The sequence below is a fragment of the Sminthopsis crassicaudata genome, chromosome 1 (genome assembly GCF_048593235.1).
Source record: "Sminthopsis crassicaudata isolate SCR6 chromosome 1, ASM4859323v1, whole genome shotgun sequence".
Lineage (NCBI taxonomy): Eukaryota > Metazoa > Chordata > Mammalia > Dasyuromorphia > Dasyuridae > Sminthopsis > Sminthopsis crassicaudata.
The window spans coordinates 149,175,878-149,247,966 of record NC_133617.1 but is presented as its reverse complement, the minus strand read 5'-3'; the positions used below and the strand labels follow the sequence as shown (position 1 = coordinate 149,247,966).

General features: G+C 34.8%; 2 protein-coding genes across 7 annotated transcripts; one reads left to right on the top strand and one right to left on the bottom strand.

The window, feature by feature from the left end:
• The first annotated feature begins 24,795 nt into the window (after positions 1-24,795).
• CIBAR1 (CBY1 interacting BAR domain containing 1) lies at positions 24,796-52,277 on the top strand. 2 transcript variants are annotated; one of them, XM_074269585.1, is made up of 8 exons: positions 24,796-24,976; positions 25,354-25,588; positions 28,560-28,628; positions 29,649-29,750; positions 40,254-40,358; positions 47,113-47,226; positions 49,526-49,645; positions 51,689-52,277. In XM_074269585.1, exons 1-8 carry the CDS (start codon positions 24,951-24,953, stop codon positions 51,776-51,778), a joined length of 861 nt encoding a protein of 286 aa, XP_074125686.1. In that variant the 5' UTR covers positions 24,796-24,950; the 3' UTR covers positions 51,779-52,277. The 2 variants fall into 2 exon arrangements, with proteins under 2 accessions (XP_074125686.1, XP_074125681.1); XM_074269580.1 differs by having other exon boundaries at positions 24,797-24,976; positions 51,692-52,277.
• A 2,371-nt stretch (positions 52,278-54,648) lies between these two features.
• Positions 54,649-62,318, bottom strand: RBM12B (RNA binding motif protein 12B). 5 transcript variants are annotated; one of them, XM_074269550.1, is made up of 3 exons: positions 62,057-62,318; positions 58,286-58,343; positions 54,649-57,626 (listed from the first exon to the last, which is right to left on the bottom strand). In XM_074269550.1, the coding sequence occupies exon 3, from the start codon at positions 57,596-57,598 to the stop codon at positions 55,361-55,363; it is 2,238 nt and encodes a 745-aa protein (XP_074125651.1). In that variant the 5' UTR covers positions 57,599-57,626; positions 58,286-58,343; positions 62,057-62,318; the 3' UTR covers positions 54,649-55,360. The 5 variants fall into 5 exon arrangements, with proteins under 5 accessions (XP_074125651.1, XP_074125670.1, XP_074125655.1 ...); XM_074269569.1 differs by having other exon boundaries at positions 62,248-62,266; XM_074269554.1 differs by lacking the exon at positions 62,057-62,318 and adding an exon at positions 62,004-62,042.
• Positions 62,319-72,089: the final 9,771 nt, after the last annotated feature.

Genomic DNA, 72,089 nt, shown 5'->3' with positions numbered 1-72,089 from the left:
AATTCCTTGAATCTCTTTCTTGGCTCTTATTGCCAAGGCTAGTGTTTCTAGTACAATATTGAATAGTAATGGTGATAGTGGGCAACCTTGTTTCACTCCTGATCTTACTAGAAAAGGTTCCAGTTTATTGCCATTACATATGATGTTTACTGATATTAGAAATATTCTAAAATTCAACTAAGCCAAATAATTTATTTACTAACAAATTTTTGAAAATATCACAACCAATTGCTGATACTGTACATTGAAATTTAATGGAAAATAAAAGAAAAACCTCTATTCAGAACATAGAATCCTAAATACAATATATCAAGCTTTTGCAAAAATTTTCTACTTGGAAGTTCAATATGACTCCATCAGAGATAAGAAATAGGAGCTCTCCTGAGAAGGTTCCATGAGGTCTGTAAGGTGTAAGGAAGAGAGAACTAGAAGGCAAGAGAATGGGTTCTCATCCCATGTTTGAATGGCTTTGGATTGGGGTAGGGGGAAAAGTCAGTCAGGTTTAAGTGGTTTGCCCAGGGTCACACAGCTAGACAGTGTCTGAGTTCTTATTTGACTGCAGTTGCTCCTGATTCTAGGGCTGGCACTCTATCTACTATATCACTTAGTTGCCTCATATCTCATACAGAAGTGTTGGACTCACAATCGAGAAAATCTGTATTTGAATCTTGCCTGAGATGTTTATTTACTAGCTGTATGACTCTGGACATAAAGTCTACATCATTTCCTCTTTAGTAAAATGGATTTAACGATACTTCACAGGTTTGTTGTGAAGATCAAAAGAAAAAGAGAAGGAATAGCAAACACCTAGAACAGTGAGAACCAAGACACAGAAGTAGGCATATATGATTAAAAGATATGGGATGTTAGTATAAGATTAAATTAGAAATCAAGGTGAAAGATCAGATGTTAAAAACTAAGGAGTTTTAGTGAAGATGGTCTCTCCCACTAGGAGATAATAAATAGAGGTTGTTGTTTTTTATACTTGAATCCCCTGACTCAGAGTAGGTACTTTATAAATGCTTGTAAGTTGACTAATTATTCTGGTAAAGATAACAAAAGAAAAAATATCAGCTATTGAATGAGCAGTGAGAGGAAAGGCATACTAACAGCTTACTGCTAGGAAAGTTATGAATTGGTCCAACTATTATGAAAAATATTTTAAACTGTATTAATAAATAATATTTATGTAAAAGACTAGAAACAAAGTGGGGGTATCAATTAGGGACTGAATAAATACAAGGTAGTATGTAAATATAATGGAATATTATTGCTGAAAGAAATGATAGTTTCAGAGAAACTAGGAAGACATGTATCAACTGATACAGAGTGAGAGAGAAGAAACAGGGGAACAATTTATACAAGGGCACCGATGATACAAAGGAAAACAATTTTGGAAAATGTTTGGTACTCAGGTTATTATAATAACAATCATGATTTCACACAATAGGTGATACTTCTTAGCTGAAAGGTAATAGTGTCAGATGAGAAGTGCATTTTTCAGACATGGCAAACATGTTTATCTATTTTGCATGATATGTTTACTTAACACTTTTGTTGGTAGGAAAATTAGTAGATAGTGATACAAATGAAGGAGGGTGGGAAGGAAGAAGATAGAAAAGACCATATAGAAGTAGAAAAGGAGATGCAAATATGCAGGACGGTGTTGTTCCAATGAAGCTATGAAATTAAATTTAATATGTTTTTAGAAATTTGCAAGTAGCAGAAGATCATGATTTTACGTACAGCTCTCTTTTCTGTTTTTGGTATTCCTGTTGTTATTGATGGTTTGAAGTTCATAATAAAAAATAAAATATATTTTTCAGAGTCAGTTAAACAAAAAAATTGGAAGCTTCCCAAAGCCAAGGATGTGAACCAATAACATACTAGCTCCCATAAGACCAATCCTGAGTATGTTAAATTACATAAACTATTTCTATCATAAAAGTGAAATTTATTATCTCATACTACTCTTTAGTATTTACCAATTTTAGGTCAATATATTAAGTAAAAGAAGACCATTTGGGACTCTGATTTAATCTGATTTTTTTGGCAGTATTATTCTACTGATAAAAAAAAAAAGATTAAAATACACTTTCCATGACTATTGCTGTAGGGTAGCACTGAAGTATTTATTATAATTCACTCAGAATAGCTTAAAAGGGCTAAACAACATTTCAGTAGAGGATGAAGAAGAGCTAATAAAAATCTGAAGAGAAAATGCTTTCATCTATTTACTCAGCATGCTAGTGGCACCCATAAAAGCTAAAGAGAGTGCTTCATCTTTTTGATCATTTTTTTTTTACTGTCAGATAAAAAGTTGACAATTTATTATCACTTTCCTATTTCCTTTTTAATTTAATTGACCTATTAATGATCAGCACATGACTACTTTTCTGAGGCTTACAAGCAATTTTATTAACTTAATCATCATCCTCAGAAAGCTTAGGTTGTGTATAGACAACAGAATCATTGAAAGTTCCAACTCTTAACTTCTGGTCAAACTAATTCACACCTAATCAACCAGAATGTCAAGTCAAGGTCAAGAAGTATTTATTAGTTTCTTACCATGTGCCAGGCACTGTTCTAAGCAATGGGAATACAAATACAAGCAGAAATAAACAGTTAGCTGTCCTCAAGGAGCTAACATTCTAATGGGGGAAGACAACACATAAAAGGAAGCTGAAAAGAAGAAGGGAGAGGCAAAAGGACATGGTAGAGAAAGTCTGGAGAAGTTAGGAGTGAGACATAACAAGCTTGAACTTCCTCCTTAAAATGAAGATTCAAAGCAGTGTTGTACAATGAAGAATTGTGAATGATCTGTGAATTGTGAATTCACAAAGAATTGTGAATTTCAGAAATACACCATTCAAGAAAATCCCAAAGGACTAATGTTGAAACATATTATCTGCCTCCAGAGAAAGAACTAACATTGTTTGAATACAGACTAAAGCATGTTATTTTCATTTTCTTTCTTTTTCTTTTATGGGAAAATTCTTGTACAAATGACTAATATGCAAATGTTTTACATAATTGCATACATATAACCTACATATAATTGCTTATCATCTTAAAGAGAGAGGAAAAGAATTTGGGGTACTGTATGTGTGTATATATGTCTGTATATTATATGCAGAGACATGATGTACACATGTACATAGATATATATCTATATGTACATGTGTGTTATATGTATATGTATATAAAATAACCTGGAGAGGGGGAAATGGAGGTTCTAGGAGCAGCTAGATAATCCAGAGAGGCTATAGGGGCATTTTCAGTACAAATATTCAAATCTTATTGAAAATCATCTGTCAGCAAATATTTATTAAGTACTTTCCATTGTTTGGAATATATCCCTATATAGTGAAGTTAAGGGAAGAAATGGACAAAAGTAGCAAAGGATAGACAAGCATAGAGGGACTATAATCTGTATCATGGGATGAAATACTTTATCAATGAGATCACAGCTATATTTCAATATTTGAGAAGCATGAGAGGAATAATTATCTCTTAATGACCAAATCTAACATCTCTTTTTCAATTACTACTCTGCTTGACCTCTCTGTAGTATCTGATACTATCCATCATATTCTTTTTCTTGATATTATATTCTCTCTAGATTTTGATGAATTATTTGAGAGTCTATCTGCCAAGGCAAAATCAGAAACCATATGAACAAAATTACAAAACACTTTCCACACAAATAAAGTTAGATTTAAGGCCAGCTAATATAATTAAAATAATAATTCTATCTAAAATTAATCTACTTATTCAGTGCCATACCAATTAAACTGCCAAGAAATTACTTTATGGAGCTAGAAAAAATAATAACAAAATTCATCTAAGAAAAACAAAGTTGAATTTATGGCCAAAGAAGAACTGGAGTTCATTATTAAACACAAAATAGATAATTTTGATTATATTAAATTAAAAAGTTTTGTACAAGCAAAACTAATGCAGACATGATTAGAAAGGAAGCAATAAACTGGTAACCTATTTTTACATTCAAGGGTTCTGATAAAGGCTTCATTTCCAAAATATGTAAAAAATTGAATCAAATTTATAAGAATTCAAACCATTCTCCAAATGATAAATGGTCAAAGGATATGAACATTTTCAGACAAACAAATTGAAATCATTTCTAGTCATTTGAAAAGTTGCTCCAAATCACTATTGATCAGAGAAATGCAAGTTAAGACAACTCTGAGATACCACTACAGACTCTCAGATCAGCTAAAATGACAGGAAAAGATAATAACAAATGTTGGAGGGGATGTGGGAAAACTGGGACACTGATACATTGTTGATGGAATTGTAAATGGATCTAACCATTCTGGAGAGCAGTTTGGAATAATGCCCAAAAGATTATCAAAATGTGCCTACCCTTGACCCAGCAATGTTTCTACCCCACCTGTATCCCAAAGAGATCTTAAAAAAGGGAAAGGGACATGTGCAAAAATGTTTGCGGCAGCCTTCTCTGTAGTGGCCAGAAACTGGAAACTAAGTGGATGCCCATTAGTTGGAGAATGGTTGGGTAAATTGTGGTAAATGAATATTATGGGGCAGAACTGGAAACAAGGTGCTGTCAATGGAATTGATAGAGACAATGGTTGTTTAGCATGCTGCTTAACAGTTCTCTAGTTCAGTATATGTACTTAGTACTTACTATAGTTCTACAAGATTCACACCTTTGATAAGAAAGCATATAAACTCAGACAAATTTAGCCAGAATCAGAACTAGGGAAGACAGAGACAGGGGTAGTGGTCCTCCTGCCTCCCCCACAGAAACCAAGACACATTCAGGAGGAACTCAAGAAGGTGGTAGAGGCAGAGAACACAAGAGAGTGGCAGTAGGAGCTCAAGCTCTTGGAACCAAGGAGAGAGATAGGCCTCTAAGAAAGCTAACTGGGCCCAAGGAAGGAGACAAGACTTTGAAAGAGACAATAAAGAATTTGAACTTTAACACCTGGCTGCACTTGTGGTGATTACTGAACTGAAACGAAGGCTGCTCCCAAGACTCCCAGAGACCACCAGAAAACCGAAACAGAGAACATTTTGGTGCCCAATGTGGGGCCACCCAAGAAGGGTGGTGTCCAGTATAAGCAGCTCCAATGTAATTGCCAAACGATGAGGAGATCTACAGTGTGATAAATAGAAGGGACTAGATAGGCTTGGAAGAAAGGGTTTGCTTGTATCTCTACAGATGGAGAAGGAATCAGATGGGTGTCAATGAGCACCTGGAAAGAGACAGAAAAAGAGAAAAACCTCAAAACAAAGAAGACCTAAGAAACATCTGACACTGAAAGAGCATGGCTGAAAATAAGACTGTTACAGAACCTCAGAACCAGGAGGAATCACTGAACTCCCTAAGATGAAAAATCATTGGTGAGATTATTGCAGGAATCAAAACTTGCAGGAATCATTGGATTCTCTACATATGTGAAGTAATGGACAATAGATTGGTTTTGAACTATTTCTAGGACTTATGGACATGTATAAATCCTCATGTTAATTCATGTTATTTGTCACATCACTACTAGCCTATGTTACTATGTGCTTATGTTATTTATGTAATTATGTGTAATACCTCCCATATTGATAGGTTTATGCATACCTGTTTCAAATGAGACCCTTCAGAAACCTGCTAATATGATTTGATTCCCCATTTTCCTTTAGTTTTCATCTTCCTTCCTGAGATGTCAGGGAAGGCATGATCACCTCCTTTTATGATGTTTTCACCCCTTTTTTTAGCAGTCAGAGAAGATGTGATCACCTCCTTTTTGGGGTTCTCATCTCCTTGAAAAGTCAGAGAGGTCATGACTACCTGTGTTCTAAAAGCAAAATAAAGTGGGAGATGTTATGGGCCAGAACTTGAAACAAGGTACTAAGTGGAATTGAGGAGACAATGGTTAAATCTAATTTAGCATTGATTTAATCCTACAACAAATAATGGTTTCCTATTGACATATATATAGGATTATAGGATGATTAATACTGATGGATGTGGCTCTCTTCAACCATGAGATGATGAAAATCAGTACCAATAATCTTGTGATGAAGAGAGCCATCTATACTCAGAGAGAGGACTGTGGGAACTAAGTGTGGATCACAACATAGCATTTTCACTCTTTCTGTTGTTATTTGCTTGCATTTTATTTTCTTTTTCACTTTTTTTCCTTTCTGATTTGATTTTTCTTGTGCAGCAAGATAATTGTGAAAATATGTATGCATATATTGGATTTAACATATATTTTTTACCATATTTAACATATATTGGATTACTTGCCATTCAAAGGGAGGAGGGAGGGAGAAAGGGGAGAGGGGAATTGGAACACAAGGTTTTGCAAGGGTCAATGATGAAAAATTATCTATGCATATGTTTTGAAAATAAAAAACCTTTTTTAAAAGTCAAGATTTTTAAGAAAATTAATGAAAAAATACAAAGGAAAGTGGCCTAGTTGTATCTAAAACCATACTATAAAGTAGCAGTCATCAAAATGATTTGGTACTGGCTAAGAAATAGACCAGTAGATCAGTGGAATAGCTTAGGTTCATAAGACTAGTGTTTAATAAACCCAATAACTCACTATTTGACAAAAAAATTTCTGGGAAAGCTGGAAAAGAGTATGACAGAAACTAAAGGGTATACTATAAGCAAATTAGGAGAACAAGGAATAGTTTACCTCCCTGGAGAAGGGAGGAATTATTGGCCAAAGAAGAACTAGAGAACATTATGAAATACAAATTGGATAATTTTGTTTGCATTAAATTAAAAAAGAATTGTCCAAATAAAACAAATTCAGCCAAGATTAGAAGAGAAGAAGAAAACTGGGGGGAGGGGGATTTACAGAAGTGTTTCTGATAAGAGCCTCATTTCTAAAATATGTAGAGGATATAAATTTATAAAAATACAAACCATTCCCCAATTGATAAATGGCTAAAGGATATGAACAATTTTTAGATGATGAAATTAAAGCCATTTCTAGTCATATAAAAATGCTCTAAATAACTATTGATTACAAATTAAGACAATCCTGAAATACCACTTCTCACATTAACTAACATGACAGGAAAAGATAATGATAAACACTTGAGGGGATGTGGGAAAATTGGGACACTAATGCATTATTGGTAGAGTTGTGAACTGATCCATTCTGGAGAGCAATTCAAAACTATGCCAAGAAGGCTATAAAACTGTGCATACCCTTTGGCCTAGCAATGCCTCTACTGGGCTTATATCCCAAAGAGATAGTAAAGGAGGGAAAGGGACCCACACGTGCAAGAATGTTTGTGGCAGCCCTCTTTGTAGTGGCAAGAAACTGGAAACTGAGTGCATGCCCATCAATTGGGGAATGGATAAATAAGTTATTGTATATGTATTGTGGAATATTATTGTTCTATAAGAAATGACAAAGATTGATTTCATAAAAGTAAGCCTGGAAAGATTTATATGAACTGATATTAAGTGAAGTGAGTAGAACCAAGAGAACACTGTACACAGCAACAAGATGATATTATGATCAACTGTGATGGACTTGGTTCTTTTCAACAATGATGTGATTCAAGGTAATTCCAATAGGTTCGTGATGGAAAGAGCCATCCTCAGACTCACCCAGAGAGAGAACTATGGAGCCTAACTTTGGATAAAAGCACAGTATTTTCACCTTTTATTTTTGCTGTTGTTTATTTTTTTCTTTTTGTGGTTTTTTGATCTGATTTTTCTTGAATAGCATGATGAATATAGAAATATGCTAAGAATTACATATATTTATTCTCTGTTGGATCTGGGGGAGGAAGAGAGGATAGAAGAGATGGAGAAAATTTTCCACATAAGGTTTTGCAAAGATGTATGTAGAAAACTATCTTTGCACATATTTGGAAAAATTAAATATCGTTATTATTTAAATGTTAATTATGTAATGATCAATTAAATAATTATTAATTAAAATAATAAAAAACCTAATTTACATATTACTATAAAAGATACCATATCTTCTCTGTCATCTAGGTACCCTACCTAGATGTCATCCTGGACCTCTCAATTTCTCTTCTCCCCATATTTAATCTGTTGCCAAGTCCTTTCAACTATACCTTTGTAACAACTCATTTCTCATATATGCCCCTTCTCTCCTGTGATACTCTCAACTATTATAATACTCTGCTGACTGGTCTTTTTGTCTCTTTTTGCATCTCCAGGACAGTGCCCAATATATAGTATATGTTTAATAAATGCCTCTTTGCTAACTCCTCCTAAATATTCTCACCTCATTAATGTTTTTGTAGCATTATTCTTTCTTGTTCTCCTCCCACCTTTCTGATTATTCCAAATGAGAATCTGAATCAAAGGCAATTTTCATCCGTGTAACACCCACTACCAATGTGTGGTCCATATTTTTCTTCCTCCATATTTTCTCTCAGCAATTTCATATTTTCCCATGGGCTCAATTTTCATGTTTATACCTATTGTTCCAAGATCTGTACCTAGTCTTTCTCCAGAGCTCCTGTCTTGCAACACCAATTTTCTATTGAACTTCCATTAAGACGACCAATAGTCATATCAAACTCAACGTGTCTAACAAAACTCAGTATCTTTCCTCCAAACTAACCATTCTTTCTAATGTCCCTATTTCTGTTAAGAAGAGCCTTCTTAACTAGGCTGACTTCAGAATCATCCTTAATTCCTAACTCTTTTTGACTGTATATATCCAATTAATTGTCAAGTCTTGTTGATTCTGCTTTCACGATATCTCTCATATCCATCCCTTTCTCTCCACTTGAATTGTTACCACTTGAATTCATATCCTTATTATTCCATAACTGGACTATTGCAATATCCTCTTGATTGGTATCTCCAACTCAAGACTCTTCCCTATTCAAGATTTCACATAATGGCAAAATTTATATTCATATCTTGTGTCATGCTGCTGCTCAAAATAAGTTCAATGGTTCCCTACTGCCTGGAAGATCTACTACATTCTTCTGTTTGACATATAAAGCAATTCACAATCTGCTTCCACTCTACCTTCCCAGGCTTACTACACATTTATCCTCTTCAAGTGCTCTCAGTTCCAGCCAAAATGGCCATCATGCTGCTTCTCATATACAATATTGCTGCATCTCCTGTCTCCTTAGTGTAGGTTGTCCCACATTCACTCCCTTCTCATCCCTTCCTCTTATAATCCCCAGGAGCTTCAAAACTCACAATAAATATTGCTTCCTATGAAAGGTCTTTCTTAATTCATTCCCCACCCATAATACTAGAGGTGTTTCTGTCCCCCACCAAAAAATGTCTTTACCTGTATTTACTTTGTATACATTTTGAATGTATTTATATATACACATTATTTTCTTTGATGGAACCTAAGTTCCTCAACAGTAGAGACTCAAATTTTTGTCTTTGTATCCTTAGCACCTAGTACAGTGCTTAACACATACTAGATGCATATTTCCATTGGATGAGAAACAATTACCATATTTTGCAAAATTATCATTTCAAATAGTGAAAATTGAAATACATTTGGGGAATTCATTATTCCAACAAATCAGGACCTAGCTATAAATGCACATTGATTGATGAATTGGTTGATAATTTCACAAACAACATACTATCCAATATTCATGATTCTAAAAATTTGATTTAACATGAAAAATAGTCAAGTCACTATTAAGGGAATACTTGTTCATGATCCAGCAATCAAAGAAGTCTGTGGCCTTTCCTGATATTATGCATTTAGCTTTTAACTCCTAATTGAAGATTTCTTTCCATTAACTCCTCAGAAAGCTCATTTTCACAGTTTAAATATAAATGCCCAAACAGGGAACTTTACCAATTTCTTTATATGTAAGACAGAAAGAGAGTAACAAAAAAAAAAAAAAAAAGCTGACTGAAAAAGCATTTTACTCATTAGTTTAGTAGAGTGATCTGCTTACCTAACACAGGACCATTATTCAAAGCTGATATAAATTTAATAAGCCTTACAGCTTCTCCCCACTGACGTTATAATAGTGTAATCAAATTATTCTTCTTCCTCCCCAAGTTCAATGCTATCAACCCTTTCTTTTTTTCCCATTTTGAAGTCACTAAAGATTTGTGTTTGGACCACGATGACTCTAGAGAACATAGCAAACATTATGCAAAGGCAAAATAAGCAACAAATTTGAAGGAGACAGAGTAGAAAATTCCTCTGCTCTTTCCCAAAAATCTTTCCTCTACTGAAGGACTTGAGAAGTTATACCACCAGCTAGGTAACATAGTAGAACGGTCAGAAAGATCTGAGTTCAAATCCTGCTTCAGATACTCACTAGATGTGTGACCCTGGAAAAGACGCTTGACCTCTATAAATAAACTATATATATATAATATAATCTTGACTCACTTGTAGATAATTTTATTTCTCAGATGGTAAAGCAAACAATGAAGGAAATTACCACCTGGAACTTAATCTTAACCAACAAGAAAGAACTAGATAGTAAAGTAGGCACTATCTCATCAGAAAATTGTACCATTTTACAGATGAGGAAACTGAGGTAAATAGCAAATAGTTTATTTTATCTTGAGTTTCCCATCTGTAAAATGGGAATGATAATAGTACCTACCATTCAGAGTTATTAAGAGGATTAAATGACAAAATATATGTAAAGGGCTTTGCAAATATCAAAGTATATGTGTCATTATTTATTTATCATTTAGTCTTGCTTGAAATCTTCTAAAGAAAGGAATCAGACTTCGAAAGGTAGCTCCTTTCATTTTTTGGCAGTTCTGCTTGTTAGAAAGGTCTTACCTAGATTGAAACAAAATTCGTTTTTTTTTGTGAATAATTCCATTGATCTTAGCTTCTCTGGAATCCCAGAGAATAATTCAACTAATAGAATCATAGGTTTAAAGCTAGAAAGGATTTTCAAAGTCCAGTGAGAGGTCACAAATTTATACTTGAAAGAAACCTCAGAGATCATCCAATCCAACCTCCTCATTTTACAAATGAATAAACTGAGACTTGTAAAGATGAAGTGACTTACCCAAGTGTCAGAGAACCCAAGTGACAGGACTGGGATTTAAACTGAGATAGAAATATAAAACCATAGAGCTGGAATAGACCTGAGAAGTCACTTAGATCAAACCCCTTCTCTTACAGACAAAGAAACTGAGGTCCATAAATGTTAAGTGATTTGGCCAAAGATTAAGAGAGGCAGAGCTGGAATTTGAGCCAACATTTCTACATGATAATCCCACACACAGCTGAAGATAAGGTATCAAATTGGTCCTAAATTTTCTTGTCACAGTTTCTTCAGCAGTTCCTCATATGAGATGGTTTCCAGACTATACATCATCCTCAGGCTATTGTTGAATCCAAGAGGATTAGAAGCTCAAGTTTACTTTCTCTAGTCAATTTTCCAAAATTAGGGCAGCCCTGGCAATTTAAGTGTTCTCTGTGTAAACAAGCTCACAAGTACAGTATAGTTATTTCTTCCACATCAAGACTTTTTCTATTATGGTTTCCATATATGTTGGGTCAGTATAAGAAATTTAATGGGAATTTGGGGGAGTTTTGTGGAAGCCATACATGACACTCAAAGGCTATCAGACAACACAGAGCCAAGACTAAATTCTTAACCCCAAATTTTACAATAAGGGACTACAAACACCTCATAAAAAAAAAGGAAAAATTTGGACTTCTTGTACAAAGAGAGAGTCAAAAATTTTATGTGGATTTTCTAGTTGACAGAAGGTTCCACCTATTCCCTGTAATGTGGAAGGGACAAATTTATAACTTTTCCCTATGTTTGAGTATCAGACACCTTCTAGTCTTCTAGCACCTCTCTGATTTTCCCCAGTTTCTCAAAGATTTTCAACAAGGGCTCAATATCACATCAAATAGCTTTCAGTACTTTGGCATATCAGTTTTTCTCCTTAGGTCATGAAACACATTCATTTAGGCACCAAGATACTCATTATCACCTGGCCAAAGGTACAAATGGAAAACTTTGATCCAGAATGCCAAAATTTAGAAGCACTAATAGCATCTGTACTCCTTGACTACTTAGAAACAATGATATTTCAGGTGGTAGCCTAAATCCAGGGAGAACAACTCCCAAATGAGGCAGGCCTTAGGCCTAACATCCTTGGACCCTTAAAGGCACATTGGCTAGCACTCAGTAAATGTGTAATAAATGCTTGTTGCCCACTTGCCTGAACCCCACACCTGTCTCATGCCATGGTCTCCTGCATTCCAAGAAATTCTCTAGCTTATCAATCTTCTTCTTAAATTGTAATACCCAGAAACTACCTTAGAATTTCAGCTTTAATTGGACCAGTTCAGAGTTCAGAGTTCACTCACCTCTTTATTCCTGGAAGCTATGTTTCTCTTAATCCCACCTAAGGTCACATGTGTTTTATTAGATGCCACATCATACTAAATTTTTTTAAAAGCTTTTTATTTTCAAAACATGTACACAGATCATTTTTCAATATTGACCCTTGCATAGCCTTGTGTTTCAGATTTTCTCCTTCCCCCCACTACCTCCCCTAGATGTTATACATGTTAAAATATATGTTAAGTCCAATATGTGTAGATATATTTATATAATTCTCTTGCTGCACAAGAAAAGTTGATTTAAAAGGAAAAGAAATAAGAAAACAAAATGCAAGCAAACAACAACAAAAAGAGTGAGAATGTTATATTGTGATCTACATTCACTTCCCACAGTACTCTCTCTCTGGGTATAAATGGCTCTCTTCATAACAAGATCATTGGAACTGGCATCATTGTTGGAAAGAACCACGTCCATCAGAATTGATCATCATAGAGTCCTGTTGTTGCCATGTATAATGATCTCCTGGTTCTGTTCATTTCACTCAGCATCACTTCATGTAAGTCTCTTCAGGTCTCTCTGAAATCATCCTGCTGATCATTTCTTACAGAACAATAATATTCAATAACATTCATGTATCATAATTTACTCAGCCATTCTCCAACTGATGGGCATCCACAGTTTCCAGTTTCTAGACACTAAAAAGGGCTGCCACAAACATTTTGCATATATGAGTCCATTTCCCTCCTTTAAGATCTCTTCATAACTTCCACTGAGTTTGCAGTCCATTAAAGATCTTTTTCAAGATCTTTTTCAAACTGCTGCCAAACCTTATCATTTCAATCTTATATTTGTGAAATGGATTTTTCAAACACAGGTTTGAGACACATGTTACAGTTTATGCCAAACTTTCATAATCAATTTTAGTTTCCTGTCCTTCCTTTTATCTTTTGTACATGTCCTTTTAAAAATTCAAATTCATTAGAAAACTCTACATATAGCAATGTTAGTTTCTTTAGATATTGCTTCCCCTAAATGATATGTGCTTCAAAATGCTTTACATAGTCCCTGACACATAATAGATATTTAACAAATGCTTATTTCTTTCTATTCAATTCTTTCACATTTATATGTTTTCAAGTTCAAATCCAATTTAATTGACTCTAACTATCTGTGATCTTCATCAAGTCACTTAAATGCTATTTTCCCTAGTTTCCTTATCTGTAAAAATGGTAAATTTTTTTCTGTTTTTTCCTCAAGGAGAGGGAATTTATCTGAATATAATCATCTTTTTTTTTTATTTGACTATTATGAACTTTGAGGTGAGACAGTGCCTAAAGCTTTCTTCAATTCCACTCTACTACCTAATTCTTTCTTGTTGGTTAAGATTAAGTCCAAAGTGGTCATTTCCTTTACTGTTTCCTCTACCAGCTGAGCAATAAAGTTATCTATAAGTGAGTTAAGATTATATTGAAGTTTGTCAAAAAAAAATTCTAGCAAATCTTAGCAGTAGTAATTCATTCTTCTGGGTTAAACACAAACTTTTTCAAATGTGAGTATTTCTAAGGGAGATAAGGAATAGAATAAAGAGGTATGAAGGGTCATAAAGATCATTTGGTTCCACCCCCTTATTCTGAATATGAAATAACACAGGGTCAAAAAGAAAGACCTAGCCAAGGTCTTATGGTCAATATATGTTAGAGTTGCGATGCTTTTCCTATTTCTTCCCAACATTTTTCCATTGTGTAATTCTGTCCTTGATGACTTAATGTGAAATAAATAATTCATCTTCTACTGAGAGACCAAGCTAGCATGAAAATGTATCTAGCACTTTGTAGATAGAGTGCTGAAAAGGGAGAAAAGATTCCAAAGAGCACCAAACCAAATATGTCTCACTTAACAAATTGGCCTGAGAATCCCCAAAATATTTCTGGGATGTTCTTAAAATGAAGGTGGCTTGAAGATGATGGGCAATTTATCCAGAAAGAACTGTTCACTCAATAAGCTAGAAGAAAACTCAAAGAAAAACAAAATGCTCTTTTTCTATCATGTCATGAGGAATTCTTCCAGTTTTCCTTTGCACTTCCAAAGTAAGTGGGGAGAAGAGGAGGGAGAAGATGTTTTTCCCCAGAGACATGTATGGTAACTACACACATATAGAACATGATCAGGTAAACCTGAGACTGGATTAAAAGTCTGCAGCTGCTGCTTGTTTTCTTTCTTTCCTTGAGTACATTTTACTAAACCAAAACCATAAACCTTCCTTGTTGGCTAATATTACATTAAGAGTTTAAGTGTTCTGAGTTAGGTATTAACTCTTGCAAGATCAGTACTTTTCAGAGGAGCAGCATAACCACCTTGAAAGTTCATCAACTTTCAAAGTCAAACACTAGCTTGAGTAAGATCCAAATTCAATGCAGGTCAAAGGTAAACAGCAATATTTGGCCAGTAGCTCTACAAGTGATTTTTATGGAGTTTGCTGCCAAGTTTTATCTATGTTGCTCAGAAGTTACAAGATAATTTGATCAGTTTTTAATGTGATAAGCTACATAGTATACTGAAAAGATATGATATCAGAATTGTTTTATACTCATAAAGCAAATGTAATTTATTTTATTTATTATTTTATTCTATTATTTAATATTATTTCACAGTAGCATTCATATAATCTATAATGAGAGTTTTGTTAATACTGACTTAAGGTGGGCTCATTCACAGAGAAGCTATTTTGTAATGCAAGCATGTGAATCTTTTATGTTTTCAGCCTTTATTTTTCAGTAGAGGAAATAAATAGCTGTCCTATAAGCTGACATCTATTTTGTTAAGTGCTTTCCCTAAAATGAACTCTGTTAATTCCTTTTGGGGATATCACAGACAAAAACCACACTTAATATTTCTCCCAGAACACCAGAGTAAAGTAATAGAGTTTTTTTGGTTTTTTTGGGTTTTTGTTTGTTTTGTTTTTTATAAAGCCTCTTTTAAGCACAAGGCTTCCTTCCCAAGAAAGAAACTGAGCTCATAGGAGCCAAAGTCAGAGCTCTTTGTGATAACGCATGCCTACTAGTCCAGAGTAAGAGTAGACCTTAAAGGCTAGATAGCATGATCCTATGACAAAAGTCCTGATCTTGTCCTGTTTCTGGCAATATACTTGCCTGTGGGACCCTAAACAATTTATTTCACCTTTCAGTTTCCCTCAGTATTCTCTAAGAATGTAAAATAGAGAGGAGTTTGCATGGGTAAAGGGAATTCTTGCAACAAATAAAATCACAGGTCAAGTACAAAGAAGAAAAATCTAGGAAGCAAGTGAACGTGAGGAAATGTCCTTCCAATCACCCATGTAAGCTTATATAAAGTGTTCTTATTCACCATGCACCTGGAAATGATCTCCATCTAATTCAGTAATGAAAAAGATTAATCTGAAGAATAATTATAAAAATATTTCAGAGTAAAATGCATTTTATAGATCGAGATACTATTATTTATTGTATTATATAGAAATTATTTTTCTTTAAACCAAAATTCATTTTATAACCAGACAAATCATGTCACCTGTCTAGGTGAGAAATATTCAGTATCCAACTGTCAACTGTGCATTAGGAATATAGACAAACATCTACTTTTTGAGATATATAATCTTATTGTTACTAGTTGTTTAAGACTGGGGGAGAGGAAGGCAATTGGGGTTAAGTGACTTGTCCAGGGCCACACAGCTATTAAATGTCTGAGGCTACATGTGAATTCATGTCCTCCTGATTCCATGGTTGGTTATACTGCACCATCTAGCTGTTTAAGATTTGTAAAAATCCTAGTACAAAGAAATATTTTCATTCATTTAGAAATTTGAAATTTTAAATATTTGAACAGATTTCTAATTTGAAATTGAATAAATTTTGAATATTGAATATATATGTATGATATAAAAATCTTTTTACTTTCTGAACTAAAAAGCTATTGAAAGACATGATGTTCTTTATAAAGACAAATTGCTCATAATTTAATTACAAAGCTGTTTGGATAACATAGAAGAGTTCTCCAATATTTTCTATTTTTTAGGAGTCTGAAGATTTCACAATTTGATCATTTCTAACTTTGTCTAACTTTTCATTCCTACCTGAATAGAACAGAACAAAACAAAAATCAAAGTTAACTATTTCTACATTTTAATATATTTATAATAAGATACAGAAAAGTGTTTCCATAAAGTAGCTGGTCTTGTTTTTCATGCCAGAATAAATGATATCCTAGAGATTATTTTTAATTTCTTTACTTTCTACATGAAGACACTGATGTCTAGATAGATTCAATGACTTTCCTAGATTGTATGACATTTGAACATAGCTCCTATATCCCCTTCTCTCCATGTATATAGCTACCACCCTCTTTCAGTCCCATATTACCATTGACTCAGATTTGTAACAGACTTCTCAGCCTCCCATCTCCATAATGAATTTTTACAAATGGTTATAGTTCCTTCCCAAACCCCATGCCTTAGTTGTACTATGATTACATTGGTAAAAGAAACCTTTAAGTGAGGAATTTTGCTTAACCAATGTAAGCTGGCACCTTCTGTGCAACATATTGTCTTAGAGAATTACCTAAAGTCCTGAGAAATTAAGTAGCCCAACAATATGCATCACAGGTAGGACCCAAATGCATTTTTTTTAATTTTAAGGTTCTTTGCATATACTGCCTATAGCATTATTACTACTAATAATTTTAAATATAGTTATTGTTGAAAAGGATGAAAAATTGAATCTGGCACCTGTATCAGAGCCAAATCTTTTTACAGGTGTAAAAAATAGTGATCTATTTTGGCAAATATGGGCTCTATAAATATAACAATAAAAGGCAAAATTTTCAAAGGCTTAGTACTTATAAAATAATTGTAAAGTATTAATAGAAAGTGACTGATCCTGTCACCCAAAGCCAAAATTATAAATTAATTCTACCAATTTAAGTATATATGTGTGTATATATAGATATAAAGACATGCCAAAGATAAAGCAAATTATAGATCTTTCCATTTAAAAGTTTGTCTTTTTCCTAGGACTCCAACACAGCAGGACTAGATTCACCAATTCAATTATCTAGCTATGTGTTTGGAAGAATTTCAAGTATTGGATTTTACCACCAGAGGGAGCCCAAGGATTCAGTATTATTAAGACAACCAATCAAACTGATTAGTTATAGACATATAATCTGTGTAGTCAATTTGCACTGCTTTTAAATAAATGCAAAACAAGGCAACATAAGCAAGTCTTTTAAAATTCATTATTTGATGTTTATTTGATTTCACTTTCAACACAAATCATGTTCATGAATATTTTTTCCTTTTACTATAGATGATTGACAGAAACATTCAGTTTGAGACCTTAACAATATATAGAATATGACTATAAAATTTTTTCAAATATACTTCAATATTTCAAGGAACTGTATTTCTTCAATCTGGACATTCCCTCTACCAACAGAAATTACAAACCTTGCATGCTTTTTAGAGTCCTAAAATTGCTGTGAATGAAAAAACTAATAATCTACTGACCAATCTTCTACTTGTTAGTTACTATTAATTACCAGGCTGGTTCCATTGCAACAGTTAAAATAATAAACCATCCCTGGAACCATACTCAAAGTCTCTTTTCAATGTCTTTACAAACTCTAATAAATTTTAAATATGATTATTATTCAGTCTTGTACAACACTATTTGACCCCATTTAAGGTTTTCCTTGGTGAAGATACTGAGTGGTTTGCCATATCCTTCTCCAGCTCATTTTATAGATGAGGTCCTGAAATGAACAAGGTTAAATGATTTGCCCATAGTTACATAGTTACTTACTAAGTGTTTGAATCTTCCTGACTTCAAGCCTGGCATTCTAACTCACTGTACCACCTAGCTGCCCTGATAAGTGGAAATTCACTTATAAAACATTTAGAAGAAGCTGATGAAAGTTTGCCTCCTAAAATAGCAATGAAGCTAAGTAGAATAAAAGAATAAACAGGAATGGCAAGAAACTCAATTAAATCAGATCATCTCAAGAGCATTATTGGGATAACTAAAAGAATAATAAGAAAATGGAAATGGAACAGATTTGCAAACATTTCTATGGTGTTTTATTCTTATCATTCATGACACAGAACCACTGTATTTTCTCTCTAAAACCTTAGTTCCCAGTGTTCTATGTGAAAAAATAGAAATCAGAATTAGAAAGATAAAATCCGGATGAGATGCTCAATCAAAATATTTCAATACTTCTTAATATCTGTGATCCTACACACCTGTCAGATTAGCTAGGATGAAAGGAAAAGATAATGCTGAATGTTGGAGGGAATGTGGGAAAACTGGGACACTGATACATTGTTGGTGGAATTGTGAACTAATCCAATCATTCTGGAGAGCAATTTGGAACTATGCTTAAAAAGTTAAACTATGCATAACCTTTGATCCAGCAGTGTTACTACTGGGCTTATATCCCCAAAGAGATACTAAAGAGTGGAAAAAGACCTGTATGTGCAAAAATATTTGTGGCAGCCCTCTTTGTAGTGGCTAGAAACTGGAAATTGAATGGATGCCCATCAATTGGAGAATGGCTGAATAAGTTGTGGCATATGAATATTATGGAATATTATTGTTCATATTATATGGAATATTATGGAATATATATTGTTGAGTGAAATGACCAGAACTAGGAGAACATTATAAATTTCAACAACAATACAACATGAGGATCAATTCTGATAGACGTGGCTCTCTTCAATAATGAACCAAATCAGTTCCATTTGTTCAATAATAAAGAAAACCAGCTATACCCAGCGAAAGAACTCTGGGAAATGAGTATGAACCACAACATAGAATTTCCATTCCCTCTGTTTTTGTCTTCCTGCATTTTTTGTTTCCTTCTCAGGTTATTTTTACCTTATGTCTAAGTCTGATTTTTCTTGTGCAGCAAAATAACTGTATGGATATGTATACATATATTGTATTTCACATATACTTTAACATATTTAACATGTATGGGACTACCTGCCATCTAGGGGAAGGAGGGGAGGGAAGGAGGGGAAAAGTTGGAACAGACGGTTTTGCAAGGGTCAAGACCTGTTGAAAAATTACCCATGCATATCTTGTAAGTAAAAAGTTGTAATAAAAAAAAAGAATATCTGTGATCTCATGCTGTAAGTAATTTCCCCATTAATGAAGACTTCAACCCCTTCAGCCTTTTTTTTTTTTTTTTGAAGGGTCAGCATCCTAGCAATATTACCTGAACAGTGGCTGCTGTGAAGAGCCAAAGACAAACTAGACTCATTGACTCTACAAAGAGTCCAGCAGAAAACAGCAGAAAACAACAGACCTAAGAGAAATCTTCTGAGGATCCCATGAAAGGAAGAAGAGAAATTCTAGCCAAAGGACTTCCAATTCCTATGATCATCATTGCCACAGCATGAGTTCTAAGTTTAAGCCCATCCTCTCTAAACTGTATATGTACTTGTGGGAAAGCATATCCCAAACTTTGGAGGGAAAATTTTTGTATCAACTATTTTTATTATACCACCTTATTTGCAAGCAGAGTTAGTATAAAACATTTCTAAACATTAATTAAATTTGGCAGGCTAATTGATATAAGTTAATTTCCATTAGGATAGCATTCTGGTGGGGGCGTAAGAGGTAGAGTAATAGAAAAGAAAACTCACCCCTCAAGGATTACTCCTAGAATCCTGAGGGGTAAAGTAATTACTCTCTGAGACCTGACCTGCCAGCATGAACAGGAACTTAGACTTGCAGTCAGGCAGCCCTAAATGCATACTAATATATAATACTTGAGTAATTGTACTAGAGTATTCTTTGGGAGAATCTGTAGACCAAAAGGTGTCCAGAGTGGTGCCAAGAAAATTAAAGAATAATAAAAGCATCTTCTTCTTAGATCTGTAGTAAATCCAAGTCCATTGAGTGAAACAATCAAAAAGGACTTATTAAGTGATTACTATGTACAAACATAGTAAATGGAAGCTAAGTGACTTGCCCAGATTCACACAGTTAGTAGTAAGCTTCTAAGACTAAATTTGAATGCAGATCTTCTTAGCTCCAGATCTGTTGCTTTATTCATTGCACCCTACGCTGCCCAGAGCTGAGATTCTTCTTCAGGCAGGAAATGGGAGTGGATTAGATTCTTGTCTGATAAATCTTCCTTGTCCAAAGTAAAATTTACTTTTGATGACTAACTAATTATACTCCTCCGATTCCTATTTGGGTCTTACCCAAATGAGTATCTAGAAGCAAAGGTATTGAAGTAGTCTTTGCTCAGAACAAGTTCATTGTCCCACTGATTTGTTCATATTCATTTAAACTATTCAAGTACCAGCATATTTCTAATATTCCTTACATACAAAATGTGTGGATTTCTTCCCAGTGTGACTTCAGTTTTGCTAAGTCTTAACAGGGCATATTATTATATCATATCTTGTGTTTTAGCACAGTTCCTGGCACATAATAGGTGCTTGATTATTGATTTACTGATTGATTGTAAATTAATAGTATCTAGAAATTCACATGAGTGGCAGATTTATCAATAATGGTGCTCTACCTTGTAGTTGCCCCCTTCTCCCTACTAAACAAAAAGCCCAGAGATTTTGGTCCCTTGACATTCTGCTTGAAAATCCACCTCCACTTCCTTACCTCTTCATCTCCATTCCATTCAGGTTTGAGATTCCTCCTGGGCCAAAAGAATTCTGTTTGGTGAGTGAGTGAAAAGTAAAAGCAAGTTATTTAACCCACTGTTTTGAACTGGCTCCAAACCATGCTTCACACCCTTGCTTCACATGCTTACACTAATCTACAAGGACACCTTGTGACCTACTCAACAGAAACATTTGCCCTGTTGCCCTGCAGCTAAAAAGAAGCTCTTACTGACCCCCAACCCTCCACTTAAACTTTCCCTACTTCTTGTTCTTGATCTGGAAATAATATTCAAATCAAAATGACTATTATTACTGGAAAAGACACAACAATCAGATATTGTCTAATAGCTTCATTCATAATCCTAATGATTGCATTGTCTCTTTCCTTGCCACTACTCTGTTATGTGTTCCATTTCTCCTATTAGAATGTAAGCTTCTTAAACTTACTGTCTTGTTTTGGTCACATAGGAAGTAATATATATATATATATACTTGTTCAATATGATTTCAAATAACAGTCGAATAAGATTAGAATTCCAAGAGGCATGGTAGATATGTAGAAAGACTGGCTAAAATGAATGATGAGTACCTAAGCCAAACACTGAGTACCAAAATTTTTTTACCAATCCCAGTGTACTTCCTTGTCAAGTTTAATAATGAGCTGTGTATCCAAAGGTGGCTCGGGATAGTTTTGTTCATTCATAAGGAAGGAGTTCTAGTTCATTGTATTTTCCTAAGTATAAAACAATATAAACTCCGCCATTCAGAATCCACTAAAGCCATTTTGGACCTTAATTGTGCTATAGTATTGTTGGAGTTCAGAGGACCCCAAAGAAGAGATTGAGCTTGTTGCTCCTGCCTGCCCACCCATCTATCCTTAGCTGTGAATTGTACTCTTTGACACTTCCCACACACACACTCTGTGAAGGGGGAAAAAGGGTACTACATAATCTCATATCCCAAGGAGGTTACATAACATTATAAAATAGGGTTAGCAAGACTGGCAAAAAAAAAAAAAAAAGTAACAGGTTTTTAAACAGATTTTCCACTTTCTTTTAGTTATTCAGTTGTTGATTTCTCCTTTTTTTTCCATAATTTGTGTGGTATTTTACTGAGTCTCATCACTTAGTAGACTTAAGACACCACCTTTCTTTTCCCCAGCTATTGAAGTTCAGGGAGTTCTCAGGAGGACTTGGGCTTTCTACTTCTGTTCCCTTAAATAAATTCTTTTGTTTTAAGGAGAAAATAAAACAATTATTAAAATTCAAATAGGACATAATTTATCACAAAAATGGGTAGGATTCTCATATAATTTACAATTCAGTTTCCAATTCTAATATATGCACCAATTTAAAAGTTATAGTATATCAAACCATTCTGGTGAACAATTTTGAACTATGTCCAAAGGGCTATAAAACCGCATGCCCTTTAATCTGGCAGTCTCACTACTGGCTCTGTATCCCAAAGAGATTAAAAAAATGGGAAAGAATTTCTATGTTGGAATACACAGGAGCCACCTAACAGTGGCTGCTGGAGATTCAACCCAGATCTGCAGAATGGATCTCCTCTTGTGAGAAGATGATACAAAGAGACTGAGAGGCAGTTGCTGTTCTCTGACTTCTCGGACTGACCTCTCTCTTCCCTCTGCCTCCAATTTATCTGATTCCTAGTTCAAAACCCTATGTCAGCAAAGGCTGCCCTGCAACACCTTCAGATGCTATGATCCACAGCTGTGGTGGCTCTCGGAGAACTGACCTGTCCCTTAACAAATCCACATGTGCAAAAATATTTGAGGCAGCCCTTTTTGTAGTAGCAAGGAACTGGAAGTTAAGTGGATGACCATCAGTTGGGGAATGGCTGAATAAGTTATGAAGTATAAATGTAATAGGATATTATTGTTCTATAAGAAATGACAAGCAGACTGATTTCAGAAAAGCCTAGAAAGACTTACATGAACTGATGCTAAGTGAAGTGAGCCAAATCAAAAGAATATGGTACACAGCAACAAGAAGATTAATATGATCAACTGCGATGGACTTAGTTCTTTTCAGGAATGGGATAATTCAAGATAATTCCAACAGACTTGTAATGGAAAGAGCCATTCTCATCCAGAGAAAGAACTATGAATACTGAATATAGATAAAAGCATAGTATTTTCACTTCTTTATTTTTGCTGTCGTTTTTTTCTTTCTCATGTTTTTTATCCCTTTTGATCTGATTTTTTCTTTTGCAGCATAGTGGATATGGATATATGTTTAGAAGAATTGTACATGTTTAATATATATTGGATTTGGGGAAGTAGAATGGAGGGAGAAAAATATGGAACATAAACTTCTGCAAGGGTGAATGTTGAAAACTATCTTTGCATATATTTGAAAAATAAAAAAAACTATTATTAAAAAAAGAAAAGTACTGAGGTTTCTAATACTATTGGATTTTTTAATACATCATTATAACTTGAATAAAAGGGAATTATGGGCAACTACTTGTCCTTGTAACAAAAGCTTTTTCCAGTGTCCTTCTTTATGCTTGCTAACCCATCTCATAAGCATGAGACCCAAACCTCAGTACTGGAAACCTATTTCATGACTAAATAAGCACTATATAAATTTTATGTCATTTTAAGTTCATAATAATAAAGAAGTTGAGATCCAGATTCAAAGTCACAGGACTAGAGTGTAGTGATTAGGAATAATAAAGCCTGTCTCTGCTTTTTTATCATACTTAATAAGCCCTCAAAGGCAGAGAGTACTAATCAGGCAGTAACATAGTCATTTATAAACTCCAAACAAGATTTGAAAATTGTGTTCCCTGTGTTTTAGTGTCCAACTAGAGACACATGACATTTAGACGCTTTGCAAAATAATTACACTTCTTTGCTAGGCAGGTGGGGGAGAAGAGTTTTCTGACATTCAAAGAATGTTCAGATATAAAACCTGCTTTTAGTCACTGGTTGTAGTCAATGTAGTGCCGGGAAGTAACTGCATGGTGTAACTCACAGAGAGATTCTACAGGCCTCACATTGTCTTCGAAAACCACAAATGAATGTTATCTATGTTGTATTACATCTTTATTTAATTAAACACTTCACAGTTATATTTTAATTTGGTTCTGGGCCTTTACAAATGCCTGAGTGACACTTCTGCTCTCAGACTGTTAATGAAATGGATACAAGTTTTGGTAGTTCCCAACAGGCTTGAAAGTCTCAAAATGTATCTGGAGAGTCAGCAACTTGGAAATGGATGGGGAAAGGGTGCATGGGGAGAGTAGAACCACCAAAATTTATGAAGACCATCCCCTAAACTTTTATTATAAGGGCTGGGATTTACCGCTGCTAACAACCCCACACACCGGCTCTTAACTCTTTGTCTCGTTGATTATTTAGACCTATGAAAGTGATGGAGAAAATATTAATGATACGAAACAACTTTAAAATGTATCCTGTGTTCAAATTTGGTCATGTGGACCAGGCTGCGCTTGCCTTCCAGTTGTGTAAACGGGCAAACCAGTTCAGTTAGATCTCATTTTCCCCATTTGTCACTAGAGAGGTTCAATCTAGGGTGACCTTTAAGGTCTCTCCTCGCTTCTTCTGTGGTCACCCCTTCCTCTCCTTCCCACCTTTTGCACCTAGTCCATTCTCTCTACCCCCATCCCGGGTTCAGTCAATTAGAGCCGAGGTGGAACACTAACCTCCGAATCCTCCTTCCCCCTCTTCCCCTTCCTGCCCCTCTTCCTCCTCCCTCCAAGCATTTTGGATTGGTCTCCATAGAAACAGCGGGGGCGGAGGTGGTGGCTTCTCCGGGGCGCGCGCGCGCGCAGGAAAGGGGTCGAGCTCGCTCGGGTTCTCTCCCCTTCCCTTCCGCGCGAGCGGGCACGCGGGCTTCCGTCCCGGCGCGTGCCGCGGCGGCTCCACCGCAGGGCCCGTTGCGGGCTCTATCCCGGGGTCCGGGGCCGTTTGCGAGGCGACATGCTGAGGCGAAATCTGGAAAGCCGGTAACAATCTCCCCGGGACCCGAAACAGCCTGGTGGGAGGGAGCGGAGAAGAGACCGGGTTCTCGCTTTTTCTCCTTCTCTCCCTCCCCTCCTTGTCTCCCTTCTTTTTCTCTTCCTTCTTTCCTTCCGCCCTCCTCTCCTTCCCCGGAAGGGATCCCTTCAATAATGAAGGCTCTCTCTGAGACCCGCTAGGCACTGGCGGGCAGGCCTTGTCCGGGCCCTGCAGGGGCGAGGTCCTGAGGCCTAAGGGCGGTCTCCAGCCGGGAGAGTCACCTTTGGGAGGAGTGGGGGAAGGGCGAAGGGTAGAAGAAGAGGGGGCACCCGCGAGGTCTCATGCATGTCTATGTGTCGGTGGGCGCGCACGTCGCCCTCTCCAGGGACGCCCAGACCAGACAAATGCAAGATGCGGTCTCCAACGTGGAGAAGCACTTCGGAGAGCTGTGCCAGGTCTTCGCGGGGTACGTGCGTAAAAAGGCCCGGCTGCGGGATAAGGCCGACCTCCTAGTGAATGAAATCAACGCCTACGCCTCCACCGAAACGCCCAACTTGAAGCACGGACTCAAGAACTTTGCTGAAGAGTTTGCTAAACTTCAGGATTATAGGCAAGCCGAGGTAGGAAGGGAGCGAGCGGAGGAGACCGCCCAGATTTGTGCCTGCTCTGTAATGCGCGCCGGGAGCTTGAACTTCCTTTTGTTGTGGATGATGATAAAAATATTTAGGGTAGCAACTTCGGGAAAAGTGACACTTGGATGAAATGGGAAGAGCCTGGCTTCTCAATAAATTTGGTTCAGTGAACATTTATTAACATTTTTTACATAATAAATTAACATTTATTAACATAATAAATTAGCGTTTACTAACATAATAAATTAATATTTATTAAGCAACTACTATGTGTCAAGGACAATGCTATGGAAGATGGAAGATGCAAGGTGTGTCCCGGTCCTTGTACCAAGGAGAATGGCAAATGCAAAGTGGACTCTAGTCTCTACTCTCTGTAAAGGAAGTTTTGGGGAGGAGCACCCCACCTTGCAGCCATACAATCAGGGCAGAGGAAACTGATCCAGGATGGTGTCGCAGAACATGGTGATGAGAGTAGAAGGGATGTCCTTGTCCTGGGAGGCATTCCCTAGACAGGGCTGCAGGTAACAAAGTAGAGTGAGCTTCTCTGGCACCTTATGTCAATCATTATTTCTGAACTTGATGACATGTAGTGTTTTTTTAATAAGTAATCTGAAGCTCAAAGATTGCCCTGCATAGAATCTTGCCAATTGTAAATCCTGAATTCTTGTGTTATGCCACGCCATGGCTATGGCTACTTCCTAATAAATGTACAACTCTGACTGGGAAAAAGGGTGTATATGACTAAATGCTGATGCTGTTTCTTCTGATATCTCCCCAGACTACCCTTCAGCTTGCCTCAGCAAATTTATAGTTGTGTACTAACCTGAAAGAGGTTAGGATATCTTGATTTATGCCATGGGTACCAGTACACTACATAGTAGTATATTGATTATTTTTAGTAACAGGGCAAAGAGCTTTTACTTGATTTATTTCATTTATGTTCATATAATTGTAAAGGTATTAAGAAGAGGGACAGGTTAATTGGTGCCTTAGAATTGTGGTTCCTGGGTGGCACATTTTTCATTTGTAGATGCTTTTTTTCCTTAATTCATTACAGTTCAAACAGGGTATAGTATATAGTGCTTCCCATGACTTCTCAGAGTTTGTATTCAGGTGATGGGTTATGATAATTACACAAATTGCTTTTTTTTTTTTTTTGCTGAGGCAGTTGGGGTTAAGTGACTTGCTCAGGGTCACACAGTTAGAATGTATTGTGTCTGTGAACACATCTGAACTCAGGTCCTCCTGGCTTCAGGGCTGTTGCTCTATCCACCTAGCTGCTATCATCTTTTAAAGGCTTCTTCTATAAAGCTCCCTTTTGCAGCAAAATGAACCTTCTTTCATTCCCCACATATAACATTCTGTCTCCTTACTCCATTTCTTTGCCCAGGCTGCCCTATTTCCAGCTTCACAACCTCAGTCTCTTCCATTCTTCTCTCTTGATCACGTATCCATATGTGTGTGTGTGTGTGTGTGTGTGTGTGTGTGTGTGTGTGTGTGTGTGTGTGTGTGTGTATATATATATATATATATATATATATATATATATATATATATATATATATATATATACATATATACATATACATATTCAAAATCTTGTAATTTTTTGCTCAACTCTCACAAAATCCCTTTTCTTTCCATTCACAAAACCACCATCCTAATTTAGGCACTAATTAAATTGCATTAGTGTTTCAATTTGATGTCTTTTGTCTTTTCTCTAATACACTACCATTAATTCAGCTGCCAAATTGATTTTCTTAAATCATAAGTCTGATCATATTATTTCTTTAATCACTATCCTCCAAATTCCTTAAAGCCCTTCACAACTCATCCCTTTCCAGTCATGTTACATTCTCTTGTCGATAACATCTTGCAATCCAGACATACAGGCCTGGTTACTGCTTCTCAAATCACATCTCTGTGCCTTTGTATTGGCTGGTCCCTGTACCTAGAATGTTTTTCTCCCCAACCTCCCAATTAATGAATCCCTGATATCTGTGGACCTGGAGTCAGGAAAACCTGTGTTCTCATCTGGCTTCAGACACTGTGTGAACAAGTCACTTAACCAAGTTTGCCTCAGTTTCCTCACCTATAAAATGATCCAGAGAAGGAAATGGCAAACCACTCCAGTATCTTTGCCAAGAAAACCCAAATGGGGTCATGGAAGGGTCAGACTGGACTGAACATATGGCACTTAAGATTACTTTCCTTTCTTCTGTATTTATTAGTTTATATATATCACTCCCCCTATACTATGTAAATTTCTTGAGAGGAGAGGCCTTTTTTAGATTTTTCTCAAGTCTCTCCACTAAGCATAGAACCTGGTACATAGTAAGCATTAAATAAAGGCTTGTTGATTGGATTATCTTATTTGGAATGTCAGTCACTAAACATTTTTTATGTGCCAGGCACTGTGCTAAGTTCTGGGGAAACAAAGAAAGGTAAAAGATAATTCTAGTTCTTAAAAAGTTCACAATTTATTAGGAAGGCAAACTTGCAAATAAATTTATATAAATAAACTACATACAGGATAAATTGGAAATAATCATATAGGAAAGGTACTATTATCAAGAAAGACCAAAAAGGCTTCTGTGAAGGTGGGATTTTAGCTGGGACTTGAAGGATGCTAGAGCATTCAGGAAGCAAAGGTGTGGAAAGACAATATTTCAGCTGTATAGAGAATAAATAGCCAAAAAAAAATGCCCCAAATCTGGAGAATGGAGGGTCTTGAAGACCAATGAATTTATTTGAAGACCAGTAGAATTTATTAGATTTAAAACTACTTTGGGTGATTGTCCTTAGGATTTATCTAGAAAAATATGTTTAGAAAAATCAGGAATTATTCTTTAAAAAAAAAAAAAAAGCAAAAAACTGACTTACCTAGTAATTGCACTCAGATAAAATTTTTTGTTTCACTTATACTTTACAAGTTACACTTTGTAATCTTTGCCAATAGGTTGAAAGACTTGAAGCCAAAGTAGTTGAACCTTTGAAAACTTATGGAACTATTGTGAAAATGAAACGGGTAAGTACATGGATTTCCACTCTTTGTTACTATTCTGGCAAGAGTTGTTTGTACACAAGTGCTGTGATCGTTTCATTTAAAGTACATGGAGTAGAATGAAAGGTCAGGTTACCTTTTTACATTTTGGAAGATGATTACCTGTAACTAAATAAAATTAGATGAAAAGGTTGTTTTTGAAAAAATATTTTCAAAATTATAAAACTACAAATGTATGACATTCTGATTTTGCTTAATTTCTCTTTGCAGGGTGTTCCAAAAGTCTTAGTATAGTTTTAAGCAATTAAAGCTATTAAAACTGCCCTTAAATTTTTGGAACACTTTTTATGTACAGGTTAGTCATAGAAATATAGGCAGTAAAATTATTTATAACTATACAATTGCATTTTCTTTCACTAAAGCCTTGCTTACTATAGCGAGTTGACTCCATATTCTCGAAGACAGTCGCAGTTGAGCCTAAGTTCTGGCAGATCCTACTAACTTGAAAAGGTTTTGTTTGACCTCAGCAGTGGCTTTTGTGTTTTCTGTCTTGAGATCTCTGGAAGCTTAGAGATATAATGTAGTCTAAATCATACTACTGAGGTAATTGAGGCCCAAGAAGTGATTTCAGAGGTCACATAAGTGGCAAACCCAGAATTCTAACTTTATTATAGCAACAGAGCTAAGGATAAACAGGGTTACTACCCCACAGCATTACTACAGAGGTTGAAATCACCTTTGAAGCTCATTAAGCTTTTGGCTCATTAAGCCATCTTCTAAAATAGGGGCAGAGTTGCTATTTAAATATTTAGAAGTAAAGTCTTTATTGCATGGATGATATTGAGATTCTTAAAGTTTTGCAGAAATAGCTTTATTTTTTGTAAAATGAAGAGCCTTGTAAATCTGGATATGTATAAAGTATGCAAGTCTGAATTCTTTTAGTAAAAGTATACATATTAAGCAAGGGACTTTTTCCTATTTTTGTAGCTCTGAGTTAATGGGTAAATAAAGCAGTAACTTACCAAAAAGTAAATATGTCTACAGGAGGATCTCAAAGCAACTCTAACAGCAAAGAATCGAGAAGCTAAGCAGTTAACTCAACTAGAAAGGACACGTCAGCGGAATCCATCAGATCGGCATATTATAGTATCCTTTCAGTTTTGAAGAAAAAAATTAGGTTGTAATTTATTTAATAAAAAGGTAATCTCCTTTGAAAAACTGTCATTTTAGTTTCTATACTTATTATTGTAAGTATAGTGTAAAGAGTGATTGGAGAATTGAGTTCCAAATTTAAAAGGATTTTAGGTTTTCTTTTCCCATTTTAGATATTAATTGTTAATTGATTCCCCTAAACAATTATCTGAAGAGTTTCTAGAAAATCTACTAATGAAATATTTTGTATAGTGACAATTTAAAAACTACAACAGGATTTTCACGAACCTAGGAGATTTGATGTCCCAAAAATATAAAAATGGCTTGTAGAATTCCAGTTGTTCATGAGTTGACTAAAGTCAATTAAAGCATATTATCTTAATTTTACAAAACCATTCTCACAGTTTTTCCTTATGCTTATTTTTGGGGAAGAAAGTAAAAGTTTTCCTAATATAACTCAGATAAACACTTAAATCAGTTTTGAAACAACCACCTATTCTACAACTAACCAAGGTTCCTTGACTTCAGAATAATTTTAACGATTCAGTCCCATCCTGAAAAATAAAATGAGCAATATAGAAATTCTAGAATCAAACTTAAGAATTTTCTCATTTAACTGCCTTCCTCTTGAATGTGCTTTGTTATTGATAATTTTACATTAAACAGGAAATAGTCTCTGGCTGCTTTCTGCTTATCTAGAAAAAAGGAAAAAATAGAACCAGTTTTCAGTATTCTACCTTTGTCTTTTTTCCTCTTCTAGTTTTTGTCTCACTTCCTTTAAAGTTTTTATTTTTATTTGTTTTTACATTACCTATATTTCTGACTATAACCCTCCATTCTTCCTCTTCCATAGCCATCCCTTTTAACAAAAAAAGAGGAAAAACAGTTAAGAAAGGCTTAAAAACATCCCCCCAAAAACTCAACATTATATACAGTATTCCACAATTAGAATCCCTTACCTCTTAAAAGAATAAGGAAAGATATCTTCTAGTATCTCCTCTTTGAGGCTTGATTTGGTCATTATAATTATAAAATATTCAGTTTTGATAATTTTATTGTTCTTTTTATTTATATGAGAGTATCATATACTTTCTTGATTCTTATGTCACATCAGTTTATAGGTCTTCCCATTTATCACATGATCTTTGTCTTCTCTCTATCATATTTTTTAAGCATTCAGTTCTTTCACCTCCCTATCCCATTATCTCATCTACAACTTTACAAAAATGCTGGAGCTATCTTTCCTTCTGAAATATTCCAAACCTCAGTATACCTTCATCCATTCTCTCTTCCCCTTCGTCTAAGAAATGGAAGTGGTTATTCTTATCAAAGCTAATCCTTTTGTTCCAGTTATACTATCTTCTATGGCCTTGACCTTGCTGTTGCACTTATCAACTTTATTTTTACTTAAACTTTAAATTTCTCCTATACCAGTTACTCCTCCATAACCATAATACATTTTTAGTTACCATGAGCAAGTTAAAGCACTATCTCCTTCACTGTCAGCCTTCTACAAAAATTTACTGATCCACTTCTTCCATGTCATATCTTTGATTACCCCTTTCTAATATCCTTCATTTGTTCTCTTTTTTATTTCTGACCCATAAATATACACATGAGTCTAAGACTCTCTTTAACTTCAACATGCTCTTATCTGTATATATTATTTCACATATAACCTTGTAAAATCTTGAAAGGGACTTCAGAGGTATTCTGATTGAACTCATACCTAAATAAGAATCCTCTAATCTAATACACAAATTGATTAAAATTTCTGTATACAATAAAAATAATTATTCAGCATTGACTTGAAGACCTCTAATATGAAGAACTCATTACCTCCTGAGGCAACAAATTCCATTTTGTGATCATTCAGATTTTTAGGAAGTTTTTCTGATTTCAAACCTAAACTTCTCTCTTTTGTAAGTTCAGGTACTGGAGATTATTAGGAGAAGCCTAATTCACTCTTCCATCAAACAAGCATTCAGATACTTGATTCATCTTATCATTTTCCCGCTTAAGTCTTCAAACCAAATTATGTTCAGTTCATTCAATTAATCCTTATGTGATAATGTCCTCAAAGCTTTTCACCATCCAGTTTATACTGCCCTGGGTATTTCTAGGATTTCTACAGTCTTCCCAGAATAGCATCTGTAGAAATGAATGCAATATTGATATGGTCTGATGAGGGTTGAAGCATGGTTGATCTCTCACCTCCGTACCCCATGCTATAACTATTTTGATGCAGCCTGAAATTGCATTTGTTTTTTGGTTGCCATATCACTCTATGCTATAGGCCTAAAATGCAAAACATCAGCATTAGTAATTTGGGAGAGAACAGTTTGGTATAATGTTGAAATTGGAAGCTAAAGGTTAAAAGTTAGCAAGAAAATAAAAGAGGAATTGGAGGCATCTCACCTTTTAGAGGAGATTAACCACAAAGGGCAGGAGAGACATGGGACAATAGTTAGTGGATAGATAGATAATAACTATCAAGTGAGAGGTTTTTCAGATTGAAAGAGACATGGACATATTTGTAGACAGTAAGAAATGAGCCAGAGATTGAGGAAGAGATTGAAAATAAGCAACAGAGTAGGAATGACAAAGGAGGCAATCTGTTAGAGGAAACAGGATTGAATGGCATCTTCTGAACAAAGGCAAGAGTTATCTCTGAGAAGGAGCAAGGCACTTCATGATGTGAGATAGAGGTAAAGGAGTAGAAGAACATGGCAGAAGGCATCAGAGTGATAGGAGATAATGCACCGGAAGCTGATGAAGAGCTGGTAAATGTCTCTCTCCAAAAAAAAAAAAAAAAAGTTTGCAACACCCTCATTTAATCTGCATTATTAACATTTTCACTAAATTAAGACCTGATTTGTATCATTTTGCCAGTTTCCAAGGCATGAATGCAAACACTGAAAAATTTAGTAATTAAGGAGTTTAGGTTGGCCCCAATACACTCACTCCTGGATTCATTCTTCATTGATACTCCTTTTTTTTCTCCAAAAGAGCTAGGAAGAAAAAATGTAGTTTCTCACCAGTCCTTAATTCCTTTAAATTCCTGGAACTATTTTTTATCTAGAGTTACCAAGCTATACCAGGCTTGTTTCTTCCTATACCTGCCCTGGCTTCAAATTTCTCTCGGTTTCTGTTTAGTCTAAATTTCTCATTAAAATCCCTGTACATTTACATTGGTATTTTTGGACAGTTCTTTTTATTTCTCATTCAAATTGTTTTTTAGTTTAATAAATCGATTAGGTAGGTCATAAGATCATATCTTTTTTCTCAGTGAATCCTTTAAAAATGTGCTATTCCCAAATCTGGGGTATATGTCAGATATACCTGGATTTTCTCTTCTCGCTAACATTAAATTCTAAGATTGTTTGATTATTTTCCTCAATGCAATGTGCTCTTTTTTTTTTTCAACCCTAGTAGCTGCTTTGTACTTGATAAGAATCAAGGCCAGAGTAGAAATATCCCTCTTTGTTTCTTCTAGTTTTTGAAGATTAAGCTTATTTTTAAAGGAGTACAGAAATATATTATTTGCTCTATTTTGGGCAATAAGCGCTTTTAATAGCTATCTAAACAATTGAAATTCCCCATCGTGTCTTTGTACCGGAATTCTTCTGTTTCTATTGACTGTCCAAATTGTCCATATTGTCATCTTATATTAATATTACGTGTATTGATCCTTATACAAATGTTCTACATTGTGCTTTTTATTCTAGTAGTACAGTAGTACTGATAAAATCTTTTATTACATGAGAATTTATATTTAATATACTATTCCATCTTATCTTCTGTTTCAGTTTTCCCTCAAGCCTCAGTGACATTTGTGACATCAAATTTACCTCCTTGTGTTTGGAATGTTCTGTGCATGGTTGGTTATATTTAGAAGAAATTAATTTTAACAGAAAAGAATGTTTTATTAATTGATTTTAATAAAAACATGTTTTTACAGGGCAAAGTGTTGATATAAATGTCACCTAAATTTTAAATGATCACTATTTCTAAATTGTCACAGTGTCACAATTAAGATTGCATAACTTTATGCAATTGAAAATTGAAAATATTATGTTCTCTTTGAGAATCTTTTTTTTTCCTTTATAAACACTTTCAGTCACAGGTGGGTAATCGCTTGGTATTTCTCAAGATGGATCATTTAAAGTAAATTCTTTTTGAGTTTTATCACAATTACATTTATCTCTAAAATCACTGTCTGAGGCAGAAGTGAAAAAATAGTTTGCTGGACTTGGAATCAAAAAACTTTAGTTTGCCTCAGTCACTTACTACCTCTGTGACTCCAGGCAAATTAATTTTAATGCCTAGTTTCCTCATCTGTAAAATGATGATAATAATAGCATTTGCTTCACGTAATTATTGTGAGGATCAAATACAATAATATATTTATAGTTTTTTGCAAACTTTAGAATACTTTATAAAAGTTAGTGTGATGTAACAGATAATTAGCCTCCAAGTCCCACCTTTGATACAAACATTGAATGGCAAGGCACTTAAACTATCAATGCATTAGGCAACTCTCTTAAGACTCTTGAATTATAGAGAAGATACCAATCAACATTAATAGAAGGAATTTCCTATACTAATGAAATCACTGGTCCAGACTCTGTCCTCGGCATTATTATCCTCATTGTCATCATCATTATCACAAAATCTCAGAATAGGATGGGAACTCAGAGGCATCTACTCCAACCCAACCTGAACAGGTATCTATCTCCTTCACAGCATCCCTAATAAAGTAGTAGTATTCAACCTTATCCTAAAGACCTTACCACTATCTTTAAAAGTAACCCAATCAATTTTTGATACAATTCTAATCATCGATTTTTTTTTCTTAAAATTTCATGTTTTAATTTGCCTCAATAGCTTCCACTCATTCTTTCTAATTCTGTACTCTATCAGAACAAGTAAAATGCCAGTTCTGCATTATACATGTCTACCCACAATTTCTGGCTCTGTGTTTTTGGGCTAAAGAAAACAAATTTAATATCTGCCCCACTTGACTACCCTTAAGATATATCTCTCTCCTATGTCTTCTTTTTTCCATGCTATTTTCTGGGGTTGTTTGTTTGTTTGTTTTTCCCTGAGGGAATTGGGGTTAAGTGGAATTAAGTGACTTGCCCAGGGTCACACAGCTAGGACTTAAGTGTCTGAGGCCAGATTTGAACTCAAGTCTTCCTGACTTCAGGGCTATGCTTTATGAACACTTTAAATCCCACATTTCTGTTTTCTTAAACAGAACTCAGCTGATAAGGGGGTTTTTAACTAGTACTGCTTTGGCTTTTGATATTCTCTAATTTACAAATGTGCTCTCTAAAATTAGTACTCAGAATTGAATATGGGACTATAGAAAATGTCTGACTAGGGCAGAGTGTATTGGAGCTACCACTTCTGTTGTAGACCTGGCCTGACTCAGGTTATTTTGGTAGTTGAACTTTCAAGATTGCAATAAAATGAGAATCTGTGAGCTATTTAACAGTTAACAAAAAGGAAATCTATGTAGGTAGCTAAAGCATGAAAAAGAAAATCTGCAAAAGTACAGCATTGGCTTGGTGTTGCAGCTTCCCTCCATACAAAAACCTTCCTGATTACAAGTGTGACTCATGTGGTTATAGTATATCCTTTAAGCCCTGAAGGACACTGACTCCTTCAAGGTTGGTCCATTTTATTCCCTTAGGTGAACAACTTCCTGGGCTGACTAGTCAAGTTTCACCCTCAGTTTCCTGACCTTTTAAGAAAATAACTAGTTTGACCCAAATGTAACAGACACAAATGGACTATTCCTATCACAATTTCCCTAATACTTTACCTTAATATTTCTTGAGATTTCATTATCTTTATTGCCTGCCATATAACACTTGTATTCCGTTTTCAATCTCATTAAAACCACCATATCTTTTCCAGAAAAACTGCTATCTAGCCAAGACTCTCCCATCTTTTGTAAAGTTTTTTTTTTTAAGCCTAATTCTCCATTTTATATCTGAAATTTCATCTTACTATATTTGGCCCAAAGTTCTAGGCTGTCTTTTTGAATCCTGTTCCCAGTGTATTTATTAACCCCTATATATACTCTTTCTAAAATTTTGAAATATATTTTTCCAAAATCTGGAACTGAACTTAGTTAGTCCTGTTTTTTCCCTACTCACTAGCTCTAGAAAATTATGTCAAATATAAAGAGTATAAACTAAGAAGACTAGCTATAGAGCTACCCGAAAATATACAGAAAACAAATACTAAGGAAGAAGTAATGAAATTCATGGCCCCAGCTGTCTGTAACACAAATGCACAAAAAATGGAGTGAACTAAAGAACAAATGCAAGGATATCTTTGAGGTTTATTGTAAATACAATTTGAATATGACTCAGAAAGATTGTTGTAAAACTAATCCCAGAACTATATGTGTTCTCTGAGGTAGAGAATATATGTGGAGAGCTTCTGGATGGATTGCCATAGAAATAGAAGCACTGTTGTTGGTGGAATATGACTTGGCAGAAAAAGAAGTCGATAAATTCAGGATAATCAAGCTTTATAGCCTAGAGGCATAATATAGTTTTGCTTAAGCTCTCTGTCAAAAGCAAAGCAGATAAATCAAAAAAATAACTTTAATGATCATTTATTTCATCCTTAAAAATGGGGAGGAAATTGTTACTTTTCACCAGTAAGGAAAAATTAGTTGTTGGAATGGAAATAATTTGTTGTGGGGAGAAGCAAGAGATGACTATCCTAAGAACTGCACTCTTTTTCAGAAAGCATTTCAGAAAAGTCAGAGAATGGTTAGGACACTACAGTAGACTAAAATTCTATAAAAGAAACCAATTCTGGAAACGTAGGAAGTTCCCAAAATTAAATACTAAAGAAGAAAAATTATGATAATGAGGTGTTGTATAGAGAGCTCTATGAATACACAAGGAATTTTTTGATGAACTTGGAATTTAGAAAGATGTGCAGATCAAAGGAGGTGAACAAGCAGTTTTCAAAATTAATCCAAGTGATAACATAAAAAAGTTCCAAATCAACTATTAATAAGAGAAATTACATCTCACACTTATCAGATTGACAAAGATGATCCAAAAAAATGACCATTATTGAAAAGGGTGAGAGAACATAGGCATGTAGGTAGCCCACTGGTGGAGTTAGGAATTGGTCTAATTCTGAAAAGGAAAAAGAAAAGCCCCCAAAATCAGAATACGTTAACTTTGACCCAAATATACCCCAAAGAGATCAAAGAAGGAAAGGATCTTTATGTAGAAAATACTTACAGTAACTTTAAATAAGAGATGCTTCCACTCCCACTGATATTCTCTCAAGAATTCTTTTTTCACTTTGAACAACTAACTTTTTTCTTTTGATAAGAACTAGGTATAGAACAACAGTTCCTTTCAGTAGTCCCTCCATATTTTAGGAATCCTGAACAATATAAACTAATGAAGAGTAAATAGAATCTTGAAAACAATTTATACAAGATCAATATCTTTTTTTAAAGTAGCTTTGAAAGACATGAGAACTCTGATTAATGCAAAAGCCAACCATAATTCAATAGTATCAGTGATGAAGCGTGCTAAACCCCACTTCCTAAGGGATAATGGAGCCAAGGTGTAAAGTGACCCATGTTTTTGGCAGATATGTAGATTTTGTTTTGGCATGACTGCTCATTTGCTTATAAATATTGTGTTTTTTCCTCTTAATGGAGATTGAGGAGAAAAAAGGGGAGGAGCTATTTATAGAACTACCTCCCCAAAAAATCACTGAAGCATCTTTTAAAATGTACATAAGGAAACAAAAGGAAATTCAGGGAAAAACAGATGAGGACGACAACTTTGAAAGTAACAATGAATTTACTTTCTACATGTATATTTATACAAACCAAGCTGTATTTAATAGATGGTCATTTTTATATATCTGAATTCTACTTTATCTAAAGAAATAATCTCCTTTAGGGTGTTAAAATCAGAATAATTTTGTTTAAATGATGTAGAATATGGAACAAAGGCAGACAACATAAGATAAATAAAATGTTATGTCAGAATCTTTTAAGAGTAGTTCAAAAGTATAAAAGCCCAGGATGAACTGAGACTGGCAAGGCCAAAAGGCCTTTTTTTTTTTTTTTTTTTTTTTTTCCCCTTCTCTGAGGCTGGGGTTAAGTGACTTGCTCAGGGTCACACATCGAGGAAGTGTTAGTGTCTGAGACCAGATTTGAACTCGGGTCCTCCTGAATTCAGGGCTGGTGCTCTATCCACTGCACTATGGAAAATCAAAGCAAAGATAGGGCTATTTTTGAGGTATATGAGATAATATTAATGAATGGCAGAAAGAAAGTTGTTAAAATTCTTGTTTCTTTTCCTTCAAGCAAGAAGAATGATCTCTCTACCATTCAAAAATGAACAGAAATTGGTATAGAAGTATATAATACTGATCAAGATAAAAGGGTGGGGAGAAGAGAGAGTAAAAAAGCACTTCAGTGCTTTCTCCGAATTTGAGTGATGGCCAGATGAACTACATCCCATTGTATTGAAATAACTGGCAGATGTGATTACAAAGTTGCTATTACTGGAGTATATAGATGATGCAGTTCTCAAAAGAGGGAAATGCTATTCCATTTTTCAAAAAGCAAATGTGGGGGTCTCTAAACACTAAGCTTGACCAAAATGGAGCTATTAAAAATTCTAAAATAATAATGAGCATTAGAAAAAAAGCAGTGATCAGAAATAGAGAGATGTACTTGTCTAAATCTTTACTTATTTATTTTACATTACCTAAGCTGCTAGAGAGAGGTATGTTGTAATTCTATTTGCTTGATTTAAAAAAAAATGTTCAATAGATTCAGAATAAGTTGAATGCTTATATAAGTCACTAATAATATTGAGATATTATCTTGAAATTAGTTTTCAGGGATCTTTGTTCTTGTTCTATTAAATACACACAAACACACACACATATATATGGATCTTTGTTCTTGTTCTATTAAATACACATACACACATATATAGTGTTGCATGTTGCCTTTGTGAGGGATAGATAATCCTATCCAAAAATGACTACTCAGAGATCATGCATAGAAAAGCAGAATTATTTATTAGAATCTCAAGAAGCGGACCCCATCCAGGTCTGTGAGCCAAATTCACAGTAGGAGAGAGCCACTCCCTTGAAAATGTTCACAACTTTTATACATTTCAAACAAAGAACCTCCAAAATCCCACTCTCCACGTGTTATGATTGGTCATACAATTCTGCATTCCCCTATTTTGGTCAGTGGAAGGCAGCTGACAAAGTGATTTACAACCTTTGGTCACTTCATGCCATATTTGGACAATGAAGTGCAGCCTAGGCCTTCACATGATTGGGGCCTATAGGTGGTTTACCTTAGCTAGCAGTCTCTGATCAATATATGCTTAATCTGTAAGTTCTTCACCATATCTTACTTCACACAGCTGTTTAACCCATTCCCAAAGTGAGTAGGTCATAAGAATAAATGTAAAGTCTTAAACTTATATATTTTTTTTATTTAATTTCACAAGTAAAAGCTGAGAGAGGGATGACTGGGTGATAATTTATGTGAAAAAGGCTTTTTTGTGAGTTACAAATTGAGTAAATGCCAGTAATGTTGCAATGATGACCTAAAGAGCAAGTGCAATCTCAGATTGCATAAAGAAAAAAAGGCTGCCTCGGGACTAGGAAATGGTCACCATTGTATAATTTTCTGCTTGACACTCATCTGGAGTCTTTTCTTCACTTCTGGGTCCCCACATTTTAAGAAACACTGACAAGCCACAGAGCATTTAAAAGAAGACAATTGGGATGGAGAAGTGTTTCAAGATCATGCCATAATTGGAGACATTTACCTTGGAGAAGACATGGGGGAAAGAAATATTTTCAAATGTTTGAAAGACACTCAAATGGAAGGAGGATTTGATTTGTTCTGCCTAGATCTAAAGGAATTAGTTAAAAGCAATTGGAAGAAGTTATAAAAAGTCAGATTTTAAAAGAAAAGGTTTTTTAACAGTTAGAACTTTACAAAGAATATCTTCAAGTATTTTTTGAGTTGTTTCAGGAAGTAGTAGGTTCTCCCCTCAAACCCACCAAGCCAAGGCTAGCAGACTTCTTGTTGGAAAACTCAGGAGTTCTTGTTCAGGTGTGAATTGAACCAAGTAACTTCTGAAAGTCCCCTCCAGCTCTGGGATTCAGTTTTTGGGTTGAGTTAGGCTTTGTTTGGTTTTTGCCAGCTTTCAATGATTTCATCTTTATTGAACCCCATACAATCCATATTCATTTCTAAGGTGAGTGGTGACCATATTGTTGAACAATTGTATTCTGACTCGAGGGGTGGTCCTAGTATTTGGATTTGTTTTACCCACAGTTCAATAATTTAAAATAACTTCAGTGGCAGTGTATTACTATCCCATCATATCTTTCCTGGTAGGCTTAGAAAATTAATTCTGACATTCTTTTTGTGTGCGTTTTCTGTGGATATTTTTGTAGGCAGAAACTGAATTACAGAGAGCTACAATGGATGCTACCAGAACAAGTCGGCATCTAGAAGAAACAATTGACAATTTTGAAAAGCAAAAAATAAAGGACATAAAGGTAAAAAGCATGCTGATAAAGGCCATACTGTGTAGTAGAAAGAATGCAGGTTTGGAGTCCCACTATCTTAAGCCTTCATCCTGGTTTTGTACCTTACTATCTTGGTGCTAATTGCTACCTTTACACTTCATTTCTTTTGCCTTAGTTTATTCATTTGTAAAATGAAGGATTTGGACTAGAGAGTTTAAGGTCTCTTCCATCCCTTTTGTGACCTTGTGATCTTTTGTTAACTTTTAAAAATTGAGGTTTTTTCCCGAAATATTATTTCTGCTTTCAGGATCTTAGGCCACAAGTCATAATTTTTTTAATTTAAAATATATGTAGTCTTGTGGCAGCTAGGTATAGTAGATAGAGCACCAACCCTGAAGTCAGGAAGATCTGAGTTCAAATCTGGCCTCAGACACTTTACACTTCCTAGCTGTTGTAACCCTGAGCAAGTCACTTAAACCCAATTGCCTCAGCAAAAAAAAAAAAGAAAGAAAAAAAAAAGAAAGAAAATACATGCAATCTTTACACTTATAGAAAGGTTTATTTCTAGAAAAGGAACTGAGTCAAAACAGTATATAAAATCTACTTTTCCATAGAAATTATAATAAAAAGTTGTTATTCATAGAAGTCCTGAAAGCTAGTTGTTGTTTTTTTTAATAGAAAGAACTATAATCTACCCTAAATTATCTTTATGTAGCAAATCTTTTTTCAAATATAGCTATCTTAATTAAACTAGACACAATAGCGAAACATATAAAGTTGTATATGTTATATGATACTATACTTAATTCTAATAAGCCTTCATAATAACTATATATAGTATATTTAACAGACTATAATCAAAAGAGCATAGAATTTAGAAGGGTCTCTTTGGAGAGATTTTCACAGGCTCTTTTGAGATAATTTGGGAGCAGTCATACAGGTGCATGTGTTCTTCTGAGAAACTGATCAAGAAATGATTTTATTTTCTCATTGTCAGTTTCTTTGTAACAAGCACAATCATTTTCTTGTTCAGTGGCCATTTAATTACTGACACATAGTGATTGTTTATTCACCGATTAGCATTAATACTTGGCCAAATCTGACATTATCTGCCTTTTAAAATAAATGAAGCAACTCAATTTTGCATTGAACTTGAAATATTTTAATCTCCTATTGTGATGTAGCTTACCATATTAGAAGGAAGATTTGTGCTTAAGAGATGGTCCCTCCAGTAGCCCAATTTAATTCTGAATCAATAAAATGGAGCCTTTTCCATCTCAGCTACAAATCCTATACTCTGTCCTATAATGGCAGATTACAGTGATTTAGTACACCAACATCTTTTGCCTTTTTATCATCTTTAAGAATTGAATAAGATTTGAGTATGAAGTGGAGAGCCCCGATGTAATACACACACACACACACACACACACACACACACACACACACACACAATAATGTAAACTTTAAATTATGTGTGTAAATTTGAATGACTATTGTTTTTTTACAACAGCCCTTTGGATGGCTATATGCTTATTCAAATGAAAATGCTATTGCTTAAAACATTTTAGGAATTACTATTTTGGAACTGCTACCACATGGGGAAATTAGTCCTATTTTTTTGTTTTGTTTTGTTTTTGTTTTTTTGCTGAGGCAATTGGAAGTTAAGTGACTTGCCCAAGGTCACACAGCCAGAAAGTGTTAAGTGTCTGAGGTCAGATTTGAACTCAGGTCCTTCTGATTATTATTATTTTATAGCCAAACATTACTGTCTCTGTCTCATTTTCTTTCCTGCTTTTCTTCCTTTTCTCTCCCTCTATCCTTTCCCTCCTCTACCGCTGTCCCTATCGCCATTATATTTGAGTATATTTCCTTTATGTACCCAATCTTTTGTCTTCCTGCTCCTTTCACTTGTTGAAATGGGTAAGAGTGATATATAGGGAAGGTCCTGAGATATACAAGATTAAAAAGGGCATATCTCATAAAGTAAATTAACTAAAATAAGTTGATGTGTTATGCTTGCCTGACTGCTTTAAATACCATAAGTTAGCAATTGGAATGGAAGTTGTTTATCTGTTGCTAGATAATCTGTTTTGCAGATTATTCAGAGACCCCTATAGAGCCATCCCAATTCCTTGTTTAGCTTTCCAAACATAGCTCTTAACTGTGGTGGACCCAGGAGAAAGGCAAGACAAAATATTTTTGTAGGGACTGGTTTCTACTGTTAGTCTAGGAGCAGAGATGAGGGAGGAAGATTAATCCTAAAATTATTAACTTTTATTTGAAGGACAGAATTGGAGACAGATACCTAAGTTAAGAAGTAGGAGTCTAACATGAATTAAGTTTAGAAGCTTCCTCTTTTCAGCTGCTAACCAATAGTTCATAAGGTTTTCCCGTTGTTATAAGAAGCAGAATTAATTAAGAGATGGTACAGAGGAGTTTTAAATACAAATGTTAAAGTCTGTTTGCTCCTCTAATAGAGGATCCATGACCATCCCCACTATTTTGTGTCTTGAGTTGAAATGGTTATACACTTTTAGTAAATTTGTTCCTTATTATAATTTCTAGCTTTCTGGTAAAAAAAAAAAAATGTACTTTTAATAAATTTTCCTAGTTATAATTTCAAAACTCTTGCTTTTAAGATTTTGCCTACATGAACCCCAAAACTGACTAGTAACACATCACCTGCAATACTATTTTTTCTTTCAGCTCCATGTACATAATTCCTTTCTCTTCCCCACCTCCATTAGTAGAAATAATTAAATGTCAGTTAAATATGAGAAAAATAATTTTCAAATTTAAAATCAGTGCAGTTTTAGTGGCATAAATACTACAAAGTTACAAAAAAAAAGTTAATTTCTTTTAAAGTTTAGCTTTGAATTTTGATTATTAAATGTATAGTTTTGTCATTATGCCTGGCCATGTGGAAAAACTTGTAGATGCCATTTTTTCAGACTGATAGATTGGTAGAGAAAGATCCCTTGCTTGGCCACTTCAACTGATTTATCTCCATTAGAGGTGGGCGGGATGAAGTTATGCTAGGACTCTTCGATATGCATCAAAACATCATTCTTGAATAATTTTAAGGTGAGAATTGCAAATGCATTCATTTCAGTTACTAAATAACAGTAGCTGGTGAATAGTTTTTACAAAATTCAAAAATCAACAAGTATGGTAACATAAAAGATGATTATATTGAATTTTAATTTAAAAAAAATTAATCTTCCAAATGGTTTTTTAAGTTTATAGCATTCATACTAAGCTATTAAAGTTTTAAGCTACACTAAGATTTTTGGGACACTCCAGACTTGTGAAATATCAGATGGTTAGAAAACACAAAGAATAACTCCTCTTCTTTTAAAAGAAAAAAAACCAGTACCATAAATTAGAACTTGCATGACTCTTATTTTTCTGATGATTGTTATTCCTTAAATTAGAGCTTCCAACTCAGTGGATTAAGAGAGGAGTCTTATTTATTGGCTTTAGCTTAACAGATCTTTTATATAGTTGATCCTTCAAGGACTCCCCATTCTAGGGTGTGCAAGGTTCCCAGTTGAGGGTGTGGGATAGGAAAGAACTCCTACCTTCTTTCACCAAGGAATTTTATTGTTAGAACAATACTTTTCTGTTTTCGTTCAGAACACAACCAGAATGATCTCCAGGCTTCAGACAGATGAAAATTTGGGAATCATTGTCATCATAAATTGTTAGCAGTGTTCCCCTTGTCTACATTATATTAAAGTTGATTTACACATTCTTGGTATACGGGGGGTAGGGAAATACTATTGTTTTTTTACTCTGCTGAACTTCAGATTTCATCCATTTAGTTTACTGTATCTTACACAGAAGACTTAATAATATAACTGTGGCAAAAGAAATAACTAGATTTGAAAAGATTATATGACTACAGAGCCTTCACAAACACTCTAGCAGATCATATAATAAACTGCAGTGTTCTTTAAGGTCTCTTCCATCTCTAAATCTATGGTCCAACAGCCCTAAATACAGACCAAACAGGGACTTTGTCTGTGATCAAAGGACAAACCAAGTTAAATTGTGAGACTTGTTACCAAAAGGATGATGACCAGGTAAAAAGTCTTTTTAACCATTGCAACTTGAGAAATAATATAGGAACTCACAATCTAATGGAAAACACAACATTTAAACAACTGTGTACAAACAAGATATGTACAGGAATATTGAAGATAATCCCAAAGGTAATATATTAGCAAATGGGTCTTTAGGTAAGACTTAAAGGATGCTAAAGAATTCAGGAAGCAGAAATGAAAGAGGAAGACAATTTAGACATGCCTTATTTGGGGAACAAGAAGTAGATCAGTGTCACCAGATTGTATAAAGCATGAAGGGTGTATAAATTCTGGAAAGATAGGCTTCTTTGATTCAATAATAGGACTCATGGGTTTTGTTTCTGACTGACATTTGACTTGCTAAATAATATTGAATGAGAGAACTAGAGGTTGGTGTCATGGGGGGAGCCTCCTGAAGTAAGATTTTGAACTTCTGGAGTTGAAGTGTTAGAGCAGCTTCACACTCTTTGCATTCATCACTATTGATAATGGTAAATTGAAGAAAAAAAAGTAATCTTGACAAGACATCTCTTTAAAATGAAATAGCTATTTAAAGTGACATACAACTGAAATTCACAAATACTCATTTGTGGGACTATTCAGTGCAAACATATGTATGACTTGAGGTCATTAATTGGTTCGCATTAAGTAAAATTCTTTAAGAGGGCAGTTATCTTATATGTTTACTGATAAAGACTGCAGGACTTTATAATCACTACAAATCATATTCATGGTAATAAATAATTGGAACCAACATGTAATGTTATTGAGAAACTATGTTTGTGATGATAAAGTCATAAAATTGTACTCTGTAATAGAATATTTTTTGGCTTTTGCAATTTCTTAGAATTAATAATTTTTCTAATATGTGAAAGTATCAAAGTAAATATAACTGACAGGTAATATTTAACATTAATAAGCATAAAAAGTTAATAATATGGGACAATGTCCACTATTTACTTGGAGGGCTGCCTGACATTTTTGCAAATTACACAACAAACTAGTAGAGAATATATAATGTTGGATTTTTAATTAGTGAAATCTTTATTAAATATTTTTAATACAAGCCGTAGATTAAAAGACTTCCAAAAAACCAAAATTAAGTCCTCATCAATAAGTGATTAGAGAATCCCTATTTTAGATAAGCATTTAAATTTACTACTAAAATAAATTAGATCACAGATTTTTCCTTTGTTCTTTTAGCTCTCTGTAGCTGAATAAGGTAATTTAGTTGTCTCTAATGATTTGAAACAAGCTTTCCTTAAGACATTTATCAAATATTGAAACTCAGAACTAGATATAAAGAGGGAAAAAATCAAATGTGAATTACACAGCCTCCCAAAACAGAGTAGTAAATTATTTCCTTTCTATGAAGTCAGTCAGTATTTTGAAATCTTAAGATTTCCTGATTATACATGTAGAGGATACTACCTCATCATAATTGTACATTCTTCCCAAACATATAGTCTCTCCTCCCCTATTTTTATTCTTATTTTGTTATGCAGAAAGAAAATTTCCTGGAATGAAAAGGCAGTATTTTCCAAGCTCAGTGAACCTCATTTTACTTAACATACACCCTTCGTGCATAGATCTGGTTATATTACTTCTTTGTTCAAAAATTTTAAGCAGTACTTTCTTGCCTACCAAATTCAAATATCTTTATTACTTGATAGTCATTCATGAACCTTTATTATCCTGCCATCCTGACTTATCAGTTTATACTGCTCCCATTTATTTGCTCTATCCTACTACCAACAAGACTTTTTACTTTCAATAAAAAAAGTGTCTTTAAATTCTAATCTAAAATCCCATCTTCCTGATCACTTCTATCAATAATGACCAGCTCCTCCCTGGACATTCATATAACACTTTATACTTTATACTTTATTTATGTTATGCACTATTTTACATAATATTTATCTTTATGTTTCAGATCCTTCTACCAGATTGTAAATTCCTTAGGAACAGAGACTGTACTTATTCTAATCCCATTTTATTCACTTTTTTATTTTTTTCTGAGTCAATTGGAGTTAAGTGCCGCATGAGCACGCACGCGCACACACACAGACAGCCAGGAAGTGTTAAGTGTCTGAGGCCACATTTGAACTCGGGTCCTCCTGACTTCAGAGCTGGTATTCTCTCCTTTAAGCCACTTAACTGCTCCACTTCTTCTAATCTTTGTAACTTCCTGAATCTAGCATTTACAAACCAAACTCTGGAGATACAAACAAATCCTATCCATAAGGAGCTTACATTCTATTGGGGAAGGTAGTGCATAAAAATTTAAACATATAGGGGATAAACTGAAGAGGAAGAGGGCACTTAACTAGGGGAATCAGGAAAAGTTTCTTATAGAAGATAGTAGTTCATGACCTGTGCCTTAAAGGAAAAAGCTAGAGGGTCTTAAGAGGCAAAGATGAAAAAGAATGCATTCCAAGAAGGGGAAATAAAGTAAACAAGCATTATTAAATGCCTACTCTCTGTCAGGCACTGTGCCTGATGCTTTACAAAGGAACAACAAATGGAGGTAATATTTGGAAAGTTCTCAAACTACTTATTTAAAAGTTTTTTTAAAATTCTCCAAGTTCCCCAATGTGTTCCAAAATACATTTCATTATTCCAGTTTCACAGAATGTTTGAAAAACAAAAATTAGTCTTTAAATTTCATTAATATAATAAATTTCCACTCTTTTTAGAATATATTTTCAGAATTTATAACAATTGAAATGCTATTCCATGGCAAAGCTTTAGAAGTCTACACTGCTGCCTACCAAAATATGCAGAAGATTGATGAAGAAGAAGATCTAGAGGTAAGATTAATATATACTTAAGCCCATTTCTCTCAGTAATATGAAGGTATACTGTGTAAACTTTTGTCCTGATGATAGTGTGTTAAATTAGAACATAGTAGAGGTGATGGTAATTTACAAATCACTTCCATATATGCTTTCTTTATATTCTTAAATTAAGATCCTCTTGTGAACTACACACTATACTAATTTTAGATGGCTTCTCCCACTAGATTGAAACGTTAGTGTCATATGTTTTATCTCTGCATCTTCCTTAGCACTTAGCCTCATCCCTCAAACATAGACTGAAATTTTTGTTAATGTTCATCTTACATGTATAATCTAAGAGACTTGAACTCTATGGATAAATCTAGCTATTTAGGTTTTGTTTATAGGGTGAAAAACAGGATAAATATTTTTCCACTTCTGCTTTTCAAATTGTAGATACTTAGTTTGAGTTTTAATAGTTGTTATTACAATTATTAATTACCAAATGAAGCTTATAAATAAAGCATTGTTATTCATTTATTTATTTATTTTTAAGCAAAAGTGCAAGTAAAAATTATCTACTCTCATTCCTCATTTTGGCATGGAAACGAGTTCTCACAGGTCCAGTGATAGAAATGCCCCTCATCTCTGTCAGGCTAAGTAAAGTCAGAGAGATAAATTACAAAAAGTTGGCTGTCAGACAATGTGCTAATTTGCCATTCTACTAAAATAAGAAGTCAGTCCATGGTAGGAATTACTGTTTGCCTTTTAAACAGTTTCTAATAGAAATCATTTAATGTTGAGTTCTGCTTTATCATCTAGTTGCTCAGCCTTTTGGTTGGTTTATACCTCTGCTTAAAATTTTTTGGTAAGAGTACCTTAAAAGTTATGGTATAATGTAATGAATGGATAGAGGCTAAGTTTAAGAAATAGCACCAGATATTTTAACCTATGTTACAATACCTTGTCTTAGGGAAGGGGAAGGTAAGGGAGTGAGGAAGAAAAATTTGGAACACAAAATCTTAAAATAAATGATTAAAACTATCTTTACATGTATGTGGAAAAATAATATAGAAATAGCACCAGGGTCCAACTCTTACCTCTGACATATACAGGCAAACTTATCTAGGGTAAAACAACCTCTCAGTGCCTCAGATAAACTCTTTGCAGAATATGTACTGATCTGCATTGATAGAGGGAATATCTCCACTGAATTTTCTCTAGATTTATTAAATTGACAGGATTTCAGGTAGTTTTAGAGAGGTAAGATAAACATCTTTGAAAATCTGACATAGCTTTCAAGATAGCACTAAAATATTTTATAAATAATCTAATAACTCATGTATCCAAGAAGGCAGTCTTTGGGTTTCCCTTCCTTCCACTGTGTTGGGTTCCAAGTAATTGAACAAGAAAATATAATCAAGGAAGCTAGAACAAACTTATAGAAAGGTACATGTTTTGCATATGATTATATTGCAAAGTTGAGGAATTCTGTTGTTTTAAGCTAGACTCTCTTGCTTCTAAATTAAAATTCCCATAAATATTTTAATTATGAGGGAAGCTTTTCAGTAAGACTTTAGTGGATTAATGTATTTGGAATTTTGAATCATAACTCTCAATTTCTTCACTTATTCAGCTAAAGTAGATTTTATGTCAAAAGTTATGAAGTTCCTACAACATAAAAGAACATCCCAGTTATCACTTGCAACAAGTGACACTGTTGAAAAGCAGGCTTGTCCTGTGCTATTAACCATTCATTCTTTAGAATGTGCCTTCAGACATCACAGACATCCCTTGATTGATTGGAGAATATTGTTTTTCCTGAGCCTGTTTTATTTTCAGCTAGTTCTTTCAGATTAATGAATCTTGTCGATTAAATTCTCAAAGCAATTCCTTCTTAGTGTCTTCAACCTTTCAGGCTTAAAGGGATTCCTTTGAAGTATAATTTTAATTATTTGTTGTATAAGTCCATGTTACTTATATACTTATTTCCCCTGCTACAAGCTTCATGCTACTCAAATTTGTATCTCCTAAAGGGGCCTGGTTTATTTCTTTCACATAGCAGGTGCTCAGTGAACATTAATTGAATTAACAAATGTTTATACCATTTATAATTCTATAATTATATCAGGCATAACCTCACAACCTTAATCTTTCCAAAATGAAGTCTTAAATCTAATGCATTTTAGTTTTTAAAACGTGTTTTATATATATCATGTCTTCATCTAAAGTAAAAGATGTTTAAGAAGCTCCTTAACTTCTTAAGAAGACCATTATTCGATATTTTGTTTTCATCTCATGTATAAATTTTTTTTTTTTATCACTGTAATAGATTTTTCGGAGCTCTCTTTATCCACCTGACTACTCAACTCGTTTAGATATTGTTCGAGCAAACTCAAAATCCCCGCTTCAGAGATCTCTTTCTGCCAAGTGTATATCTGGAACAGGACAGGTAAGGTACAATCAAAGAATGAGTAAAATGGAATGAGATAATGTTTTAAATACTTCAAAATATTATTAAATTTGATTCCTAATCCTTTATTTAAAGTATATGTGTTAAACAACAAACATGAACATGGTCATTTAACCTCTCAGAGCCTCCTCCTTTGTTGAAAAATTACATCTAGTCATTGTAAGTCATTGTAAGAATTGATATTTCACTATGCAGTCTGGTTGGTTATAGAATTATGAATCCTATTGCATGTACTAATACTAATTTATCCATGGAGGATAGACACACAGAAGACTGGATTAGGTCCCCAACAAGAATTGTTGGACTACCAAAACAGATACAGATATTTTAATCTTTAGAACAGCCAGTTATTCCATTGGTCTTCCTTTCTCTTCCCATCATACCTAGAAAAAAAAAAAACTAAGACTCCAGCCACTTAAAATTGTCAAAATTTTAAAGAATGAATTTTAAAATAACTGAACAAAATTATAGTCTTACCGGGCAGGGTATTTTTATTTCCTGTTTTCCTTTACTTCACCTCAATTCCTTTAGCACAATTTCCTTTATCATTCCAACTTGGCTACTCTAAATTGCTTTGCATTTTTTGTGTCTCCCCAGATAGATCTGAACTCTTTGTACATATTGCATCTTTTATTCATTCAACAAGCCTTATGAAATATATCATCTATATCATATATTGATGAATATAGATAATGCTCAACATAACAAATGTAATAGTAAGAAGTGCTACTTAAAGGTTACCACCTGTTAATAGTTGCTGCAATTAAGATGACTTCATAAAACATGGCATTGGAATTGGGGTTTGAAGAAAGTTAGAAATTCAGTAATTAAAGAGATTAGTGAGAAGAATTTTTCTAGGGATACATAATAGTGTAAGCATTGACAAGGGACAAGACATGTTATATCTAGACATGAAGTAAACTACTCTGGACAAAGCTTAAGTGTATTTGGAGAATAGTAATAGTGGTACTAGATTAACACATTCATGTGTTGATTTTACTTTGAACTTTACACGAGAGCTACTAAAAATATTTGAATAAATGGCCCTATCTTTCAAAGTACGACATACACTAGCAGGAGGAGTATAAAGGATAGTTATAGAACCAAGGTGGTGATGATAATATTAAAGTAGAAGTAGTGGAAATAAAAAAATCAACAATAGGAAACAATATGGTGGTGAAATCAACATGACTTGCTAACTGATTAGATGTGAAATAGGAAGAGGTAATGATGGAAGAGGTTTTTGATGGAAGATTACATGAATGGTACTATAGACAGAAACAATGAAGGAGAAATAGGTACAGAAAGAATATCTTCAGTTTGGCATATGTGTTGGAAGTAATAATAGACATCCATGTAGTGTTCCTTGAGACAGGTGTAGATGTAAAATAGTATAGTGGAAATGGATTTGGAATAGTTTGGAATCAGGATTTACATTCAATCTTAGTTCCCTCACTTTAAATTTTTATGACTATGGGTAAGCCACTTTACCTTTCAGTCCATTTTCTCATCTGTGAAATGGGATTTACAGGGATTTATATCAAGTGATATCTTACTTAAATCCTTACTAACTTTGATTTCCAGTCTTGTGTATCTGGAGTTCATAAAATTTGGGAGTCATCTTTATAGAGATATCTAATAGGTGGAATAAATGAGATTATTCAAATCTACAGAGAAAGGGGAAAAGGTCCCAAGACAGACCCTTAACAGCCTAAAACCTTTAATGCTGATTCTTTAATGTGTTGGAATTTACAGGAATATTTCATTAGAACAAAACAAAATTAAACCATCCTTTTAGAATAGTATCTTTACAAATTGTTTCAAGTATCCTAATCAAGGCAGAACTTAGAATTTCATCTTATTTTTTCATGATTCTTAGTTTTGAGTTAACAGTCCTTTTCTTTATTGTAGACCAAATTAAATATAAGAGCTACATGTACCTTCTGAAAACTGGAGGATCCTAAAAATAAAGATGTTAGTTTCCAAATTTTAAAAAAATGATTTGTTACACTTCACTTTTAGCAGATTCCCACCAGTCGGATAAGAAAAGACCAACAAGATGATGATGAAGAGGATGATGATGAATTAGAAGTTACAGAGGAAGAAAATTAATTTTATATGAGCTTTTTAAGTTTCCCTCAGAATCATCAAGACTTCAAATTGACTAAAATGTTAAGTTTAGCTTATCAGTTGTCAAAATTTTAAAACTAGGCAACAATATACACCATTAACAGATATTTCAAAGAACCTACGATTTTAAAAAAGTAAATGGCTTTTGAGGATTTATCCTCAGGATGGAACGTGATTAAAGAAAATTTCTGTAGCCCCAAATAAAGTAGCTCAAATAAAAAATTTAAAACATACCTTTATAGTTTCATTCTTTTACCCAGGGTTATATTTGTTTAAATTTAATCTTGAAAGCTTGTCATTCAGATGTTGTCATAACACACAAATAAATTGCCAAAAGAATTGCATCATTTTCTCTTGGTTTTGCATGTAAGTTGCCATGTCTTTGTATTTAAAAAACTCATGTTATTCCTTTTGAATCATTCTGACAAATACCATCCCATAAAGCAATAAATGTAGTTGTTTTACTTACCACTTAAAAAAATTGGGAGTTTTATTTGCAAAATTAATACCTTTAATGGTTAAAGGACATAATAAGCATAAGAATTAAAAGGGTGTAAGGAAATTGGTTGTTTTTATATGTTCCATAAAATATGAAATAGGGCAACTTTCATGAATTTCAAATAGCAGTTATTACAATGTAAGATACTGACTTTAGAAAACCTGCTGTACCCCGGAAGAGAGGCACAAGCCCCTAGTAAAAGAACCTGAAATTTAAGATTTTCTAAATAACATTTATTACTGATTCTTGTACCCAAAAATAACAAGTTGAAGATATTAGAATCATAGGATTTTAGCATATCTGTGACATTTTTTCATTTCCAGGATTTCCTTTTAAGGAAAGCATTTGTAATCATTATTTCATTGATTCAGAAAAGCTTATTTTACTAATTGTGAAATTTATTTCCTTTGGCATACTTTTAGGAAACCAACTATTCACAACACAAAAATAAAGACTTTACAGAAAACTGTTGGTTTTGTGATTTGATTTTTAATATACTGCCTCTGAAATATTACAATTAGTATATAATTCACATTTTTAATATAGCATTGTGTAAATGTTTAAAAGCTGAAAATATGTGTAGTACTAAAGAAAGAGTTAATCTCCATTGGGAACACATTTCTTTTCTGCATATCTAAGCAATAAAAGTCCCTCTTTTCACATATGACCTTTCATTTAAAAAAAAGTTAATTTTCAGCTCTCAAAATTACATTTAGGTTTGTGGCACTATTTACTTAGCTACTAAAATTTAAAAGTTAATTATCTTCAGAAGTTCCCCCACACACACATTTTCTTCTTCTCAAGAATGCCAAGTTGTTGCAAATCAAACATTTGCCAAGTCCTTATATTATAAAATTAGAAATTTTGAGAGCTGAAAATTAACTTTTTATCTTTCAATGAAATGCCAACATTCACTTCAAGAAGTACATTGCTTTTGTTAACTACAGTTTAAAATATTTGTTATATACTAAGGACAATTTTTGCTCATTTATTTTAAAAACAAAACTCCCATTTAATTGAGGATTGCTGATGACTATCTGTACTTTATATTTTCACAGTCACAGATTTATACTATAGTCTCTAACACCCAATAGAAATCTGGGGGGGAGGGAAAGTTAACTAGACATAATTTCCTAATTCATTAGTGTATTAGTACGTCATTTTCAATAGGCTTTTCCCCCCCAAAAGTAATCCAGTACATTAGACCCCTTGGAAACTAGATCACGATATGGGTATACTATTTTAATGATGGTTTTGAATATTCCTAAGTGCTAAACTGAATTTTATTATAGAAATTTTTTAAACACAAGAAAACTACAATTACAGAACTTGAAAGATTGAAAACAATCTTTAATAATCTACCCAACCCCCTTATTATTCAGATAAATTAGGAGGCTCAGAAAGGTTATATGACTCAACCTGGTACACTTAAAAAGAACTGGGCTTCATTTTAGGAAAACCTGTTTTAAAATTTTTTCATCAATAAGCTATAGAAGTACATTGTAGACACCCACCAAAAATAGTCTAAGAGAAAAGTGGAAGGGTTTTTGCAGGTTGAAAACCTAAATGTTTTGGCCAAGTGATCAGCCCAAATACTGATACAAAAGTCAAGGGATAACCTAGTATTTTAGAAATTGCTGGGCTTAATGTAAAGGCAGCTTTACCAATGAGATGTGTATTAGAATTACATGCTTTAAGTTGCTATGTTAGAATTCCCAAAAAGTACTTTAGTAACTTTTGAAATGAAATGCATTCACAAAAGTGGCATCAACTTGAAATACTTTCAAAGCTATGCAATAAGATGTTCAAAAATACTGATAAAAATCTGATATATTATTATTTTGCCTATGGTGATTTGAAACTTTTGAGCAGCACTATGTTATAAGGTCAATAATGAATGCCTGAATTAAGTCCTACCCTACCCTAGTTATGTGATTTTATTTATGCAAATTATTTACCCCTCTGGGTATTAATTTTGTACCTATCAAAGATTATTACATGACCTCTAAGGTATCTAATAGTTAATACTTATAACCACTTGTTTGGAAACTAGAAATAACAAATATTCATTTTGTAACCTAAACCAATGAGTCCATCTATTTTTCATAAAGAAACCAAGAGAATTGCTATATTACTTTTATACAAGAGACTCATGCCTGTGGTTCCTAAATCAATGTATTTGTAATATTGTGAGAAACAATAGTGTTATTTATACATAAAGAATATCTGATCCTATTTGTAAACAGTTTTAACATTTTTACTAAAAGTCCCCCAAAATACCAAGCTGATAAGGGTTTTCCCATTTGTTGTTTTTTTTTTTTAATATAAACACAAGTAAACATTGAATAGTTGGTCCATTCAGCTGTATCTTTATTTTTTTTTTAATTCTGTAAAGTAATGAACATGGAAACTCTTAAGAATTCCTGTGAACATATGAAACAATTTAACAAGTCTAATAAGATTTTTCACAGAAGAAATTTTCAAGTTTACATTTTGTCCATTTTGCAATTTTTAACATGGGACTAATACAGTATTGTCCCAGGTGGTGGTTAGGAAGTTTTATTTGTACAATCAGGTAAGCAATGAAAATGTCATACCTGAACAAATCATGTAACATTTCCTTAAACATTTGTATAAAGATACTATGGACTATGGAAAGAAGGAATAAAAATTTTCCTTTTCCCAAATAACATTACAACTCTACTTTTCAATTTTTGAAATTAAACTATGCAATTTACATAAATCATTTAAAGGATTAGTGCTATTATCCACCGTCAAAGAATAAAGCATAATGAAGTTGAAAATTTAAAAAAGTTAGATGGCAATTTGCGCACACACGCACGCACACTCACACACTCTCCAAAAAAAAAAAAAAAAAAAAAAACCTTATGAAAAAAGATCTAAACATTCCACTATTTACAATTTGCTCTTCATAGGAATTGTCAAAATTAATGGTTTGGGGAAGTTTTTTGGTAATTAAAAATAAACACTTTTTTTATACAAATGCATTTTGCTGCACCAATACTGTGGGGGAGTTGGGGGAAATTTAAATTGCTAAGTAGCTTCTAGAGCAAAATTAGTTTAACTTTTCGTGGGCCAACTGGTCTGTCATTCAGGTCATTAATAGCAGCCATAGCCTCATCATAGTTGACCATTGCAACAATGGCTTCCCCTAATGGTAATCCTTGGTCATTGTACTGTATTGAAACTGATTCTGGTATTACTCCATAACCATGGAAAAAGTCCAAGATCTCATTGACATTTGCTTTAAATGGAAGATTCATTATTTTAATAGGAGTTACTCTACCTGAGCCACAATTGAAATTTGGATCAGACATAAATCTTCCCTCTGGAAAACCTCCCATGTTATTGTTTCCAAAATCAAACCTGCCAAAAGGTTCCCCTTCAGGGGGACCAAAATTCATGAAAGGACGAGGACCTCTGAAATCATCAGGTGGGCACATGAAATCATCAGGTGGTGGTCTAAAATTATCCGGTTGCCTGAAGTCATCTGGAGGGTGTCTGTCTGGAGGGTGCCGGAAGTCATCTGGAGGGTGTCTGTCTGGAGGGTGCCGGAAGTCATCTGGAGGGTGTCTGTCTGGAGGGTGCCGGAAATCATCTGAAGGATGCCGGAAATTGTCAGGTTGTTGACGAAAATCCTCTGGGGGATGACGGAATTTTCCAGGAGGGCCAAACGAATGTACAGATGGTCCTTGTGTATCAACTGAATGGGAATGTTCATCTCTATCTCGTGTCTGTGAATGATCTTGCATTTTCTCACCTGAGATAGATGAAATATTCACACCAAACTCCTGCATTTGTTCCTCAGATATAAGTCTTAATAATACCTCTGTTCCCAAGAACCTTCGTCGGTTTAAACTTTCAGCTTTCATTGCCTGTTCTTCTGATTTAAATTTCACCAGTGCCTCTCCCAGACCAACTCCTTTGTCATCATAAAGCAAGTAAACATCATCCTCATCAATAGAAAACCCGGCAAAGAACTTTTGTACCTCAACTTTAGTGACATCAAATGGAAAATTTCTTATATATATGCACAGCTTTGGGCCAGAATGTCCTTCCCGATAGTTTTTTTCTGGAATATGCCCAGGTCGTTCTCTCCCCACTGACCCTGATCTTTTTTTTTCATAACATTCAATGAATTTCAGCATTGTTTTTTTAGATATAGGATCAATAAGAACTTGACGGTGAAATAATATAAATTTGTGTAAGGCGAGAGCAGAATTATAGTCTCTCAATGTCTTGAACATCACAAAGGCAGATCCTGTTCTTTTCTGATCCTTATACAAAAATTTAATCTGATCACTGGCCAGATCAGTATCTCTAAAGAAATTTTTTATATCTCTCTTCTCAACACTTAGTGACAGATTTTTTAAATGAACATAAAATCCATATTTGTGAGGGGAACGGGAGCGTCTTTTCACTCTTCTTGGGGATTTTGATCGCGATCGTTTTTTTGAATGTGCATCATTTATTCCTCTTTGTGGAGAACGCTCTTCACTTCTGAAATGAACTTCATCCTTTATATCTACACTACCGCCACAGTCAATCCACTGTTGCTCTGAAGCTGGACTAACTTCAACAAATCTTGAGCCCATGTAATGTCTATGGCGTTGAAGACCTCCTAAAGCATCATGAGATGTAGCAAATTTTACCAAGCAATCACCATTATTTCTGCCAGTTGGATGTTTTAGTAAAATAACTCCATCCACACATAATCCAGGAAAGAAAGCACGTACTTCATCTTCAGTTGCTGAGTATGGCAAACCACGTAAAAATAAGTAACGGTTATCTGATTTGAATGTACGTGTTTCTTTTCTTGGCCCCGTAATACCATGTCTTGTACCATTGGTATGAAAACCAGCCTCTGGATCATCCGAAGGATCATAGCCAGGTTTATTTATTCCTTTCTTAATAGCCTCAACTAAATTAGATAGGCTGCCAACCCCTGATGCACCAGAACTACTAGATCCTGGTCTTTTGGAGCCTGATAACAGTTCTCTTCCTCCACGATCAAATCTTTTTCGTTTCATTTCTATGGTATTCTGCATTTCTGTCTTGCTGCTAAGAAAAAGCTCTACAGGGGAGTCCTTGATAAACCCTCCTGACCGACTCATGGCACGTCGTGCATCTTCATCTGTTGCAAAAATAATAAAAGCCTCCCCAATTTCTCCTCCAATTATATGCACTCCTCCATCAGGAATATTCAATCCCGAGAAGAAGTGACGAATATCCACAGGCCCCGCAATAACAGGAAGCCCCTGTAAACGGATGACTACAGCCATGCTGAGCTCAAACCACAGCAATAATGACCTGCAGACAAAAAGGTACACATAATAGCAAGTCTTACTTTTATAATATCTTAGCACAAACTAAACCTTTAATTACTAGTTTCTGTCTCATTCAAGATTTATGAATGAAAGCGAGACTCAAGTTCACAAAACATTGACCCTATCTTATTCTTAAGAAATCATGGGAAGAACTTTATCCCAACTAAAAAAAAAGTAAAAACAACTTCTTCCTCAAAGAAACATCCCATATCACCTGCCCTGCACAATCCAAATGCCAAAATGAAAAAAAAGGGAAAAAAAATCAAATCTTCCATGGCATGGCTTGAGCCTGCCAATTGCTGCTTCATACCAAGACCAAACTCTTATTAGTTTGACTTAGAAATCTCTCTTGCACTGAAAAGTCTTAACTGATAGAATATTAAAAGACAAAAATAAAAACTTTAGAATTAAAATAATTCACCAACCATGATGAATTTTGTTCTCAGACAAGTTCTATCAGTGGATGATTTCTGCTCACCAATGTAAAACTACCTAGCAATGGCGCACTGTAGATCAGACTTAAAAGAGCAGAAGCCATAGGTACCCAGGTGTACAATTCTATTTTTCCGGGTAGAGTTCTGTGAGAAAAGCCATGATCTTTGACAAGGCTCAGTGAAAAGCATTATGCTCTAGACAGCTTACCTGTTTGATTATTTATTTTTTTTCTCGAAGACCTGATAATTCTGTAAAACCAACTTAACTGTGGAAAGAAAATGAAACATAATTAATGCCTGCTCCATCTGTATTTTGTCTTAAACAATGCCAGATTACTGTAGAATGTCCATTTCAGTGGCTATAACACAATAGTGAAGCACTGTAAGGAACCACAATTATGGGCACATTTTTATGAAATATTCTTCTTTGTTCCAAGGGCAAATCAGGTCTCCTTCAGCAAAAAGCCACATACTGTGCCTTTGCTTAATTTTTTTTTAATATAATCTGATTGATTCCATTTTAGAAGTAGAAAATAAAATATAAAATGAGAAACTGAGGTCAGCAAATGGTGAAAACATGCTTGAAATTACTTGATCATCAACTGTTCCATAATGAATAGCTCCAAGACTGTTAGGAGGAAAACCCTCCATTAACTTCCATCCATGAAAGGAACAAAAATCCAGCTCCATAATATGACTAATATTCAAATCCTCTTTCTTCCTCCTCTTACAACTAACCAAAATAAAACAACAGTCCAATCATTCAAAGTACCGGAAAAGAAACCATAAGAGACAATGCCTGGAATCTTTCTGTCACACTTTAAACCACAAGTCCAATTCAATCAAATGTCATAACCTGTGACACTTGCAAAAAAAAATACTGTGCCTAACTTTCACATACCCATCTCTTTAAAAAAACAACAACAAAACTAAGTCTTCATTAAAGTCTTGAAACAATTCCTATACCATCACTAAAATCAAATGAGTTTTTACTAAACAGGAACATAATATAGTCTAGCATTCCTACAATTACTGATGCACACACAGAAAAAAATGTGATTAACTAAAAAACTACCACATATCAGTTACCAACAAATCAGTGAGATAAAACATCAAGTATCTGTTGAATACGATCTTAATTCATTTCAAAACAACCAAATTGCACTTATTTACAAAAAGTTCTAAATAAACTACAGAAAAAAACAATTGAAATACAGTAACATCACATTAATTTGGAATATTTCACGTTTACATATCACTTCAACTTTACATAGCATATTCCTCACAATAGTACTGTAAAATAAATTATACAATTTTATTCCCATCATAGACTGAGAGATGAAATATTACAGAAAAGTGAGACTCAGGCACGTTGAAGTGACTTTCCCATGGTCAGGAAAATAAATGCTAAGGCCAGAATTGAAACCAGGCCTTCCATTCCAAGGCCAGTGTACTTTTTATTTATACTACACCAAACTTACTCTCAATGAAGGGAGTTTAAAGGAAGGGCAGTTTGAATTAGTCAAAAGTTCAAATTATGGAATATTTTATAAAAGTGATTTTATTACTTTTTCCAAGCCAAGCAGAACTAAAAAGAATGTCCAATTAAATGTCTTACCAAGCCTTATTTAATAAAGAGGCTTCTTCTGTAATTACCTTTTATTTTTAAAAAATTGAAACTTGAAAACTGTTTGACTTTAGGAGATTAAATACAGCCTTACTCCTTAATATTTTCATAACAGAAATGTTTAACTCAGTCTTTTCCTTGAATTAGGATTAATTTCAAATTAATGAAGTTTACTGTAACTTTACTAGCCACCAAGAAAAAGCTGCCAGGAATACTCCTAATCTTTTCTTTTTTATTAAACAATATCTAGAACACTCTGAAAGTAGCTATTAACACTCTAAGCAAACTTCTTTTGGCACTGGGTCTATACATAACTACAAAATTCCCTATTCTGCACAATAACAAAAAAAAAAAAATAATAACTTTTTTATAGGATGAAAACAGTATTAACTATGGCCACATCTTTATTCCTAAAGTAAGGCAAATGTAGGCCTATTAGAAAGAAAAATCAATTCTTTTCCTGTAGCAATATATATTCCCTACAGATAAAATTAAGACCCAAGCTTCTTTAAAGATACTAGGGGCAAAAGTGTCAGGTTTATCTATCTCTAATGACACTGATATTGAAAACACTAAGTCATTTAAAGAAGTAGTTTAGTGAAGACTTAATGATTCCACTTAAGAATTATACTAGAGATTCTTTTTTTAAGGCAGTAGCAAGATGGTATTCTAAGGAAGCACCATAGCTACACCAAACATTCCAATATGTTTCATACAAACATTTTAATCCTGAGAGTAGAGGGGAATGGGCAGTTTTTCACTATCCAGTGAATCCTGTTTGGGAGACTAACCAAGAATATCCAAAGATAAACTTTCAAAAGTTTGTCAAACTACCAAGTTACATCTTTAAATTAAGTTTCCATGTTGGTCTACCCTAATACAATTTTTTTTTTAATTAAGACAAAATAACAGTAACACAAGACACATTCAACTGTACTCTGAAAATTAAGTAGAACAATTTTAGTTTGCCTAATTTTGTTGGGTTACAACATTTTAGTTACAATAAATAATCTAAATGAAATCTAGAATTAAGGAGGCAGGTTACAAAAGAGTTCATTTAAAAAGTGAACTCAACTGCAACAGACATCGAAGTTTACATGACCACTAAAGCAAAAACGGTTTCACCAGTTATTCCTACAAGATGGACAAATTAAAGTCTTCCTCTAATTGGAGCCAAAAAACACACACGAAAAACCACCACCTTTCAATTCTGGCATCAGTCCGCTCTACATTCCTTTAACTAGAACACCGCAAGTTTACTTCCAGACAGGACGACTAAAACCGTGATTTCCTCAGGCTCTCGGATCAAACGTGATTGATCCTACAACTCTTCAGAAAGCCCAACAACTCTACGGGTCTCTCTTCCTTTGCCACTCTCAATTAGTTTCTAGGATCGGTGGACTGCCTATCTGGGTGTCTTTGGGAACGGATCCCTCAAGTGAGCGCCAAAGCCAGACTGCCCAGAGCCTTAGTCTCCGATAGACACAAGAAAATAATGGAGACGATGGATTCCACGGGGTGCACGGGATTCCCCTCAACATCCTCCATCCTCCTTAAAGGGGGGGTCCTCCAGGGGCCTCCATTACCACGGGTTCTAGAGCCAAATGCCGTTAGAGTCCGTCCACATTCCCAAGAGAGTCAAGCGGCTCCTTCGTTCCCGCCAGGCCAAGGTCGCCAGATGGGATCCGACGCCGTCCCCAAAGGCCTGGGGCCAGCCCCCAGGGTCAACCAAGCCTGACCTCGCAGGCGCCTCCGTCCGTCTCCCCGGCCGGGCCCGAGGGCACTCAGTCACTCGCTCCCCCCCGGGGAGGCTAGTACCCCTACCCAGCGGCTCGGCCAAGGTCGTCCGCTACTTCCATCCTACCTAACTCGGGGGAGCCGAGGGGAGGCGCGCGGCCGCCACCTCCTCCCTCCCCGAAATCGAGGCGGGCCTGGGCCTCCCCAGACCGTCTCTACGCTGAAGGGCCGGAGCCACGGCTCCGGAGTTCAGAGAAGGGTAGTAACACGGAGAGAGGGGAAGGGAGAGGTGGAGAGAGAGGGAGACGGTCAGCGGCTGCCCGCGCTCGGGAAGACCGCGCCGCGGGAGCCACGGCACCGTTCTCGTATCGGGGGAGCTGCCCGCAGCAGTGGCGGCAGTTACTTCCTTGCGCGGCGACCGCCGTCGCTACCGCCGCTGCTGCTGCCGCCGCCGTTTCCGCCGCTTCCTCCTCCGGCGCGGGCGGGCCCCGCCTCGGCCTCGGCCGAGGCTCGCTTCCTCCCCAATCCCCCTTAACCCCCCACTTGACCAGACCCCTCCCACCATTCCTGGAGCCTGCAGCGTAGTTCTTCCACAACCCGGTTATAAACACACACCGCGGTTCCCGAGTCTCTATGTCCCAGCCGAGCCTGGGATGTCTCCTTCTGCACCACAACCGCTTCCCGAGGAAAAAAAAAAAAAAGTGGGGAAGGATAAAAAAAAAAAGCTCCAACTCAGAGCAAGCCTCCAACAAAATGGCGGCGACTTCTACCCCTCCCCCCCACCCGGGGTCTCTCGACAAACCGACTTGCAGTTGCTCCGCTCATGCGCCTTCCCTTCTCGGAGCTCGCGCTCTCTCCCTCCTCCCGCCCCTCTCCATAGGGCAACTGAGGCGCATGCGCATTCGGTCGCCGAACTCGTTAAAGTTTTTTTTCCTCGAGAAATCTGCCCCTTTCCTCTACTTCGTGACTATTACGCATGCGCGTCGACTGTGTTTCTCTGCATTTTGATTTTTCGGCTATGTAGTGACCGGAGCGAAAGAGTGGAAGTCAGTTAAATCGTAAACATTAAGTGCCTTCCACATGCTAGGCGCTATGCTAAGCTCAGGGAATTTTAAGAAAAAAAAGTCTAATGGGGGGGGGGACAACATAAAATTCAATAAGAAAGCGGGATGGGGAGGAGGCAAGAGAAAGTATCGGGGAGGAATGATAAAGTGCAGAACAGAATCAGCTTTGGAGCTCACGCCTCCTCAGTACCCTCTGCTTTTTATTCCTTCCTCCCTTTACCACCTGGCGGCTCCTTCGACTCCAGAAACTGGTAATTCTGCTAGACAAATGCAACTGTAATTGACACCTCCTCAAGCACCCCAGCCCCTTAGGCGCCGCCCTTCTTTGATCCTAAGGCGTGAGATTTTTGGCCGCTCCTCCCAGATCCTCAATTTAAGGGCATGGGGAGAGTCGAATATTTTATTTCTCCTCTGACTGCCCCTGAGGTTTTCCCTAAATTCCCATTAGAACACTCACCATTTAAGGGGAGTACTAGGGGAATTAATTTCCCTTTCTTATCTCCATGTTTCCAGAAACTGATTGTGCTGCAGAGATAAAGTTATAAAAAGTTAGTTTAAAAAAGTAACTTTATCATGCCCATACCTAAGAGCTAAGAGTTGTCCTGCCCTTTTCAATTTTTTATGTTGTCTTCCTTCTTCTGAGCTTCGTTGTATTCCCAAGAGTTTAACACAATAATTGACACATTGACATTTATTATATGTCTCTCCCCATCCCCTTTAAAAAAAAAAAAAAAGATCTGGAATTCAACAAATATTTATTAAAAGGCAACTATATATTACACTGTGTTAGGGATACAAAAGGGAATAAACAAAGGTGAGCCATTCTTCTTAGCCTATGAGAATTTGGCCATTAGCTTTCGTGTTATTTCTTCAAGTAGTATAGTTCAAAATCTAATGTCTAGTCTCTGGCTTCCTTTAAATCCTTTGAAAGGGATCTTCCTCCAAGCAACTAAAAGTCTGTCTTTGGACATCCCACTCCCAAGAGGAATAATGCATACCTTAGCTCTCTCCACCCAAGTGGTGGAGACCATAGAATACCATTACTATGAATGCAGTCGTATCAAAGCAAGGAAGTTGACATAGAGGAGTCTAGAGTTGGTGAAATTAGTGATATAGTTAGTATATGAAGTAAGCCTAGGTTGCTGTGAAGGTGGAGTAGGGCCACTAGGAGTGGAGTATAGGCCTGCATTGAGTCGCTCATTTTGGCTTCCTCACAGTGTGATAATGATTAGGATGGGGATTAAGGTAGTTTTGAATAGTATATAGAACATGATGAGTGATAGTTGAAGGATGATCAGATCAGTATTCCTATACTACCATTATTCTTGGAAAGTTTTGTTATTTGATCTGCTTGATAATTCATTATCCCTGAACATTCCTTGGCTCCCCAGTTGAGTAATACAGCTATCCTTTCCTCTCCTCTCCTCTTCTTTCTCTTCCTTTCCCTCAGTCTACATAAGATATCAAACTCTTAATTGCAGGTGCTCTGGCCAAAGGAATGTAAATTTTGATTGCTAAAACCTCCTTTACAGATCAAAGGGTACACAATTTTAGAGAGTTTTTACATATTTTACATATTAAAGGGAACACAATTTCACACTTCCTTTACTCATATTAGCTCCCTAAGACAATAAGCAGATATAGGTTATACATGTATACATAAAACATTCCTGTTAGTCATTTTGAAAAATAAAGTGAAAATGGCATGCTTCAGCATATGTTCAAACTATCAGCTCTTTCTCTGGATGTGGATGGTATGCTTCATCATTAGTCCTTTGGCATTGCCTTAGATCATATTTCTGAGAATAGCTAAGTCATTCAGAGTTATTCATGGAGCAATAATGCTGTTACTGTGTACCATGGTCTTCTGAGTCTATTCACTTCGCTGTGTATCAGTTCCTGTTTTTTCTTGTCATTTCTTATAATACAATAATGTTCCATTACAATTATCTACCACATGGGGCAAGTAGACAAGCACAGGCCTTAGGGTCAGGAAGATCTGAGTTCAAATGGGACCTCATACATTTGATGCTTAGTAAACTTGTGACTCTGGGCAAAGTCACTTAAGTGTCTACAAAAAAACACAGACAACAATTTAAAAAAAAAATACCCAAATCATATATACAACAGCTTATTTAGTTATTCCCCAGTTGATCTTGCTTCTCAGTTCTTAGCCATTACAAATTCTTAGTTGCTGTACATATTTTTGTACAGATAAGTCCTTTTCCCTTTTTTTGGATGTCTAAAAGACTCATGAAGAAAAATGCTATTAACTCTGGAGAAAAATCTAATAGAGTCCAAATAGAGATTGAAACATACTATTTTCCACTTCTTTATTTTTCTTATGGTTGGCCTTTTCAGTCCATTCTTTTTCATAACAACACTAAAATGGAGATATGTTTTCCATGATTGCACATATGTAACATATCAAATTGTTTACTATCTCAAGCAAGTAGGAGGGGAAAAAAGTAAGGCAAGGAGAGAATTTGGAGCTAATTTTTTTAAATGTTAAAATTTGTTTTTACATATAATTAAGAAGAAATAACATATCAAGGGAAAAAACAGATTTTTGTTTCAGGTACCATTTCAGGATTATTCAAAACACTGCACAATTATCTCAATGCATTACCATAGCAGATAGGGTACCAGATCTGAAGTCAGGAAGACTTACCTTCATGAGTTCAAATCTGGTCTCTAATCACAAGTTGTATAACTCTAGATGTTAGGTTCTTACTAAGTGCTAATGAGATAATGAGATATTAGGTTCTTACTAAGTGCTAAGTTGGTACTTAACAATTCTCTAGTTCTGGTCTTTACTAGGAGTTTAACCCCTTTGAACTCCTGGGGAGGAGCTTGCATGCTTAGAGGATCAAGTTCATTGGTTGAAGTAATTTTTCCCAGAAGCCCTTGCATTATCCCACGCCCATTCTCTGGGAGGATAAAAGAGGGCGGCACTCAAAAGATAAGAGTCTTGTTTGGACCAGACTTGAGGCGACTCTCTGGAGGAAGAAGTCTCTCCTCTAGACCAGAGAGTGATCAGCAGTTTCTGGAGACAACAGCACGTTACATCTAGACAAAATGATAAGGTCAAAAAGAGATAACCCAAGATACAAGAAATTCCTGTCTTAGGAGAGATTAAAGGAGATAACTTGAGAAACAAATGAAATTCCTGTCTTATTTACAAATATCTGCGGAACCTCTTAGATAACATCTCTGTGCAAATGTTGTTTTATGACCATGGTTATGTATAAAAAGAATTTCTAAAAATGTAATCCTCGCACTCGGTTTATCCTTGCCTTGTGCCCACCAACTTGTTCTGGCATCCCAGTCCTTGCCAGGCAATTTGGCCTTTCTGGAGGCTAAATACCTGTCTATCCCTTTACTATCAATAAAGACTTTGTTTTGACACAGAATTTATAGAGAATTCATTTGCTATCTGGACCTGCCCTTGGTTACTTTGGGGAAGGAGAGAGAGGTAATCAGACAACCAGAAAAGAGCTGATCCATCTGGGCTTAGAGCCTCAATTTCTCCTCATCAAAAACACTTCACCTTATTTACCTCAGTTCTTTATCTGTAAAATGAGTTGTTAAAATATTAGCAAACTACTCTGGTATCTTTGCCAAAAAAGAACAAACCAAATAGGGTCACTAACGTTTAGCTATGACTAAAAGAACTGAAAAACAACTCATGGTAGTAGCTTCTGTTTTAGGGATCTTAATACTTGAACCCTTAACACACTAAAAACTTACCTCTAGCATTTCCCTATGCTTGGTCAGAACTACCTGCTATTCTCATCTTTATCTTTTCTACCCTTTTCACTTCCCTTATTTAGTTTCTATGAGATATTAAAATGAAAAAAAAAAAAAAAAAGGACAGTTCCCTTACTATTAATGAAGAATATTGTTATAGAAACATTCATGTATCTGTTCTATTTTTATTTCTTTTTGTTGTCAGCCTTCCAGTTTCATGTATAGCTTTTGTTAGATGATGTGGTTTAATTGTATCTCATAGTAATATGTTCTCAAACTATTTTTTCCTTTTAGATTATCAGCCCCATGAGGGAAAGGATCATTTCTGATTGATCTTTTATTTTCCCCCAAACCTATGAGCATATGGGTATTCAAAAATTGTTTTGAATTGAATTTTGTGATTTACCCAGAATTGTATTGTTGTGAAAAATAAATCATTTAATTCAGGAACTGTCCTTTGCCTCTTTTTGTATCCCAGCACTTAGCACAATACCTGACACACTGTAAACATTTAATTAATGTTTATCAATTGATTGATTGATTGTGGAGTGACATGTTAACTCAGATATTCTGTGTCCAAACCAACTAACCTTTCTATTATAGCAAACTGTTTCCATAAGATTCGGGAGATAAGACTTACATCCATTATGATAAAATATAATTTAAGGAGAAAATCACAAATTTATGCAAATTCTAAAAAGAAAGGATCTTTTCTGAGAAAAGAGAAAGTGGGAAAATTTTCAAGAACAAGGTAGCATTTAAGCTAGATTTTGAAAAATGAATGATGTTTGAAAAGGAGAATAGAGCCAGATATCTTCCTGGTATAACTGTGAATAAAGGCCTAAGGGAAAGAAAACATGAAATTATTTCATGGCACAATAAATATTCCAAGTTTACTAACTACTACAATATGCAAATTCAATTAAATTAAAATAACCATTAAATACTTACTATGTTCTAGGCTCTGTCTTACTACAAAGGATACAAAACAGAACTAAAAATAAGCCCTGTCCTAAGCAGTGATTTTCGCTTAGAGAGAACACCATGTGCACAAATAAGTAAATGTAACATATGCACTCAAAAGGGCAAAATAATTTTGGAGGATTGGTAATTCTAACAGTTGGAGAAGAAAGATCAGGAAAAGCTTCATGTAAAAGATGTCATGTAAACTGAACCATGAATGAAGTTAGGATTTGTAAAAAGTGGAAATGAAAAGCAGTGCCTTTGCAAAAAGCTTGGCATATCAGGAGAATCATGAAGATTTCGACAACACCCACAGAGAGAAACAGCTAGAAATAAAGAATTACTTCACTTTAATCATGTTGCTCTCAATGGAGGTAAAATCTGCAATAATAAATGAACCTCCTTGTTCTAAATGACCTTACAAAGCTTAGATATAGCCTCTTAACCAATTGTAATCACTACAATTCTTAATGTTTAGTGTTAAACCAATTGTAATCACTACAATTCTTAATGTTTAGTGTTAAACCAATTGTAATCACTACAATTCTTTATATTTAGTACTCCCTTTCTGCCTTGTTCCATATCTGATTCATGTTTCTTTCCCCTGTTGTACTTTGTCCCACATTCCAATGAGTAAGAGTTCTTGGACTAGATCCAAAAAAGGGTTTGATTTTCAGAAATCTGATATGGAGGCAGAATTATAGAATTGGAAGCCCTACTTCCTTACTGAAAAGCAACCTTAGAACTATGAAACAAATTAATGATCCTTGTTATCATTGTTCAGTTGTGCTGACTCTTCATTACCCTATTTGGAGTTTTCTTGGCAAAGATACTAGAATACTTTGTTGCTTCCTTCTCCAGCTCATTTTACAAATAAGGAAACTAAGGTTAAATGATTTGTGTAGGGTCATTCAGTAAGTGTCTAAGGTCAGATTTGAATTCATGGGAGTGTTCCTGATTCTAAGCCCATTGCTCTATCCTCTGGGCCACCTGATTGCCCTGACAAAATAGAAGTTCATTTGCATTCATTACTTTTTTGGGTAAATGATAGGGATTAGGAAAGGAAACCAGCCTTTGCCAAAAAGTGTGCTGTAGGCTGAAGTGTTATATTTCTGTTTCTCTATTGATTTTTACCTAAATATTATTCTCCTGAAAATATATAATATTCAGCAACACTCGCTCCTTCTGCCCTTTATTTTCATTCTTCCCCTGAGACAATAGGGGTTAAGTAACTTGCTCAGGGTCACACAGTTGGAAAGTATTACATGTTTGAGGTATGATTTCAACTCAGATCCTCCTGACTTCAGGGCTGGTGCTCTTATCCACTGCACCATCTAGCTGCCTGACAATTTTTTTTTTTTTAAATAAGTTCTTACTCTATATGTATCAGAGACTATGCTAAGATCTGGAGAAACAGACAAAAAGACAGTCCCTGTTTTTAAGGGGACTAATAGTCTAATGGGTGAGGCAAGATGAAAACTACATGCAAGTGAGAGAAACAGAAAAAAGAGAGAGACAGGAAGAGAGAGAGACAGAGACAGAGACAGAGAAATAGAAATGCAAAAGCATAATCATTAAAGGGAATTCAAAGATGTCTTTTGTATAAGGTAGGATTTTATCTAGAACTTGAAGACCAGGGAAACCAGCAAGATTAAGGTTAAAAACCATTCCAGGAATGGGGAACAGTCTATGAAAATGCATGGAATTGAGAGATAGATTGTCTTATTTAAGGAATTTGCCGATGTTCAGTAGCACTGGATTATAGAATACATGAAAGGAAATAAAGTAAAAACTTTAATGATAGAACAGGACCAGGCTATGAAGGGCTCTTAAACAACAGACATGACTTTTATCTTTCATTTAGGAAGTGATAGTGATAGATGAAAAATACTAAGTTGCAGTCTAGGATCAGAGGCCATCAGTTGTTTTTCTAGAGGCACATAGAATTTTTCAGCATGAGACCTTTGGGATTGTCTTAGATCATTGTATTGATCAGAATAGCTAAGTCATTCATAATTGTTGATCATACAATGTGGCTATTACTGGGTCCAATATTCTCCTAGTTTTGTTTAATTTACACCATTTCATAAAAGTCTTTTCAGGTTTTAAAAAAGCATTTTGCTCATTATTTCTTATTTACAATAATACTCCATTACACTCATATACCACTTGTTCACCCATTTCTCAATTGATGGGCATAACCTCAATTTCCAATTCTTTGCTATCACAAATTGAGCTACTATAAATGTTTTTGTCTACATAGATCCTTTTCCCTTTGATTTTTTTGTATTATAGACTTAATAGTGGTAATCCTGAGTCAGAGGGTATACACAAGTTTCATACCATTTTGGACATAGTTTCAAATTGTTCTCCAAAACGGATCCAATGATCAGTTCACTAATTCAGCAGCAGTGATTTAATGTCCCAATTTTTCCACATCCCCTCCAACATATATCATTTCCCTTTTTTTTGGTCATATTAGTCAATCAGAAAGGTGTGAGGCAGTATCTCACAGTAGTTTTGATTTGTATTTCTCTAATCAACAGTGATTTGGAGCATTTTTTCATATGAAAATAGATAGCTATGATTTCTTCATCTGAAAACTTCCTGTTCATATCTTTTAACTCTTTATCAATTGGGATTAACTTGTATTCTCATAAATTTGACTCAGTTTTCTGTTTTCCTTCTAATTTTGGTTGCATTGATTTTGCTTGTGCAAAATTTTTAAAATTTAATATACTCAAAATTCTCTATTTTATATTTTTTAATCCTCTCTATGTTTGGTTTTAAGCTCTTCCTCTATCCATAAATCTAATAAAAACTAATTCCATGTTCCCTAATTTGCTCACCTTTTATGTTTAAATTTTATACTCATTTTGACCTTATCTTGGTATATGGTGTGAAATTGAGCAGTTGCTGCCATACTGTTTTCCAGTTTTTCCAGATGTTTTGTCACATAATAAATTCTTATTCCAAAAGCTTGGATCTTTGGGTTTATCAAACTCTAGATTGCTAAAGATATTTGTTACTATATATTTTATAACTAATCTATTCCACTAATCCACCATTCTATTTCTTAGCTAATACCATATTGTTTTGATGATGACCACTTTGTAATATAGTTTGAGATCTGGCATGGCTAGGCCATCATCTATCTCATTTTTTTTTTATTGATTCTCTAGGTATTATTGACATTTGATTTTTCCAGATAAATTTTGTTATATTTTTTAGTTCTATAAAAAAATTTTTTTTGTTTGTTTGATTGGTAAAGCACTAAATAAATAGGTCAATTTAGGTGGAATTATTTGTTTTCATTATATTGCTTTTGCCTACACATGAGCAATTATTTTTTTCCAGTTGTTTAGATCTGATTTTATTTGTATGAAGTGTTTCATAATTGTGTTCTTATAGTTTCTGAGATTGTTTTAACAGGTAGATGCCCAAGTATTTATATCATCTATAATTATTTTATTCTTTTATTACTTTTATAATTATAAAAATTTTTTGACAGTACATATGCATAGGTAATTTTTTACAACATTATCCCCTGTACTCCCTTCTGTTCCAAATTTTTCCCCTCCTTCCCTCCACCCCCCCCAGATAGCAGGCATTCCCATACATATTAAATATATTATAGTATGTCCTAGGTACAATATATTTTGTTGTTGTTGTTGTTGTTGTTGTTGTTGTTGTTGTTGTTGTTGCAAAGGAAGAATTGGATTCAGAAGGTAAAAATAATCTGGGGAGAAAAACAAAAAATGCTAACAGTTTACACTCATGTCCCAGTGTACCTTTTCTGGGTGTAGCTGATTCTGTCCATCATTGATCAATTGGAATTGGATTACCTCTTCTCTATGTTGAAGATATCCACTTCCATCAGAATACATGCTCATACAGTATCATTATTGAAGTATATAATGATCTCCTAGTTCTGCTCATTTCACTCAGCATCAGTTGATGTAAGTCTCTCCAAGCTTCTCTATATTCATCCTGTTGGTCATTCTTATAGAATAATAATATTTCATAACATTCACATACCATAATTTACCCAATTCTCCAATTGATGGGCATCCATTCATTTTCCAGTTTCTAGCCACTACAAAAAGGGCTGCCATAAACATTTTGGCACATACAAGTCCCTTTCCCCTCCTCAGGATTTCTTTGCAATATAAGCCCAGTAGTAGCACTGCTGGATCAAAGGGTATGCACAGTTTGATAACTTTTTGGGCATAATTCCAGATTGCTCTCCAAAATGCTTGGATTCTTTCACAACTCCATCAACAATGCATCAGTGTCCCAGTTTTCCCACATCCCCTCCAACATTCATCATTATTTGTTCCTGTCATCTTAGCCAATCTGACAGGTGTGTAGTGGTATCTCAGAGTTGTCTTAATTTGCATTTCTCTGATCAATAGTGATTTAGAGTGATTTCAGATGACTAGAAATAGTTTCAATTTCATCACCTGAAAATTGTCTGTTCATATCCTTTGACCATTTATCAATTGGAGAATGGCTTGATTTCTTATAAATTAGAGTAAATTCTCTGTATATTTTGGAAATGAGGCCTTTATCAGAACCTTTAATTGTAAAAATGTTTTCCCAATTTGTTACTTCCCTTCTAATCTTGTTTGCATTAGTTTTGTTTGTACAAAAGCTTTTTAATTTGATGTAAACAAAATTTTCTATCCTGTGATCAATAATGATCTCTAGTTCTTCTTTGGTCACAAATTCCTTCCTCTTCCACAAGTCTGAGAGGTAAACTATCCTATGTTCCTCTAATTTATTTATGATCTCATTCTTTATGCCTAAGTCATGTACCCATTTTGATCTTATCTTAGTATGTGGTGTTAAATGTGGGTCCATGCCCAGTT

Bases quoted from the DNA above. Each gene is read 5' to 3' on its own strand.
- RBM12B (XM_074269550.1), bottom strand. From the start codon at position 57,598: ATGGCTGTAGTCATCCGTTTACAGGGGCTTCCTGTTATTGCGGGGCCT.
- CIBAR1 (XM_074269585.1), top strand. From the start codon at position 24,951: ATGCTGAGGCGAAATCTGGAAAGCCG. The intron at 24,977-25,353 runs GTAACAATCTCC...CGCCCTCTCCAG, and splicing joins AGGCGAAATCTGGAAAGCCG to GGACGCCCAGACCAGACAAA. The intron at 25,589-28,559 runs GTAGGAAGGGAG...CTTTGCCAATAG, and splicing joins AGGATTATAGGCAAGCCGAG to GTTGAAAGACTTGAAGCCAA.